Genomic DNA, 72,089 nt, shown 5'->3' with positions numbered 1-72,089 from the left:
TGGAAGATCCTGGCAAAGGCAGAAGTTCTGGTGAAAACGCCAAAAGCCCTGGAGAGGTGGCAGCCATGCAAAAGAGGTTACAGGCCATGGCCCGCCAGATGAAGTAGAGGAGGACACCACAGGTGCCGTAAGGTGGAGGTAGGTGTGGCGGCCACTAAAAGAGCTTTAAGGCCTCCTCCCCCTAGGCAAATATCATAGAAGTAGACGCTGCAAGTCCTGGGGAATGCGGAGGCCAGCAGAAGAGCTTGAAGGCCGCCGCACCCCATGTGAAGATTAAAGAAGACGACGCTGCATTTCATGGAGGAGGTGACAACCACACAAAAAAGATTAAAGGTCTCCACCCCCCTAGGTGAAGGTGCTGTATCATTATTACCACATGAGGGGGGTTATTTAGAGTTGTTAGCAAACAAAAAAAAGTTAGCAATTGGGCAAAACCATGTTGCACTGCAGGTGGGGCAGATGTAACATGCACACAGAGAGTTAGATTTGGGTGAAGTGTGTTCAAACTGAAATCTAAATTGCAGTATAAAAATTAAGCAGCCAGTATTTACCCTGCACAGAAACACGTGCAGTGCAACATGGTTTTGCCCAATTGCTAACTTTTTGGGTTGCCAACAACTCTAAATAACACCCTAGGTGTGTTGTCTTTAATATTTTCTTCCAGGTAAACTACAGGTGCCAGTGGACCCTTAATGTCCGGACATGCTGGCATTGGTGGTTCTCCAAGTTGGGGGTACCTTGCTGGGGCCTGTAGGCAGCCTGCAAAGAATATTAACATACCATGAACCCCGCACCAGGGGTGTGGGACATACTGTACTCCTGGGTTGCTGATTGTATCCACTGCCCCTGGAGAAAACATTTTATTTATTCCCCCCAGTTTCCGAGGAATACCAGCCCTGGGCTGACCAGTTTTGGGACTGGTTAATATTATCTCCCCCCACACCACTGATTTAATAAACTCCTCCTGGTCTCCCACCACACTATCATTAATAAATCCCTCTTAACCCACAGCCAAATTTATTTATTTTTAGCAGATGCAAATTGGAGGTCTGCTAAAAAAAATGGTCTATGGCATGGATTGGAAGGAGATCTGCAGGAGGATTGTATAAGCAGTCTGAACTGCTGAGAGTTGGACAAGTGTCCATCCCACATTCCAGCAAGATGGCTACCAATCCATTGGTGGCTGCACTTCTAGTGGATCTTTGATTTTTTGTTTTTGTTACTGGCTTTAGGTATCTTTGTCAGGGCCAACTGTTTTTGTGAATCCATTAACCCTGGACCAACCGAACCGAAGGTGTAGATGCTGGAGTACGGTGAAAACAGGGAGGACGAAGAAAGTTCTGTTTCATATGTTTATTAAAAGACAAACGATTCCAATAATGTGTTAAATGACAATCAATAGTCACCGTATGTAAACTGACGTACTGCAATGAATGGCATAATGATAAGCTGGAACAGTATTATGGATGCATTGAAGAAATGTTCATACAACGGAGTTTAAACAGGCTTGAGAATGAATGCAGAATTGTCCAAATGAAGCAATGATTGGTGCCAAACTGTAAAGAGTGTTAACTGGATATTGTAGACATAAATTAATAACTGTAGAGACTTGTACTGAAACTTATAGGTTAAACTGGAAGGCTTTGATGAATTGTCCTTGAATGAAGCAACAATGAAGACACAATACTGAATGGAATACTTGCAGGTTTGTGAAGATAATACTTTGAAGCACTGAAGAGCTGCAGCAGACGACAACGGTGAAAAATGAGTTAAACTGGATGATGAGAGAACGAGAACCAAGCCTAAGTAGAAAGTTCCACAGACTGTGTGATTGATGCAGGCAGTCACTGAACAAACAGGGATACCTCTCACAGGACTCCGGGAACCCACTTGTTGCCACTTGGAGAGCGCTTAACTAACAGCACAGTAGGGAGCTGGTGGATCTCTTGTGGAGAAGGCTGCAGGCAGACTCCTGGGAGCGGAGGCGATATCAGTTCCACTGGAACCGCACAGGCTATCATGAAGAGAGCACAGTGCTAAGGCATAGAATAGATACAACAAAGCACTGGCTCAGAGTACCATAATCCCAGCCTACTTAAAGGCAGCACAAGCACGGGATTGGCTAACTTTTACCCACAGGTGTTTCACAAGTGCTCACAGGTGCTCATCAGGTCTCCAACATGGCCACCTCCTATACTGCAGACACACAGGGGCGCCTTCGGCTATTCTGTCCCCGCACTCCCGGCTCCCAGAACCTGCATCACCTCTGCCGCTGACCACAGTGCGTCCCCACACGGCCGCACAGCACTGCGAGCAACCGCGCCGGCAACGGATGGACCCCAGAACCCGCAGTGGTGAGTGATTGGTTCGTGACAATCTTGCATTCATCTTCAGACTCTCCATCTCGCTGGGGTGGTCACATTCCCATTGAATTAGTCAAGCTTGTGGAGTTTTTAATATGTGAGAACTTTTTACATTTCAGTACAACCCCTTTTGGCAGTGGCGCACGCAGGGGGGGTTTCCGAGTACCTGGAACCCCCCCTGATGAGCCGAGATTTCTATTTTGAGACGGAGACAGCTTTGTCTCCGTCTCAGCAAAAGCCGCTACCGCGATCGCGACCGCGGAGCTGCAGTAGCAAGAGAGAGCTGTGGAGCTCTCTGCTTGCAGAATGTGCCGGGGGAGCTGCTGGCTGCGCATGCTCAGCAACAGCAGCTCCCTCTGCTCCGTCCTCACTCTGCCGTCCTTCTGCTCTCCCAGGCCCTGGTGTATCATGTAAGTTTGCAGCCAGTGTTTATGTGTGTATTTGTATGTTTGTATGTACAGTATGCCTGTGTGTTTGTGCACTGGTGTATGTACAGTATGTATGTATGTATGTATGTATGTGTACTTGTGTATATGTGTGTGTTTGTGTATGTATGTTTGAATGTGGTATATATGTATGTATGTATGTATGTATGTATGTGTGTGCGTGTGTGTATATATATATATATATATATATACACACATATATATATATATATATATATATATATAGTGGTCGAAGTGGGGCTGAAATACACTGAAAGTGCAGCAGGAGGCGAGGGAAGTGGCCATCCTGCTGCACATTGTGCTCCCTGTCCCTGTGCCGGCGGCCGATGCCCACCGCACGCCGCTCACCTCCAGCCGCCGCCAGCCGCTCACCGCACGCTGCTCGCCGCCAGCCGCCAGCAGCCCATCGCTCACCACTGCCAGCCACCAGCAACAAATTAGGTAATGTTCCCCTGCTGTCACCTCTCTCCCTGTCGTCACTCTCTCTCCCTGTCGTCACTGTCGTCACTCTCTCTCCCTGTCGTCACTCTCTCTCCCTGTTATCACTGTCGTCACTCTCTCTCCCTGTCGTCACTGTCGTCACTCTCCCTCCCTGTCGTCACTCTCTCTCCCTGTCGTCACTGTCGTCACTCTCTCTCCCTGTCGTCACTGTCGTCACTCTCTCTCCCTGTCGTCACTGTCATCACTCTCTCTCCCTGTCGTCACTTTCTCTCCCTGTCGTCACTCTCTCGCCCTGTCATCACTCTCTCTGCCTTTCATCACTCTCTCTCCGTCGTCACTCTCTCTCCCTGTCGTCACTCTCTCTTCCTGTCATCACTCTCTCTCCCTGTCGTCACTGTCATCACTCTCTCTCCCTGTCGTCACTATCGTCACTCTTTCCCCCTGTCGTCACTCTTTCTCCCTGTCGTCACTCTCTCTCCCTGTCATCACTCTCTCTCTGTCGTCACTCTCTCTCCCTGTCGTCACTGTCATCACTCTCTCTCCCTGTCATCACTCTCTCTCCCTGTCGTCACTCTCTCTCCCTGTCGTCACTCTCTCACTGTCGTCACTCTCTCTCCCTGTCGTCACTGTCGTCACTCTCTCCCTCCCTGTTGTCACACTCTCTCTATCCCTGTCGTCACTCTGGCTGTCCCTGCTGTCAAAATTTCAGCTCATTCAGTGTGCTACAATGTGAATTTCGGATCGTTCAGTGTGCTACAATGTGAATGATGGCTCATTCAGTGTGCTACAATGTGAGTTTCGGCTCATTCAGTGTGCTACAATGTGAATTTTGGCTCATTCACTGTGCTACAATGTGAATTTCGGCTCATTCAGTGTGCTACAATGTGAGTTTCGGCTCATTCAGTGTGCTACAATGTGAGTTTCGGCTCATTCAGTGTGCTACAATGTGAATTTCGGCTCATTCAGTGTGCTACAATGTGAGTTTCGGCTCATTCAGTGAGCTACAATGTGAATTTCGGCTCATTCAGTGTGCTACAATGTTAATTTCGGCTCTTTCAGTGTGCTACAATGTGAGTTTCGGCTCATTCAGTGAGCTACAATGTGAGTTTCGGCTCATTCAGTGAGCTACAATGTGAGTTTCGGCTCATTCAGTGTGCTACAATGTGAATTTCGGCTCATTCAGTGTGCTACAATGTGAGTTTCGGCTCATTCAGTGTGCTACAATGTGAATTTCGGCTCATTCAGTGTGCTACAATGTGAATTTCGGCTCATTCAGTGTGCTACAATATGAGTTTCGGCTCGTACCGTGTGCTATTTTGTGAATTTCGGCTCATTCAGTGTGCTACAATGTGAATTATGGCTCATTCAGTGTGCTACAATGTGAGTTTCGGCTCATTCAGTGTGCTACAATGTGAATTTTGGCTCATTCACTGTGCTACAATGTGAATTTCGGCTCATTCAGTGTGCTACAATGTGAGTTTCGGCTCATTCAGTGTGCTACAATGTGAGTTTCGGCTCATTCAGTGTGCTACAATGTGAATTTCGGCTCATTCAGTGTGCTACAATGTGAGTTTCGGCTCATTCAGTGAGCTACAATGTGAGTTTCGGCTCATTCAGTGTGCTACAATGTGAATTTCGGCTCATTCAGTGTGCTACAATGTGAATTTTGGCTCATTCACTGTGCTACAATGTGAATTTCGGCTCATTCAGTGTGCTACAATGTGAATTTTGGCTCATTCACTGTGCTACAATGTGAATTTCGGCTCATTCAGTGTGCTACAATGTGAGTTTCGGCTCATTCAGTGTGCTACAATGTGAGTTTCGGCTCATTCAGTGTGCTACAATGTGAATTTCGGCTCATTCAGTGTGCTACAATGTGAGTTTCGGCTCATTCAGTGAGCTACAATGTGAATTTCGGCTCATTCAGTGTGCTACAATGTTAATTTCGGCTCTTTCAGTGTGCTACAATGTGAGTTTCGGCTCATTCAGTGAGCTACAATGTGAGTTTCGGCTCATTTAGTGTGCTACAATGTGAATTTCGGCTCATTCAGTGTGCTACAATGTGAGTTTCGGCTCATTCAGTGTGCTACAATGTGAATTTCGGCTCATTCAGTGTGCTACAATGTGAATTTTGGCTCATTCACTGTGCTACAATGTGAATTTCGGCTCATTCAGTGTGCTACAATGTGAATTTCGGCTCATTCACTGTGCTACAATGTGAGTTTCGGCTCATTCAGTGTGCTACAATGTGAGTTTCGGCTCATTCAGTGTGCTACAATGTGAATTTCGGCTCATTCAGTGTGCTACAATGTGAGTTTCGGCTCATTCAGTGAGCTACAATGTGAATTTCGGCTCATTCAGTGTGCTACAATGTTAATTTCGGCTCTTTCAGTGTGCTACAATGTGAGTTTCGGCTCATTCAGTGAGCTACAATGTGAGTTTCGGCTCATTCAGTGTGCTACAATGTGAATTTCGGCTCATTCAGTGTGCTACAATGTGAGTTTCGGCTCATTCAGTGTGCTACAATGTGAATTTCGGCTCATTCAGTGTGCTACAATGTGAATTTCGGCTCATTCAGTGTGCTACAATGTGAGTTTCGGCTCATTCAGTGTGCTACAATGTGAATTTCGGCTCATTCAGTGTGCTACAATGTGAATTTTGGCTCATTCACTGTGCTACAATGTGAATTTCGGTTCATTCAGTGTGCTACAATGTGAATTTCGGGTCATTCAGACTGCTACAATGTGAATTTCGGCTCATTCAGTGTGCTACAATGTGAGTTTCGGCTCATACCGTGTGCTATAATGTGAATTTCGGCTCATTCAGTGTGCTACAATGTGAGTTTCGGCTCATACCGTGTGCTATAATGTGAATTTCGGCTCATTCAGTGTGCTATAAGGTGAAAGGGGCACCAGTACTAGATAGTATAAGGGGTTCTACTACAATGGACACGCCCCCTTTTGGGTGACCACGCCATCTTTTGTGGAGCGTGCCGAAGGCGCGCATAATTACGTCCTTGACTTTTGCATACCCCCACTTCAAAATTTCCACTTCGACCACTGTGTATATATATATATATATATATATATATATTACACATACATCCACATATACATACACACCCACGGAAACCCCCCTCGCTAAATCCTGCGTTTGCCACTGTTTGGGGTCCATGTACTAATCCTTGGTGAGAGATAAAATGGACGGAGATAAATTACCAGCCAATCAGCTTCTGTCATTTTACAGGCTGTTTGAAAAATGACAGGAGCTGGTTTGTTGATAGTTTATCTATCTCTACTTTATCTCTGCCCAAGGCTTAGTACATAGACCACTTTATGTTTAGTGGTTCTTTAAGTAAAAATTATGTATATAAACATTTATTAAGAAATAAGGTGGTTTAATCCTACACTTCTGCTGTTTTACCATTAAGAGCCTTGTTTATTATTGTCTGTTATATTAATAGCTAGTGCCAGCATAGGTAACAATTGAGTTTTGGGAAAAGATCTTTGAACTAGGGTTGTACATTGAAGCAGTTGCCATAGATTACATTGATAGCTCCATTGTCACTCACCCATCAATGGCGAGTGGCCATCAGCTGGTTTAAACCAATTGCGGTGCTAAGAGATTTTGTTCTTTTTGCAAAAAGCAGTGAGGAAATACTTATCGCTTCTTGATAATAAATATGCCCCTATATATCAATATGGTAAAAATGCCTGTTCAGATGTAGTGATGGGCATCGATTAACGATACTATAATAAGATCGATGTTCATTCCAGACATGGGCCCTCATTCCGAGTTGATCGCTCGCTAGCTACTTTTAGCAGCCGTGCAAACGTATAGTCGCTGCCCACTGGGGAGTGTATTTTCGCTTTGCAGGAGTGCGAACGCCTGTGCAGCCGAACGGCAGCAAACACATTTTGTGCAGAACAAGACCAGCCCTGTAGTTACTTATTCTGTGCGATGATTGCTGCGACAAATGACACAGTAATGACATCAGATACCTGCCCAGCAAATGCCCGGCCACGCCTGCGTTTTTCCAAACACTCCCAGAAAATGCTCAGTTGCCACCCAGAAACTTCCATTTCCTGTCAATCTCCCCGCGCTCGCCAGTGCGACTGAAAGCATCGCTAGAACCTGTGAAAAACCACGATGCTCTTTGTACCCGTACGCCGCACGTGTGCATTGCGGTGCATACGCATGTGCAGTTTTGCCATGTTTTTTAATGATTGCTACGCAGCGAACAAAGGCAGCTAGCGATCAACTCGGAATGAGGGCCTTTAACTGCACCTGCAAGTGGCAATGGTGAACATGGTGCTGTGCCAATGGTAGACTGTCTTGAACCAGAAAACAGGCATCTCAGGGCTTGGACAATCAGGCAAACGTAAGTACACAGGGGGCAGGCTGAAACTAGTATTTGCATATTATCGCATCCACAACTCCGGTAATGGGCGGTAGAGCAGCGTCCACCCATGACACAGGGCCAAGATGTATTCGAATTGATCCAAAAATGCTGATGTGGAAGCATGAATTATTTATTTATTTATTAACAGTTTCTTATATATAGCGCAGCAAATTCCGCTGCGCTTTACAATTGGAAATGTTCTGCCCGGTCCCTGACATCTCCTGCTCCACTGCGCCTGAATCGATTTTTCTATTTATTGCTCACGTGCGATTTTACCATAGCACCTAGCTGTGCATGCAACATTCTTTCTGAGCGCTCCTCTAACCGTGCATGTGCATGTGTTATTTTCCTGATCTTCCTTTGCCATAAATGCAGGTGGCGAACCCGCATATGAAAGATCGATGCTGCACCACCTATTAGCCTTCCCTGGTAAAACTAGGACATAAATCTGCAACACTGCTGTGAATGGCACAGAATAATTTTTTTTTCTGCTGCGGGGTACACTGGGCTCCACAAGGATAGACATTGGGGTGTAGAGTAGGATCTTGATCCGAAGCACCAACAGGCTCAAAAGCTTTGACCTTCTTCCCAAGATGCATAGCGCCGCCTCCTATATCACCCCGCCTCCGTGCACAGGAGCCCAGTTTGTAGTTGGTGCTTGCAGTGCAAGCATGTGACAGGAAGAGCTGCTCACAGCAGCTCTAGAAAAAGCTTTTTCTGAGGAAAATAGAAGACTACAAGGGCTGCAGCAGAGGCACAGATTGTGCTGGATGTCAGTAGACATTGCCTGCTGTAGCTCCATCTCTCCCCCAGGGGCGCTGTACACTCCCGTGCCCTGGTTGCTGGGTACCTACAGCAGGAGGCTCCGGTTTTCTTCCAAGTTAGTCACACACGGCTGGGGCTCTCCGGGATCGCGTGGCCATGCTTCGGGAGGTGGTAAGTGGGTCCCACTTGCGGGACCCGGTCTTTATCGCGATCCGGCGCGGTCAGTGGGAGGTGGGCCGTGCGCTGGCGGTGCACACTGTGGCAGTACAGGCGATCCCACTAGATCGCCAGGGCATGGGCGCAGGTCAGGTTTTCTCTATAAACCGTTTTATTAGAGCCCGCAGTACCCGGTGGTTTTGCCAGCAGGGGGATAGAGCTTGGACCTGAAGCCCCTCCCCCAGCCCCAGGGCGCCATTTTCTGCAAATGTTCCCGCCCTGGAGCTGCATATCTGTCTCTCCCTCACTCCCTGGCAGTGTCTGCGGCGCCATTATCCCTCAGCTCACTGTTTCTGGGAATGCTTGGGCAAATCCTCCTATGTAAAGCCACCTGGTTGTCAGCGCTGTGACTTTACAAGACACTAAAGTATTCTAGCTGCCTTTTTTTAGTCAGTGTTAGTTAAGAAAGAGTGCACTTAGTCAGGGTTTCATAGTACAATTACCCTGTGATATACATCCAGTTCTTACTGTGTACTGTTATATCTATTGTTATATAGCTGTGTAAGCTAGTCCAGTGCAGTATTAGTTAGTAATAATCTCTGCATTGTACAAACTGTGACTATTTGTGTGTGCATTTAATAGCTGAGTGGTGTCCATTTCGTGTCTTTCACTCAACCTGCTATCCCTATATTCTATAACCTGAGGGGGCTTGGTGCGTCAGGTTTTATCTAATATAGGATTTTCACAAAGATATACTTTAATACGTATTTTTCTATGTGATTTAGTCACCATATCTTTCCTTTATCTCTGCTGGTGCTGACAACACTGTTTGGGCTAGAGGTATTGTGCTGCTGACAAATTGTACTGTGTTACCTGATACTGCAAGTTATATCATGTCTGCTTCTAAGGGTAACGGTTCTGGGGCTGAACACACTGCCAGTGTTGCTGAAGCCGCAGATATCTATGAGGAGAATATAGCAGCTTTGGGCTCTGGTTCTGGGGGCTCCTTGCCCCCCAGTGGGACGGTGGCAACGGGGGCAAATAATGACCCGTCGTGGGCCGCTTTTTCCATGCTTCTGCATATGCTAGTTCATAAACTAACACCCCCTATGGGACCCCCAATGCCGCTACAACCGTTTGTGGTCCCTGCAGCTAACCCGCCGGGGTGTGGTATTGAAAGTCGACAGTAACTAGGTCGACAATGTCTAGGTTGACCACTATTGGTCGACAGTAACTAGGTCGACAGGGTGTCTAGGTCGACAGGGTCTTTAGGTCGACATGTTCTAGGTCGACAGGTCAAAAGGTCGACATGAGTTTTTAATGTTATTTTGGTGTCGTTTTCTTCGTAGAGTGACCGGGAACCCCAATTAGTGCACCGCGTCCCCTCGCATGGCTCGCTTCGCTCGCCATGCTTCGGGCATGGTGTCTTTGCTCTGCTACCGCTTCGCTCGGCACAGATTACCGTTCCAATCGTAGTCCACATGGATCGTTAAGTATGAAAAGGTTCAAAAAAAGAAAAAAATTGTGAAAAACTCATGTCGACCTTTTGACCTGTCGACCTAGAACATGTCGACCTAAAGACCCTGTCAACCTAGACACCCTGTCGACCTAGTTACTGTTGACCAATAGTGGTCGACCTAGACATTGTTGACCTAGTTACTGTCGACTTTCAATCCGGATCCCAACCCGCCATGGGCGGACGATTTATCTGCTCAAATAAAGAAGTTGAACCAGTCCCTGACTACTAAAAAGTCTGAACATCGCTCGCCTACGTCCAAGGGGTCCTCTAAGCGAGTGCTTGTCTCCTCACAATCCACTGCTGTCACTGACACCTCGTCGGATGAAGACGGCACTTACACTGACCCCACAGGTTCTGACTCAGATACGGCTGATGGGGAGGGAGGTTCACATGTGGATGTTCCTGATCTTTTGGAGGCTATTCAGTTAATTTTACAGATTACGGATGAACCCGAGCCATCCGTTCCTCCTAAGAAACCAGATAGGTTCAAGCATCAGAAGGTGATTAAACAAGTTTTACCTCACTCTGACCACCTAATTGATATACGTCAGGAACCCTGGGAAAACCCGGGTACGAAGTTTGTGCCTCAAAAGAAGATGCTGGCTCGCTATCCCCTCGTGCCGGAGCTGTCTAAGAATTGGGAAATGCCTCCTCCAGTGGACTCACATGTGGCTAGGATGGTGGTTTTCTCAGCTCTACCGGTCACCACCGCCACGTCTCTAAAAGAGCCTACGGATAAATGTGTGGAGGGTTGTCTGAAAGCGATTTACACCCTCACGGATGCTGCACAAAGGCCCACTATTGCAGCTACTTGGGCTGCAGAGGCCATTGAAGCATGGGCCATGGAGTTAGATGCTGAAATCTCCTCTGACCAAGCTAGATGATGCTTGTCATATATTGTCACAGCTTCTCGTTATATTAAAGAGGCGGCTTCTGATGCCGGTATCCTGGCATCCAAGGCCTCTACTACGTCAGTCCTGGCTCGCCGGATTTTGTGGCTGAGATCCTGGTCTGTTAAGGGAGATATTCTGTTTGGGGAGGATTGAAATAAGATTGTGGCTGACTTGGCTACTGCCAAAACTGCCTGTCTGCCAAGTACTGCTCCTTCTGTGTCGAAGGCTAAAGGTACTACCTTTTGCCCCTTACGTCCTTAGGTAAAGCAAAAGGTCAGGCGTACAACAAGCAGGCCCGCACTTCCAAACCTGGTAAGCCTAAGCCCAAAAGAGCCTGGGCGGCCCGTCAGCCAACTTCCAAGACAGATAAGCCTGCCGCATGACGGGGCGGGCCTCCCTCTGGGGGCTCCCAGGGTGGGAGGCTGGCTTCTAGGGTTGAAGACCACTTCAGATGCCTGAGTACGGGAAGTCGTCACTCGAGGTTATGCCATAGCCTTCAAAAACCGACCCCCTCATCGATTTTGCCAGACAGATGTCCCGTTGGACGAGACAAAGGCAAACACTCTACATTCAGTGGTACAGACCCTCCTGGATACAGGAGTCGTAGTACAGGTGCCTCTTGCGCAGAGGGTACTATTCTCCGCTGTTTCTAGTCCCGAAACCGAATGGGTCCTCCCGGCCCATTCTCAACCTCAAGGCATTGAACAGGTTTGTGAAGATTTCCAAGTTTCGGATGGAAACGCTTCGCTCTATAGTTCTGGCCTTGGAACCTGGGGACTTCATGGTCTCCCTGGATATACAGGATGCCTACCCGCATATTCCTATAGCAGTGTCTCATCAGCAATACCTGAGATTTGCAATTGGCAACTGCCATTATCAGTTTCGGGCATTACCTTTTGGTTTAACAACGGCTCCGCGAGTCTTTACAAAAGTCATAGCGGTAATGACGGTGGTACTCCGCCGTCAAGGGGTCAGGATACTGCCGTATTTGGACGACTTGTTAATCCTGGCAAATTCCCCAGAACTTCTTCTGCGTCATCTAGATGTGACGGTCCGGTTTCTGCAAGCCCACAGGTGGCTCATCAACTGGAAGAAGTCATCCCTGATCCCTGCTCAGAGCATGGTGCATCTGGGAGCACTATTGGACACTCACAACCAGCGGTTGTTCCTGTCTCAGGAGAAAGTCCTGAAACTTCAGGACAGGATTCGTTGCTTCCTATCTCGTCCACAAGTGTCGATACATTCGGCAATGCAGGTGCTGGGCCTCATGGTGTCAGCATTCGACATGGTGGAGTACGCTCAATTTCATTCTCGCCCTCTCCAGAGGCTGATTCTAGCCAAATGGGACGGCCTGCCTCACCGGATCAGGTCTCAAATGATCTCATTGACTCCGGAGGTCCGTCTGTCGCTGCTCTGGTAGCTCCGGGACCAACAACTGTGCAGGGGCCGTCCCTTCTGGATATCCGACTGGGTCCTGTTGATGACAGATGCCAGTCTAAGAGGTTGGGGCGCGGTGCTGGAGCAACACTCCCTTCAGGGGCGGTGGACCAAGGAGGATTCCCTCCTCTCAATCAATATTCTGGAGTTGCGGGCGGTCTTCAATGCGTTGAACCTGGCCCAGCATTTAATTTAGAATCGTCCTGTTCAAATACAGTCGGACAACGCCACCACCAGGGCCGGTGCTAGGGTGTTCGGCGCCCTCCTGCAAACAATACATTTGCGCCCTCCCATGCGTAATAAAGGGACGGTGTGTGTCAATGGGGTGTGGTCTCACATGGAAGGTGCGTGGACACACAATAGGGAAGAGAGGTGTGAATCCAGGATACAGGTGGCAAAAATAGCTGAAAATACAAAGTGAAAATAAAGTCCTGGCACTTACCATGTGATGTCATGTGACTCCTCTTGTGAGTGTAGGGGAGTCTTTAGATATTGTTGTTAAATGGTCATCTGGCCATAAGCTTATCAATTATAAATTAGAAACCATATGAACCGCACTACTGCTCTTTACCAGTGCCAGGACCTGCAGCTGAACTGTGTGACACGTGGCTAGGGTTTAGGAGGGCTTCCTGAACTCAGCTGACTATACTGCAGCAGCGGCGGGTGCTCAAATGCTCACTGCAGTCACCAGCAGGAGCGATCTCCACTCCACACACAGGTGCTGGCTGGCCAGTTTCCCCGTATGTGGCCAGTTACACCGCAGTAGGAGCGGGGCGTCACGGAGATCTTCTACTGGTACAGTCAGCGGCTATTTCAAATGTGGCTCTACCCGCCTGATTGGCTGCCGGTCCGCAATTGGCTTATCTCCATGGCTGAGCCTCAGCCGCGCACCCCGCGTATAGGTCGGCTCGGCTGTGGGGATGAGAAGGAGGAGAGAAGAGGAGGGAGCCGGAGGGACTGAGCCTGAGCTGCGCTTCACGCTGCCGGCGTCTGCCACAGTGTGACAGACGCAGCGACAGCCAGCAGCAGCAGCAAAGCAGCGAGAGCGCCTCTTCATCCCTGCGCCTCCCTGCTTTGCAGGAGCTGCTGAGCGGCTAGCGCCGGCTCTGGCCACCACAGTGGCTTACATAAATCATCAAGGCGACACTCGAAGCCGTTTGGAAATTAAGGAAGTCTCACGGATTCTACGTTGGGCGGAACGCCATCTACCGGCCATATCGGCAATATTAATTCTGGGAGTCCTGAATTGGGAAGCGGACTTTCTCAGTCGTCAGGACGTGCATGCCGGCGAGTGGGGCCTCCATCCAGAAGTGTTTCAACTCCTAGTGGAAAGGTGAGGCCTTCCAGACGTAGATCTGATGGCGTCTCGACACAATCACAAGGTTCCGGTCTTCGGAGCAAGGACAAGGGATCCCCAAGCAGCATTCGTGGATGCGCTGGTGGTACCGTGGAGGTTTCGGCTGTCGTACGTGTTCCCTCCGGTGTCACTCCTGCCCAGGGTAATTCGGAAGTTCAAGCAAGAAAAAGGAGTCCTGCTTCTCATAGCTCCAGCGTGGCCCAGACGGCACTGGTTCTCAGACCTGCAAGGCCTATCGTCAGAGCGTCCAATTCTACTTCCACAACGCCCAGATCTCCTCGTTCAGGGCCCCTGTGTCTACCAGGACCTAGCCCGGCTGTCTTTGATGGCGTGGCTCTTGAAGCTTCCGTCTTAAGGGCTAAAGGGTTTTCTGAGGCGGTCAGTCATTCGAACTATGTTGCGGGCCCGGAAACCGGCTTCGGCTCGGATTTACTATAGGGTCTGGCATTCTTACTTTGGTGCGCATCTAACGATAATGACGCTTCCAAGTTTAGTATAGCCAAGTTGTTGGCTTTTCTTCAGCAGGGCCTGGACTTAGGCCTGTGTCTGGCCTCCCTCAAGGTTCAAATATTTGCCTTGTCGGTGTGGTTTCAGAGAAAAATTGCGACCTTACCTAATGTGCATACCTTTACTCAGGGCGTGTTGCATATCCAACCTCCCTATGTCCCGCCTGTGGCTCCTTGGGACTTGTCGGTGGTTTTGGAGGCGTTACAAGAGTCTCTGTTTGAACCTCTTGGTTCAACTGACCTTAAGTGGCTTTCCCTTAAGGTGGTGTTTCTGCTGGCTATTGCTTCAGCTAGAAGAGTGTCAGATTTGGGTGCCTTGTCCTGTAGTTTCCCATATCTGATTTTTCACCGTGACCGGGCGGTTCTTAGGACTCGTCCCGGCTATCTACCTAAGGTGGTTTCTTCGTTCCACCTTAATCAGGAGATTGTAGTTCCGGCACTTGTTTCTCCTGATCTGTCTCCCAAAGAACGGTCTTTGGATGTGGTACGGGCTCTCCGTATATATGTGAAGAGAACGGCTCCTATTAGGAAATCTGATTCTCTTTTTGTTGTGTTTGGGTTTCACAAACGTGGCTGGCCTGCTCACAAGCAAACTCTGGCCAGATGGATTAGAATGGTGATTGCACATGCTTATGTGAAGGCTGGTCTCTCTGCTCCTGATCACATTAAGGCCCATTCTACTCGGTCTGTTGGACCTTCTTGGGCGGCCCAACGTGGTGCGACCCTTGAACAATTGTGCAAGGCGGCTACGTGGCCCTCAGTAAACACATTCATTAGGTTCTATGCCTTCGATACCGCCGCTTCCCAGGATGCTTCCTTGGGACGCCGGGTTCTTGTGCCCACTTCAGTGCGTCCCCTCCCGTAAGGAACTGCTTTAGGACATCCCCAATGTCTATCCTTGTGGAGCCCAGTGTACCCCGCAGGAGAAAACGAGTTTTATGGTAATAACTTACCTTTGTTAAAACTCTTTCTGCGAGGTACACTGGGCTCCACAAGGCGCCCACCCTGACGCACTTAGCTTCTTTGGGCTGGTATGACAATAGCCACTGACACTTCTTCTGTCGGGAGAGTGTGGTGTTTGTGGCAACTGGCAGTTGTCTCTTTTACTTGCTACTGCATTGGGCTGGTTAACAAAACTGAGCTCCTGTGCACAGAGGCGGGGTGATATAGGAGGCGGCGCTATGCATTTTGGGAAGAAGGTCAAAGCTTTTGAGCCTGTTGGTGCTTCGGATCAAGATCCTACTCTCATACCTCCCAACTGTCCCGATTTTCGCGGGACAGTCCCGTTTTTTGGGGACTGTCCCGCTGTCCCACCCACGGGCCGCAGTGTCCCGCGGTGGGGGGGGGGGGGGGAGGGGGCAGTTGGGAGGCTCCGTCTCTCGCTGCCCTGCTTAGCAGAGCAGCGGTGAATAGACGCTGTGCGCATGCGCACAGCGTCTATTCAGTGCAGACAGAGGGAGAGGAGGCATGCCAGCGGCTCACAGAGTGCTGGTCATGCCCCGTCAGTGACGAAAACGGGGCGTGGCTCGCGATAGCGGGTCCCCCGCGAAACCACGCCCCTTTGTTATAGGCCACGCCCCCTTTTCGGGACGCGTGTGTCCCTCTTCAGGTAGGGTAAAAGTTGGGAGGTATGTACTCTGTGACCCAAATGTCTATCCTTGTGGAGCCCAGTGTACCTCGCAGAAAGAGTTTTAACAAAGGTAAGTTCTTACCATAAAACTCGTTTTATATATTTTTCTAATATCATTGCAGGAACCATGCGGGATTTTATGGCCTGAACACAGATCAGCTCACATGGGCATCCATACTGGTTTTAAATGCAATATATATTATGATGGCAGAATAATACTGTATCTCGCGTATTTTTACTTTCTCCAGACAATTACTGTGAAATATAGAATGCAGAAGCTCAGAAGATAAGGTGCCCCCAATTACTACTGCAGCAAGCAGCAGCCACACAGTAAGGGACAGGCCCAGCGTGCATGTCAGGCACACAATACCCCGGCACACACACATACACCATCAGTGGTAGGTACAGCCCCGCAGGCCGCCCTCTCCCTCCAGTCCCCGCCTCCCTGTGTGCACACACTGCACAGCCGGCCTGATGCTCCGGAAGCCGGGAGTCAGCTGAGCCTGAGAGCTGGAGGCAGCCAGAAGCGGAGCATCATATGATACAGAGGAAGGAGCCGTAGTGTGCCCGGGTGTGACATTGCAGCTTCCCGTGTTCTGCAAGGTAGGAACCCTCATTTCCTTCCATAATAATAACAACAACAGCCCTTTCCTAGTGTATCATTGCAGGCGATTATCACAGCATTTGTTAGTGCAACACAGGGGCCGGGGCCGTGACAAACACAATACTGAAGGCTTACACTACACTAGGTCATACCTGCTGCCATCATGACCCTCTCCGGGAGGGACACAATGCTCTGCTTCTGGACTTCCATCTTACTGTATGATTGCCTGCACCTGTGTTGAACAGGTTAATGGGTAAGAAAGGAGTTTCAGCACAGGTGATGGCAAGTGTACAGTAAGAGGGAAGTGCAGGACTTTCTGTCCATCCTGGCTGCCTAAAGTCATCCCTGTATTTCACCTGCTTTTATCAGCTACAGGACCTGTGTAAACCATAGATGTCCCGGATTATAGGGATATTATGGCCTTCCATCCCTTTTGGTTCATTGTGCAGTAACAAAGTTCATGTGACTGATTTTTGTTACAGTTTGGATACAATAATACCGGGGTCCATATAGGTCTTTAGGCCAGACTCCAGCATTGCATTACTGATATCACTGGCTGAATGGTAAGAGCATCAGGGATCATTCATGTCGGTATAAATAAATGCTGTTTCCTGTTGCCAAGGCATGGAACCGCGGTGTGCCAGCGACTTAATAAGTGGAACGTGGCTCTTTCTGATGAACAGTATTACCACAATATAAATGTGGCATATAAAGTAGTAAAGGTGTTCAGTAGACCGTTTACCCATAAGTAAAGTCACCACTGTACATCATCAGGGAGCAAATGCCTTAAGGCAGGCATGGCCAAACTGCGGCCCTCCAGCTGTTGAGAAACTACATATCCCAGCATGCCCTGACACAGTTTTGCTGTCAGAATGCTAAAGCTGTGTCAGGGCATGCTGGGATGTGTAGTTTCTTAACAGCTGGAGGGCCGCAGTTCGGACATGCCTGCCTTAAGGCCAGTATACACTAGAGCAGGGATGGGGGAACCTTCGGCCCTCCAGCTGTTGTTGAACTACACATCCCAGCATGCCCTGCAACAGTTTTTGCATGGCCAAATAACAAAAGTGTAGCAAGGCATACTGGTATGTGTAGTTCAACAACAGCTGGAGGACCGAAGGCTCCCCATCCCTGCACTAGAGAGATGTGAGCTGAGCGATTTGTCACAGACCGCTCAGCACACATCTCTCCCCCCGCTCAGCCCTGTGTACTGAGCAGGGGGGGGCACTCATTTCACCCAGCAGGAGAAATAAGTGATGTGCTAGATTGTGCATGCAGGCCAATTTAGCACTGGCGATAGCTACGCGCGGGGCGCTATTGCTGGGGGGCATACACACGAGAGATCCATGCTAAAAATCTAAGCAATCTTGTCAGATTGCTTAGATTTTAAGAACGGATCTCTCCATGTGTACCCCCATTTACTGGATGATTGCTCCTGCTAGACATTCAGGATTCATATAAACAATATTTGTGTATATGCAAAAATGAAAGGTGGGTACACACTAGGAGATGTGCTCTTTGAGCAACATCGCCTAGTGTTTCCCCTGCCGGGCCGCCCGACGGTGGGCATACACACTGTGCGATATCGCATAGTGACATCATGCCTCAGCCGGCCGGAGCATGCAGCTTTGGACGATGAGTCCAAATTGAGCTGCATGCACGGCCGAGACCGAGGGTCGTTAACGACCCACGGGGCCGCGCATCGCTCGTCATTGGCTGCATACACGCTCAGCAGGAGGAAAATGAGCGATATAGTTTACTATATCGCTAAGTGTGTAGGCACCTTAACAGTGGAATAGCAGCCATCAGAATCGTGTTTGACCCTAAAATGGACATATCATTCCCTTTGTATGTATTACTCCTTTTATACTATTCACTGTTATAAGGATTCCTGTATTGCTGTCCCCACATCATGGCGCTTACTCCTGTCTTCCGCAGCCCTGTCCTCCTTACTAAGGGGCATATTTATCAAATAATATTTGCAGGTTACCCACAATTATGTAGTACCACCTGGATGCATGTACAGTGGGACTCCAACAGATACACTGGTTAGTAGAGGGGATGCTAAAATGTCTAATTCAGCAAGCCCAGACATATGGGCTACATTCCGCACAAGTTACTGAGCACTCTCCGCTCGTACATGTGCAGTCAGCAGACCATGCATATGCGGTAGTGCGGCTGGTCCCAGATTCGGACATAAAGTGATCACAGTAGTGATCACTTGACTTGTTACACACCACAAGGATGGGCCTTTCCCTAACATGTGTTTTCTTTATACATTAGGGTGATCCTTATTGCCACAATAAATAATTATAATTATCAGAATCAAGTTCCAACAATTAATGACCCTAATAGAATTACACCAGTGGACAGGTCATTGCTGTCTGAGATGAGCTCACTTATTTAATAAAAATAGTGATGATCTGATTGGTTACATGTTGTTTCAACAACACCAGCACTGATCTAGAGGACATCCTGCATGAGCAGTAGGTGAAAAGTCTAGTAGAATGCACCTTAAAAACTAAAACCTAATTTCTCTAACGTCCTAGTGGATGCTGGGGACTCCGTAAGGACCATGGGGAATAGACGGGCTCCGTAGGAGACAGGGCACCTCAAGAAAGAATTTGGATTCTGGTGTGTTCTGGCTCCTCCCTCTATGTCCCTCCTCCAGACCTGAGTTTGAATCTGTGCCCGGACGAGCTGGGTGCTACTTAGTGAGCTCTCCTGAGCTTGCTATAAGAAAGTATTTTGTTAGGTTTTTTTATTTTCAGGGAGATCTGCTGGCAACAGACTCCCTGCATCGTGGGACTGAGGGGAGAGAAGCAGCCCTACTCTCTGAAGATAGGTCCTGCTTCTTAGGCTACTGGACACCATTAGCTCCAGAGGGATCGTACACAGGATCTCACCCTTTGTCGTCCGATCCCGGAGCCGCGCCGCCGTCCCCCTCGCAGAGCCGGAAGACAGGAGCCGGGTGAAAGAAGCAAGAAGACTTCGAAATTGGCGGCAGAAGACTCCAGTCTTCAAACTGAGGTAGCGCACAGCACTGCAGCTGTGCGCCATTGCTCCCACACTACACCCACATACTCCGGTCACTGTAGGGTGCAGGGGGGGGCGCCCTGGGCAGCAATTAGGACCTCTTGGCAAAAGTGGGCATATATACAGTTGGGCACTGTATATATGCATGAGCCCCCGCCATTATATTATACAGAAACGCGGGACAGAAGCCCGCCACTGAGGGGGCGGGGCTTCTTCCTCAGCACTCACCAGCGCCATTTTCTCTCCACAGCTCCGCTGAGAGGAAGCTCCCCAGGCTCTCCCCTGCAGATTCACTGTAGAAGAGGGTAAAAAGAGAGGGGGGGCACATAAATTAGGCGCAAAAACATAATATACAGCAGCTACTGGGTTAACACTAAGTTACTGTGTAATTCCTGGGACATATAGCGCTGGGGTGTGTGCTGGCATACTCTCTCTCTGTCTCTTCAAAGGGCCTTGTGGGGGAACTGTCTTCAAAAAAGAGCATCCCCTGTGTGTGTGTGTGTCGGTACGCCTGTGTCGACATGTTTGACGAGGAAGGCTATGTGGAAGCAGAGCGGGAGCAAATGGATGGGGTGTCTCCGCCGACGGCGCCGACACCTGATTGGATGGATATGTGGAAGGTTTTAAATGATAATGTTAATTCCTTGCATAAAAGGTTGGATAAAGCTGAAACCTTAGGACAGTCAGGGTCTCAGCCCATGCCTGATCCGATGTCGCAGAGGCCGTCAGGGTCTCAGAAGCGCCCACTATCCCAAATTGTTGACACAGATACCGACATGGATTCTGACTCCAGTGTCGATTATGATGATGCAAAGTTACAGCCTAAAGTGGCAAAAGCCATCCGTTATATGATTATAGCAATGAAGGATGTGTTGCACATCACAGAGGAAACCCCAGTCCCTGACAAGAGGGTTCATATGTATGGGGAAAAAAGGCAGGAGGTGACCTTTCCCCCTTCACATGAGCTAAATGAGTTATGTGAAAAGGCTTGGGAATCTCCAGATAAAAAACTGCAGATTTCCAAGAGGATGCTTATGGCGTATCCCTTCCCGCCAACAGACAGGTTACGCTGGGAATCCTCCCCTAGGGTGGACAAAGCTCTAACACGCTTATCCAAGAGGGTAGCCCTGCCGTCACAGGATACGGCTGTCACAACTGAGGGCCTGAGCTGACGGGAGGCAGCCTCAGTTGTAGGGGCTGAGATGTACCGGAACCTGGGAGGTTGTATCAGACCCCTGGACATGTAAGTAACATGAATAATAACTGCCCGAAGGCGTGACCACGACAACTTAGATAAAAGTCAATGATGTTTATTATGACAACTCCGCATCACAGCAGCAATAAAGAAAACGTAAAAGTCAGCAAAGAATAAATACAGTTCCTGAGTACTACAGCATGGCAGGAGCCACAGGGCACTGGTAGTGTGAGATAGTTCTTATGATCTTCTAGATCACAGGTTCTCAAACTCGGTCCTCAGGACCCCACACACTGCATGTTTTGCAGGTCTCCTCTCAGAATCACAAGTGAAATAATTAGCTCCACTTGTGGATGTTTTAAAATGTGTCAGTGAGTAATTAATACACCTGTGCACCTGCTGGGTGACCTGCAAAACATGCACTGTGTGGGGTCCTGAGGACCGAGTTTGAGAACCACTGTTCTAGATGGAAAGTCCTTACCAGGCCCGGCTGTAGCAATGGAGATAACCCAGGATTGTACCAGCTGGTGTTCCAGGAAGAGCTGGGTTGCTGAAGGTAAAACAGCTGCTGTGGATACTGGCTGGAACCAGACTGTTGTTAGCACGGAGTGGATACTGGCTGGAACCAGTTAAATAATAAATGAACTTTGGGAGCGATGAAATGTGAACTGAAATGTAGAACTTGAGAGCGGAGAAATAATAATTCCGGTGGAGAGTGGTAAAGTGTAGAAAGGACACCAGCCCTTTAAGGGAAGCTGTATTCTGCTGGAAGCTGAGGCTGGAAGCAGGTAGTGTTGTAGCTGGAAACAGATGAATCCACAATGGATTGGAGAGTCAGGCTACACCGCAGGTGGAATGCTGGTGCGGGTCTCTATGGTGGAAGTCTTGAGACAGGAGCTGGAACCTGGAAGACAATCATAGAAGAGAGACAAACAGGAACTAGGTTTGACAACCAAAGCACTGAAGTCTTCCTTGCTCAGGCACAGCTTACTTATACCTGCAGCAAGGAAGGGGTTGGCTAGGCAATTATGCAAATCAACAATACAAACAGCAGATTGGTGGAAATGATCAGATGACAGAATCCAAGATGGCTGCGCCCATGCAGACACTTGGAGGGAAGTTTGGTTTGTAATCCATGTGGTCTGGGAAACAGTAATGGCGGCGCCGGCCACCGGAGACAGGAGACGCCAGGCTGATAGATGCACATTTAACCACGCGGGCACAGCGGAGGCCGCGGCTGATGAAAACACCACTCTGACACTCTGCATGTGGAAACTCAGGAACAGCGGAATCTGGTCCTGGAACGCTGAGCCCGCCTTAGGAGGCATCTGAAGGGTAAGTAATGGCGTCCAGATACCCGGATCGTGACAACGGCCACCCTCAAAGATGCTGCGGATAGAAAGCAAGAGGGTACCCTGAAGTCCATTTATAGACATTCAGGTACCTTACTAAGGCCGGCAATTGCGTCAGCCTGGGTATGTAGTGCGGTAGCAGCATGGACGGATACCTTATCTGAGGAGCTTGATACCTTGGACAAGGATACTATATTAATGACCCTGGGGCATATAAAAGACGCTGTCCTATATATGAGAGATGCTCAAAGAGACATTAGCCTACTGGGCTCTAGAATAAATGCAATGTCGATTTCTGCCAGAAGGGTCCTGTGGACTTGGCAATGGACAGGTGATGCCGACTCTAAAAAGCACATGGAGGTTTTACCTTACAAGGGTGAGGAATTGTTTGGGGAGGGTCTCTCGGACCTGGTCTCCACAGGTACTGCTGGAAAGTCACATTTTTTGCCATATGTTCCCTCACAACCTAAGAAAGCACCGTATTACCAAATGCAGTCCTTTCGTTCACAGAAAGGCAAGAAAGTCCGAGGTGCGTCCTTTCTTGCCAGAGGCAGGGGCAGAGGAAAGAAGCTGCACAACACAGCTAGTTCCCAGGAGCAGAAGTCCTCCCCGGCTTCCACTAAATCCACTGCATGACGCTGGGGCTCCTCAGGCAGAGCTAGGCCCGGTGAGGGCGCGTCTCCGAAATTTCAGCCACAAGTGGGTTCACTCCCAGGTGGATCCCTGGGCAATAGAGATTGTGTCTCAGGGATACAAGCTGGAATTCGAGGAGATGCCCCCTCACCGATACCTCAAATCGGCCCTGCCAGCTTCCCCCTTAGAGAGGGAAATAGTGTTAGCTGCAATTCACAAATTGTATCTTCAGCAGGTGGTGGTCAAGGTTCCCTTCCTTCAACAAGGAAAGGGTTATTATTCGACCATGTTTGTGGTACCGAAACCGGATGGTTCGGTCAGACCCTTTTTGAATTTAAAATCCCTGAACATATACCTGAAAAGGTTCAAGTTCAAGATGGAATCGCTCAGAGCGGTCATCGCAAGCCTGGAAGGGGGGGATTTTTTGGTGTCTCTGGACATAAAGGATGCATACCTTCATGTTCCCATTTATCCACCTCATCAGGCGAACCTCAGATTTGTGGTACAGGATTGTCATTACCAATTCCAGACGTTGCCGTTTGGTCTCTCCACAGCACCGAGAATATTTACCAAGGTAATGGCGGAAATGATGGTGCTCCTGTGAAAGCAAGGGGTCACAATTATCCCATACTTGGACGATCTCCTCATAAAGGCGAGGTCCAGAGAGCAGTTGCTGATCAGCGTAGCACGCTCTCGGGAAGTGTTACAACAGCACGGCTGGATTCTAAATATTCCAAAGTCGCAGTTGATTCCTATGACTCGTCTGCCCTTCCTGGGCATGATTCTGGATACAGACCAGAAGAGGGTTTATCTCCCGATGGAGAAGGCTCAGGAGCTCGTGACACTGGTCAGAGACCTATTAAAACCAAAGCAGGTGTCGGTGCATCACTGCACGCGAGTCCTGGGAAAGATGGTGGCATCATACGAGGCCATTCCCTTCGGCAGGTTCCATGCGAGGACCTTTCAATGGGATCTGTTGGACAAGTGGTCCGGATCACATCTTCAGATGCATCGGCTGATCACCCTATCCCCCAGGGCCAGGGTGTCTCTCCTGTGGTGGCTGCAGAGTGCTCACCTTCTCGAGGGCCGCAGATTCGGCATTCAGGACTGGGTCCTGGTGACCACGGATGCAAGCCTCCGAGGGTGGGGGGCAGTCACACAGGGAAGAAATTTCCAAGGTCTGTGGTCAAGTCAGGAGACTTGCCTTCACATCAATATCCTGGAACTAAGGGCCATATACAACGCCCTACGTTAAGCGGGGAGACCCTGCTTCGCGACCAATCGGTTCTGATTCAGTCAGCCAACATCACCGCAGTGGCTCATGTAAACCGCCAAGGCGGCACAAGGAGCAGGGTGGCGATGGCGGAAGCCACCAGAATTCTTTGCTGGGTGGAGAATCACGTAAGCGCACTGTCAGCAGTGTTCATTCCGGAGTGGACAACTGGAAGCAGACTTCCTCAGCAGGCACGACCTCCACCCGGGAGAGTGAGGACTTCATCAAGAAGTCTTCACGCAGATTGCAAGTCGGTGGGAACTGCCACAGGTAGACATTATGGCATCCCGCCTCAACAAAAGGCTACAGAGGTATTGCGCCAGGTCAAGAGACCCTCAGGCGATAGCTGTAGATGCACTAGTGACACCGTGGGTGTTCCAGTCGGTTTATGTATTTCCTCCTCTTCCTCTCATACCCAAGGTGCTGAGAATCATAAGAAAAAGAGGAGTGAGAACAATACTCATTGTTCCGGATGGCCAAGAAGGACTTGTTATCCAGATCTGCAAGAAATGCTCACAGAGGAACCGTGGCCTCTGCCTCTAAGACAGGACTTGTTGCAACAGGGGCCCTGTCTGTTCCAAGACTTACCACGGCTGCGTTTGACGGCATGGCGGTTGAATGCCGGATCCTAACAGAAAAAGGCATTCCGGATGAGGTCATTCCTACGCTGATAAAGGCTAGGAAGGACGTGACGGCAAAACATTATCACCGTATATGGCGAAAATATGTTGCTTGGTGTGAGGCCAGGAATGCCCCCACGGACAGGCGGGAGTGACTTTGGGCCTAAAATTGGGTTCCATTAAGGTCCAGATTTCGGCCCTGTCTATTTTCTTTCAAAAAGAACTGGCTTCTCTGCTTGAAGTTCAGACGTTTGTGAAGGGAGTGCTGCATATTCAGCCCCCTTTTGTGCCTCCAGTGGCACCTTGGGATCTCAACGTTGTGTTGGATTTCCTAAAATCACATTGGTTTGAGCCACTTCAGACCGTGGAATTAAATATCTGACGTGGAAGGTGGTCATGCTATTAGCCTTGGCTTCAGCTAGGCGTGTGTCAGAATTAGCGGCTTTGTCACATAAAAGCCCCTATCTGGTTTTCCATATGGACAGGGCAGAATTGCGGACCCGTCCACAATTTCTGCCAAAAGTGGTGTCATCTTTTCATATGAACCAACCTATTGTGGTGCCTGTGGCTACTCGTGACTTGGAGGATTCCGAGTTACTAGATGTGGTCAGGGCTTTGAAGGTTTATGTAGCCAGAACAGCTAGAGTCAGGAAAACTGAGTCGCTGTTTATCCTGTATGCATCCAACAAGCTGGGTGCTCCTGCTTCAAAGCAAACTATTGCTCGCTGGATCTGTAACACGATTCAGCAGGCTCATTCTGCGGCTGGATTGGCGCTGCCAAAATCAGTAAAAGGCCACTCCACAAGGAAGGTGGGCTCTTCTTGGGCGGCTGCCCGAGGGGTCTCGGCATTACAGCTTTGCCGAGCAGCTACTTGGTCAGGTTCGAACACTTTGCAAAGTTCTACAAGTTTGATACCCAGGCTGAGGAGGACCTTGTGTTTGCTCATTCGGTGCTGCAGAGTCATCCGCACTCTCCCGCCCGTTTGGGAGCTTTGGTATAATCCCCATGGTCCTTACGGAGTCCCCAGCATCCACTAGGACGTTAGAGAAAACAAGATTTTACTTACCGGTAAATCTATTTCTCGTAGTCCGCAGTGGATGCTGGGCGCCCGTCCCAAGTGCGGACTTCTTCTGCAATACTTGTATATAGTTATTGCTTAAATAAGGGTTATGTTATGGTTGCATCAGGGTTGATCTGATGATCCGTTGTTGTTCTTACTGTTAACTGGGTATGTTTATCACAAGTTATACGGTGTGATTGGTGTGACTGGTATGAGTCTTGCCCTGGATTCCAAAATCCTTTCCTTGTACTGTCAGCTCTTCCGGGCACAGTTTCTCTAACTGAGGTCTGGAGGAGGGAAATAGAGGGAGGAGCCAGAGCACACCAGAATCTAAATTCTTTCTTAAAGTGCCCATGTCTCCTGCGGAGCCCGTCTATTCCCCATGGTCCTTACGGAGTTCCCAGCATCCACTACGGACTACGAGAAATAGATTTACCGGTAAGTAAAATCTTATTTCTCTGACGTCCTAGTGGATGCTGGGAACTCCGTAAGGACCATGGGGAATAGACGGGCTCCGCAGGAGACTGGGCACTCTAAGAAAGAATTAGGACTGGTGTGCACTGGCTCCTCCCTCTATGCCCCTCCTCCAGACCTTAGTTAGAATCTGTGCCCGGCTCGAGCTGGTTGCACACTAGGGGCTCTCCTGAGCCTCTAGTAAAGAAAGTATTTATTAGGTTTTTTATTTTCAGTGAGATCTGCTGGCAACAGACTCACTGCTACGAGGGACTTAGGGGAGAGAAGCGAACCTACCTGCTTGCAGCTAGCTTGGGCTTCTAGACTACTGGACACCATTAGCTCCAGAGGGATCGAACACAGGCCCAGCCTCGGTCGTCCGGAGCCGCGCCGCCGTCCCCCTTCCAGAGCCAGAAGCAAGAAGAACATCCTGGAAATCGGCGGCTGAAGACTCCGGTCTTCATTAAGGTAGCGCACAGCACTGCAGCTGTGCGCCATTGCTCCCTATGCACACCACATACTCCGGTCACTGATGGGTGCAGGGCGCTGGGGGGGGGGGGGGGGCGCGCCCTGGGCTGCAATTAGAGTACCTTAAATTGGCAAAACAACACATAATATAGTCTAGTAAACTATATATGTGTAAAAATCCCCTGCCATAATATTAATAAAAGAGCAGGAGAAGCCCGCCGAAAAAGGGGCGGGGCTATCTCCCTCAGCACACTGGCGCCATTTCTTCTTCACAGCTCCGCTGGAAGACAGCTCCCCAGGCTCTCCCCTGCAGTTTCCAGGCTCAAAGGGTAGAAAAGAGAGGGGGGGCACTAAATTTAGGCGCAAAACTGTATTGTATAGCTGCTATAGGGAAAATCACTTTCTGTAATAGTGTTTATATAGCGCTGTGGTGTGTGCTGGTATACTCTCTCTCTGTCTCCCCAAAGGACTTTGTGGGGTCCTGTCCTCAGTCAGAGCATTCCCTGTGTGTGTGCGGTGTGTCGGTACGGCTGTGTCGACATGTTTGATGAGGCTTATGTGGAGGCGGAGCAGGTGCCGATAAATGTGATGTCACCCCCTGCGGGGTCGACACCAGAGTGGATGGATATGTGGAAGGTATTAACCGACAGTGTCAACTCCTTACATAAAAGGTTCGATGACATAACAGCTGTGGGACAGCCGGCTTCTCAGCCAGTGCCTGCCCAGGCGTTTTAAAGGCCATCAGGGGCTCAAAAACGCCCGCTACCTCAGATGGCAGACACAGATGTCGACACGGAGTCTGACTCCAGTGTCGACGAGGATGAGACATATACACAATCCACAAGGGCCATCCGTTGCATGATTACGGCAATAAAAAAAGGGGTGCACATTTCTGACATTAACCCAGGTACCACAAAAAAGGGTATTATGTTTGGGGAGAAAAGCAACCAGTGGTTTTTCCCCCATCAGATGAGTTGAATGAAGTGTGTGAAGAAGCGTGGGCTTCCCCCGATAAGAAACTAGTGATTTCTAAAAAGTTACTGATGGCGTACCCTTACCCGCCAGAGGACAGGTTACGCTGGGAGACATCCCCGAGGGTGGATAAAGCGCTCACACGCTTGTCAAAAAAGGTGGCGCTGCCGTCTCAGGATACGGCCGCCTTAAAGGAGCCTGCGGATAGAAAGCAGGAGGCTATCCTGAAGTCTGTATATACACACTCAGGTACTATACTGAGACCTGCTATTGCTTCAGCATGGATGTGCAGTGCTGCAGCAGCGTGGTCTGATTCCCTGTCTGATAACATTGATTCCCTTGACAGGGACACTATATTGCTAACCATAGAGCATATTAAAGACGTAGTCTTATCTATGAGAGATGCACAGAGGGATATTTGCCGGCTGGCATCTAGAATATATGCAATGTCCATCTCTGCCAGGAGAGTATTATGGACTCCGCAGTGGACAGGTGATGCGGATTCTAAAAGGCACATGGAGGTTTTGCCTTACAAGGGTGAGGAATTGTTTGGGGATGGTCTCTCGGACCTCGTTTCCACAGCAACAGCTGGGAAGTCGACATTTTTACCTCAGGTTCCCTCACAGCCTAAGAAAGCACCGTATTATCAGGTACAGTCCTTTCGGCCCCAGAAAGGCAAGCGGGTTAAAGGCGTGTCCTTTCTGCCCAGAGGCAGGGGTAGAGGGAAAAAGCTGCACCATACAGCCAGTTCCCAAGAACAAAAATCCTCCCCTGCTTCCACTAAATCCACCGCATGACGCTGGTGGAGCCAGGTGCGGTGGGGGCCCGTCTCCGGAACTTCAGCGACCGGTGGGTTCGCTCACAGGTGGATCCCTGGGTTCTACAAGTGGTATCTCAGGGATACAAGCTGGAATTCGAGACGTCTCCCCCTCGCCGTTACCTCAAATCAGCCTTGCCAGCCACTCCCCCGGACAGGGAGGTAGTGCTGGCGGCAATTCACAAGCTGTACCTCCAGCAGGTGATAATAAAAGTTCCCCTCCTTCAACAGGGACGGGGTTACTATTCCACAATGTTTGTGGTACCGAAACCAGACGGTTCGGTGAGACCCATTCTATATTTGAAATCCTTGAACACTTATATAAGGAGGTTCAAGTTCAAAATGGAATCACTCAGGGCGGTTATTGCAAGCCTGGAAGAAGGGGATTACATGGTATCACTGGACATCAAGGATGCTTACCTGCATGTCCCCATTTACCCACCTCACCAGGTGTACCTCCGTTTTGTGGTACAAGACTGCCATTACCAATTCCAGACGTTGCCGTTTGGTCTGTCCACGGCACCGAGGGTATTTACCAAAGTAATGGCCGAAATGATGATACTCCTTCGAAAGAAGGGAGTTATAATTATCCCATACTTGGACGATCTCCTTATAAAGGCGAGGTCCAGGGAGCAGTTGTAGGTCGGAGTAGCACTATCTCAGGAAGTGCTACAACAGCACGGCTGGATTATGAATATTCCAAAGTCGCAGCTGGTTCCTACGATGCGTCTGCTCTTCCTCGGTATGATTCTGGACACAGAACAGAAAAAGGTGTTTCTCCCGGAGGAGAAGGCCAAGGAGTTGTCATCTCTGGTCAGAGACCTCCTGAAACCAAAACAGGTGTCGGTGCATCACTGCACGCGAGTCCTGGGAAAGATGGTAGCTTCTTACGAGGCAATTCCATTCGGCAGGTTCCATGCAAGGATCTTTCAGTGGGATCTGTTAGACAAGTGGTCCGGATCGCATCTTCAGATGCATCGGCTGATCACCCTGTCCCCAAAGGCCAGGGTGTCTCTGCTGTGGTGGCTGCAGAGTGCTCATCTTCTAGAGGGCCGCAGATTCGGCATACAGGACTGGGTCCTGGTGACCACGGATGCAAGCCTCCGAGGTTGGGGGGCACTCACTCAGGGAAGAAACTTCCAAGGACAATGGTCGAGTCAGGAGGCTTCCCTACACATAAATATTCTGGAACTAAGGGCCATTTACAATGCCCTAAGTCAGGCAAGACCCCTGCTTCAAAACCAGCCGGTGCTGATTCAGTCAGACAACATCACGGCGGTCGCCCATGTAAACCGACAGGGCGGCACAAGAAGCAGGATGGCGATGGCAGAAGCCACAAGGATTCTCCGATGGGCGGAAAATCACGTGATAGCACTGTCAGCAGTGTTCATTCCGGGAGTGGACAACTGGGAAGCAGACTTCCTCAGCAGGCACGACCTCCACCCGGGAGAGTGGGGACTTCATCCAGAAGTCTTCCAACTGATTGTAAACCGTTGGGAAAGGCCACAGGTGGACATGATGGCGTCCCGCCTAAACAAAAAGCTAAAAAGATATTGCGCCAGGTCAAGGGACCCTCAGGCAATAGCTGTGGACGCTCTAGTGACACCGTGGGTGTACCAGTCGGTTTATGTGTTCCCTCCTCTTCCTCTCATACCAAAGGTGCTGAGGATAATAAGAAAGAGAGGAGTAAGAACTATACTCATCGTTCCGGATTGGCCAAGAAGGACTTGGTACCCGGAACTGCAAGAAATGATCTCAGAGGACCCTTGGCCTCTGCCTCTCAGACAGGACCTGCTACAGCAGGGGCCCTGTCTGTTCAAAGACTTACCTCGGCTGCGTTTGATGGCATGGCGGTTGAACGCCGGATCCTGATGGAAAACGGCATTCCGGTTGAAGTCATTCCTACGCTGATAAAAGCTAGGAAAGATGTGACAGCAAAGCATTATCACCGCATATGGCGAAAATATGTTGCTTGGTGTGAGGCTATGAAGGCCCCCACAGAAGAACTTCAGCTGGGTCGTTTTCTGCACTTCCTACAGTCAGGAGTGACTATGGGCCTAAAATTGGGTTCCATTAAAGTCCAGATTTTGACCCTGTCTATTTTCTTTCAAAAAGAACTGGCTTCACTGCCTGAAGTTCAGACGTTTGTTAAGGGAGTGCTGCACATTCAGCCCCCTTTTGTGCCCCCGGTGGCACCTTGGGATCTCAACGTTGTGTTGGATTTCCTAAAATCACATTGGTTTGAGCCACTTCAGACCGTGGAATTAAATATCTGACGTGGAAAGTGGTCATGCTTTTGGCCTTGGCTTCGGCTAGGCGGGTGTCAGAATTGGCGGCTTTGTCCTGTAAAAGCCCCTATCTGATCTTCCATATGGACAGAGCAGAATTGAGGACGCGTCCCCAATTCCTCCCTAAGGTGGTATCAGCGTTTCATTTGAACCAACCTATTGTGGTGCCTGCGGCTACTCGGGACTTGGAGGCCTCCAAGTTGCTGGACGTAGTCCGGGCCCTGAAAATCTATGTTTCCAGGACGGCTAGAGTCAGAAAGACTGACTCGCTGTTTATCCTGCATGCACCCAACAAGCTGGGTGCTCCTGCTTCTAAGCAGACTATTGCTCTCTGGATCTGCTCCACGATTCAACTTGCACATTCTGCGGCTGGACTGCCGCATCCTAAATCAGTAAAGGCCCATTCCATGAGGAAGGTGGGCTCTTCTTGGGCGGCTGCCCGAGGGGTCTCGGCTTTACAACTTTGCCGAGCTGCTACCTGGTCGGGATCAAACACGTTTGCAAAATTCTACAAGTTTGATACCCTGGCTGGGGAGGACCTTGAGTTTGCTCATTCGGTGCTGCAGAGTCATCCGCACTCTCCCGCCCGTTTGGGAGCTTTGGTATAATCCCCATGGTCCTTACGGAGTTCCCAGCATCCACTAGGACGCCAGAGAAAATAAGAATTTACTCACCGGTAATTCTATTTCTCGTAGTCCGTAGTGGATGCTGGGCGCCCATCCCAAGTGCGGATTGTCTGCAATACTTGTATATAGTTATTGCCTAACTAAAGGGTTATTGTTCTGAGCCATCTGTTCAGTGAGGCTCAGTTGTTATTCATACTGTTAACTGGGTATAGTTATCACGATTTGTACGGTGTGATTGGTGTGGCTGGTATGAGTCTTACCCGGGATTCCAAATCCTTTCCTTGTTGTGTCAGCTCTTCCGGGCACAGTTTCCCTTACTGAGGTCTGGAGGAGGGGCATAGAGGGAGGAGCCAGTGCACACCAGTAGTGCTAATTCTTTCTTAGAGTGCCCAGTCTCCTGCGGAGCCCGTCTATTCCCCATGGTCCTTACGGAGTTCCCAGCATCCACTACGGACTACGAGAAATAGAATTACCGGTGAGTAAATTCTTATTTATTCCATAGCAAGTGATGCCCAGATACTATGTTGGAGGTTACCTGGACTTCCACTACACAGCAGCAAAATATATACTCCTATAAGTTAATATGGCTCTTGACCATACTCACTGCTTTTCCAAACGGTGGGCAGGGTTGGACTGGCCCACAGGGGTACAGGGGAAACCACTGGTGGGCCCCACTGCCCGGGGCCCCTCTTCCTCCTTCTCTAGTGATCAGGTTCCAGACTGTGCACATGAATTATACATTATACATATGTTACCTTATACTACACAGGACTATTATGTATTCTCTACAGTGCATTGCCAATATTTATCTGGTACATTATCATGCACGCACTAGAAGTATTTATATTTTTGTCAAGGGGCCCAACCAATGCACTCACTAATGGTTATGCATTCCAATGTAATGGCTGGCCACACCGACTCTGGAGACTGACCACAACCCTAAACATGGGCCCCTACCACTGCATTCCCCGGTGAGCCCTTCATGCCCTAGTCCGACACTGACGGTGGGGTGTAGGTTACCAATTCTGTTGGTTTGCATATTTTCTTTATTGAGTACTTTTGAACCTTTTCTAAACCATTGAAATTGCTATAGGCAGATGAGGCTTTTTGATCATACATAGATAACATTACTTCTAATTAAAACACTCACTCAGCAGGTCCAAAAATTATTTGTTGATCACTGATATAAAAAGTGTCACTAAACCCATAGGCAAACGCAAGGGAGGGGGGGGGGGGGGGGGGGTTCTGGTTGCCCGGAACCCCCCCCCCCTCCCCCTCACTCTTGCCAAATGGCTCAAATTATGACAACAATAGCAGTGGTATATAATACTATAATTAGAGCTGCCGCCGCATCATGCAGTTTAAGGGACAGTGCAGTGCTGCACATGCCCAGTGGTAACAGCTTCTTCTACTGAGTTTACTGTGTGTGTGGATCCAAGTCCTTAATCAGTGTGCTTTACCAGAGAGAAGCTATAAAGAAGGGGGGACAGGAGCATTATCATGAAGTGGGAGAATGTGTGCTTAGAAAATGAAGTACTGCTTCTATTATGTTTGTGTTTTTATTTATGGTATGTTTAACCTTTTCCTGACTACTTATCTTATTTATATTATTTAAATGTTTGTTACAGCCTAAACCCTAGACCATGGGTCTGCAATCTGCGGCTCTCCAGCTGCTGTGGAACTACACATCCCAGCATGTCCTGCCTCAGTTTTAGCATGCCTTAAAAGCAAAACTGTGGCATGGCATGCTGGCATGTGTTGTTCAACAACAGCTGGAGAGCCGCAGGTTGCAGATCCATGCCCTAAACCATAGTGTTCAATATTAATACTGCATTCAATCCAGTATCCATTGTATGAAAATACCAATGTGTACAATAATGTTCAGGGTCAGTACTAGGTTCTTCTACAGCTGCTCCAGACTCCCACACTTGCTTCAATGTTCCGCAGAGTGGGAGATTGTGGATTGCATTTGGAATCCCCGCTCTAGAAATCCTGCTTTTGCCACTGACTGAACCTGCTTGATGGTACAGTTTGTATCATTGATTGCAGAATGCTGGTTACTTGCAGCCTATCTGTCAGATGAAAGTAATAGTATGTTTTTATTTTTCATGGGCGAGCGCAGAGGTGTCAGAGAGCTACGGTACAGATATCGCCAGCCATGATCCACAGCCTGTTCCTCATCAACCCTTCAGGGGACATCTTCCTGGAAAAACACTGGAAAAGTGTGGTGTCCCGCTCTGTCTGTGATTACTTTTTTGAGGCTCAAGAAAGGGCATCTGAGGCGGAGAATGTGCCCCCGATCATCTCTACGCCTCACCATTACCTCCTGAGTGTTTACAGGCACGCCATCTTCTTTGTGGCCGTCATCCAGACTGAGGTGCCCCCGCTGTTTGCCATTGAGTTTCTGCACCGTGTGGTGGACACATTTCAGGTGACATTCACTAAGATAATGGCCTTCTGTCCCCTGTAGTGGAAGCATGGGAATGTGTGTTCCATATAGACTCCCTGCTTCATTGGAATGTGCAGGAAATATATAGACACCCTAACCCAGTGGTTCCCAAACTGTGTGCCGTGGCTCCCTGGGGTGCCTCGGGACACTTGCAGGGGTGCCCTGGGTTGGTGGTCCAGGACCAATTCAAATTATTTATGGTCAATATAAAAGGCAAAACTAATGCTGGTGGCTGTCAGTCATAAAATATGGGGACAAACAGAAGCACATCTTGTCCCTCACCACAAAATTGAGCTTAAGGATGACATATACACACAATCTACTTAGTTTAATATTTCTTTCTAAATTTCTCAATAAGAAATTATTTACCTAGGGGTGCCGTGAAAAAAATTCTGATACTCTAGGGCACCATGATTCAAAAAAGTTTGGGAACCACTGCCCTAACCTCATTATACTTTATTTGTGTGTACTTTTCTTTCTCTCTCTCTCTCTCTTTGAGGGAGATTGGTCAAATCTTGGAGAGCGATAAAGTGGAGAAGTTGTTCATAGCAACCTCTCAGCTTCTGTCATTTTTCTTGCACAGGCTGTAAAATAACAGCTGATTGGTTGCTATGGGCAACGTCTCCACTTGATCTCTCTGCAAGATTTGATAAATGTGTCTCTCTCTCTCTCTCTCTCTCTCTCTCTCTCTCTCTCTCTTTCTCTCTCTCTCCTTGGGGGGGATGCATCATGTATTGCATAGTCTATGCGATACATCCGCCCCCTTTTCCATGCATACAGGTGTTTTTTAAAGCTGTATGCATAAATATTTACGCTCGGGACAGCTCTTCCTATAAGCTGGCCTGTGCAATGTGAGGTTTTCTGGGTGTATGGCCTAGGAGTCTATTACACATGTGTGGCCATTGCCCAGCGCATGTGTAAGCTGTGTGGAGACGGAGAGGATTCCCTTTGGATCCCTCTCTGGGGATATCTACAGAAAGATTCCCATATGCCTCTACAGGCAACGCCATCTATAGATGCTGTTGCTATAGATGCTGTTGCCTATCGGGAAACGTTTAGCTCTCCAGAGCATGGTACTTGTGGAGACGGCAGAAAACATCAAAGAACTGTAGTTTTTGGAGTTCAGATCGTATTTTAGTGCTTAGTATAATTCGTCCATACTTTTTTTTTTTGTCTCTCTCTTCCTCTTTCTACCCATTTCACTTTTTTAGTTCTCTATACATAATAGCAGCAGAGTTTTCATTACCTTTGCTGGGGTGCTATGCCTTGATGTGTTACTAATAATGTACATGTAGCTGTACAAGAGAAACAATATAATAAACATCGATTTAATCATAAATCCATTAAGATTAAGGTGCCTTGTTTGGGGATGTAGTCAGTGCAAATTCACAATTTAGAGATTTGGGGGGGGGGGGGGGGGAGATATGTATCAAAACTAAAAAAGGACAGCCATCACGTTTATAGACTGAACTTGATAAATGATAGCTAATTTCTGCTACGGGTAACTTCTCCACTCACTCTCTCTAGAAGATTTGATACATCTCTCCTTTACTTTTGTCTCACCCATGTAATTACTCTCCTTCTTGCATTGTTCTAAGGATTACTTTGGCTCATGCTCAGAAGCCGTCATCAAGGAGAACGTTGTAGTGGTCTATGAGGTTCTTGAGGAGATGTTGGATAATGGGTTCCCTTTGGCAACTGAGTCTAACATCCTGAAAGAGCTGATCAAGCCCCCGACCATTCTTCGCAGTGTGGTGAACACCATTACAGGTAAGAGCCAATGCAGGTTCATTTACTATGTGCAAATGTACAGTAACTCATTGCAGCATTCTCATTACAGCACAGTCTACTTCCCAGCCCGGGGTCTTACTGTGGTAAAATAATCTGCACCTTGTTTTGTGGGATTGTGGATCCATCTGTAAATGAGCATTGTGGAATAATGCTCGGTGCACACAGACTCTCAGGCCATGTCCTGGTTTTTTTTAATATTTCAGTTTCCCCGCTAAAAATATTGTTTTTTGCAGCATAATTTAAATTAATCACAAAAGGTGTCATTTGGACTGTTTCTAGCACATGTCTTATTTGTGCTTAAAGTGCTTGTTATACATTAGTTGAAGAGCAACTAAAACTATGGGTGTGATTCAGGCCTGATTGCTGCTGTGCGTTTTTGCAGGCGATCAGGTAATAACTGCGCATGCATATGCACCGCAATGCACACGTGTGTCGGCCACCAACAACGCACATCGCCGGTCAGCGTCGGGATGGTGCGAAAATTACAATCGCATGGGTGATTGACAGGAGGAGGCCGTTTGTGGGTGGTAACTCGCTGTTTTCTGCTAGTGTCCGGAAAAACGCAGACATTCTCAAGCATTTTCAGGCAGGATGTGTGATGTCAGCTCCAGACCCGATCAGTCTGGTGTGATCGCACTGTAGGAGTGTCCTGGGCTGCGCAGAGACTGCACACACTGGATTTTTGCAGCTTGGCGTATACATGCGATCGCACACTTGCACGGCGAATTTACACTCCCCCTGGAGGCGGTGACTATCTGATCGCATGACAGCAGCCCAGCGATCAGGTCTGGATCACCCCCCTGTGTTCCATTGACAGTGTAGAACCAGGCCCAATCACCTCCTTACGGGGTGGGTGAACCAACTATGGGCCTCATTTAGAATGAGTAATACATTTGTCTGGAAGGTGGGATTTTGCACGTTGGTAAACCCTTGGAGACAAATTTGAAATGTGCGTGCAGGTATAGAATTGGGTTAGGGGTTCAGTAGGAAAGTAAAAGCGCTCAGTGGTTGCGGGATACAAGCATGAGCAGCCAGTATTTTAATAATGCATTTGCACCCCTTGTATAACGGCATCATTTGTGCAGGTGTAAATTTGTATTAACTGTAATTGAGGTCATGCGTGTCATTCTACATATTAACATCTCTAGCTGCGAGTCCAAAGCGCTAACATGTTCTGTAGCAGGAATGTTTTAGATAATGCAGAATTCAGCAAATAGAGTTCAGAAGAGACCGCTAATATGAAAACATAAAATAACTAAACAAATGTATAAATTACATATAAGAGTTTGACATAAAGTGACTAAATAAGTTGCAAAAACATTACATTGCACCAACTACGCATAATATTTAGTCCCTCTTTCCAAAAACAGTAGAATTGTTGTGGGTTTCATGGCGGGGACCCCAGATTGTAAGCTCACATAAACAGCTCTGTCTACCATCAGTGGTAAATTTACTAAAGCTTCTAAGGGGGTCATTCCGAGTTGATCGCTCGCTAGCAACTTTTTGCAGCGCTGCGATCAGGTTGAATCTCGGCAAAACTGCGCATGCACCGCATTGCGCAGGCGCATCGTACAGGTACATAGAGGAACGGTGCTGGGCGATGGATTTAACGAAGAATCCATTCGCTCAGCCGATCGCAAGGTGTTTGACAAAAAGAGGGCGTTTCTGGGTGTCAACTGACCGTTTTATGGGAGTGTTTGGAAAAACGCAGGCGTGTCCAAGCGTTTGCAGGGCGGGTGTCTGACGTCAATTCCGGGACCAGATAGGCTGAAGTGATCACAGCGGCTGTGTAAATCCAGAGCTATTCAGAAACTGCAAAAAAACTTTTTTTGTGCCGTTGGCTGCACAGGAGTTTGCACACTTGCAAAGCTAAAATACACTCCCCCATAGGCGGCGACTATCTGATCGCAGCGCAGCAAAAAGTTGCTAGCGAGTGATCATCTCTGAATGACCCCCTAAAACAGAATTTGAGATGTTGCACATAGCAACCAATGAGATGCTGTCCATCATTTCTCTATTGCCTTTTAGAAAATGATAGACCGCATCTGATTGGCTGCTATGGGCAACCTCACCAATTCTCTGTTTTAGAAGCTTTAGTAAATTTACCCCTCAGTGGCCGGTCTGAATCTTCTTCACCAAAATAGTGCTGTATGTCCCTCTTCTGTTGCACTGACTCCTCAGCGCTGCTGCACTTTCTTTATAAACGAGGATGATGATAGTTGGGGAGATGCCGGAGCTATAAGAGACACTTGTCTCAGTCTGAGAGCCAGGAAAGATTACAATTGAAAAATTGTAATTTCAGCTACTGTCCTCTTATCTTCATCTCTGTTTTCGGCATTTGTATTTTGGGGGTCATTCTGACCCGATCGCTCGCTGCAGTTTATCGCAGCGATCGGGTCGGACCTGCGCATGCGCCGGCGCATGCTGGATGGCCAAAGGCCGTTGTTTTGTAGCGATCGCCTCTGCCTGATTGACAGCAGAGGCGGTCGCTGGGCGGGAGGGGGCTGGACGGCGGCGTTAAGTCGCCGTTTAGGGGGCGCGGTCCGGCCAATGCAGGTGTGGCCAGACCGTTGGGGGGGGGGGGGGGGGGAGGCGGACAGGCAGAGGCGTTCGCTGGGCGGGAGGGGGCTGGTCGGCGGCGTTAAGTCGCCGTTCAGGGGGCACGGTCCGGCCAACGCAGGTGTGGCCAGACTGTTGGGGGGAAGCGGGCCGCGGTGGCCCGGGCAGCGAGGAGGTTCTCCCGGCCAGCTAAATTTGCTAAATTTAGCACGGCTACAATCAACTCGGAATGGCCCCATTTATTTTCTGTAAGTAGCATAGTTATTACCATGGCTTTGGTGCACACTATTTATCTGTTCTATGGAAAGTTACTATCCAGTTGATCTTGCGTAGCTTAAAGTCTTCAGGAAATATGTTTACATTAATATAAAAAGACTGAAACAGACAGAATCCAATATGGATTCTTTTGGGGCACTGGTAATAACTTTAGTCTATCTTTATATATAGTTCATTCATTACTGTCCTTCGTACTCTCTCCTGTCCTCTGCCCATGTACATACTCTTTTCTTTTAGACCTAGTACTCATATTAGAGACTGTTACGTGGAACAGTATTGGCTGCTTTTGCAAAATTCAGTTTCCCTACAATGATCCAGATTCAAACTTGTCTTCTAATTAAACTAATACCGTCATTTGGTCCTGATTGGCTCATGATACTACTCTGACACTGCGCGATCAAGTCATTTGCTAGAATAATTTCTAGGATCTTTTCAAATAACAGCTGAATTTACCCTCACAGGTCCATCGTTCCATGTTGTACATTGACTATTGCTAAGCAACCTATTTCCTATCATTTCATCCTCCTTTTGTGAATATAGTTATAAAACAGTTAAGACAGATCAACTTACACATCATCTTCTACAGGTTTCCTACGTTGTCATTTAGGGACTATGGGGGAGATATATGAAGCTGTGAAAAGAGTGGAGAAGTGAGCCAGTGGAGAGAAGTTCCCATGGCAACCAATCAGCTGCTACCTATACTTTTATAGAATGCACTTGATAAGTGCCACCTCAAAGCTGATTTGTTGCCATGGGCAACTTCTCCACTGGTTCACTTCTCCACTCACTTCATACATTTCCACCCCCTGTATTGACAGATTTATTCCTCTTGCTATATATGACCCTAAATCACAGCCAAACGCAATGCCGATCTTCATGTATTTGGTTGATTATTTGTAACTGCACATGTGCGAGAATTTCAGGTAGCTCCTGCAGGGCATGCGTTACCCACAGGTGCTGTTGTGATAGATTGAGGTGGTAATATAAGTGATGGGTGCTCCAGACCCACTCAGTGGGTGGGTTATGGGAGTGTCGATGCAAGTGGCTGCATTCTCAGCAAACAGCTGCAGGCATAGGAAGACATGGTCAGATGGAGACACTGCACATGCCATAGGGCTGAGGCAAGAGTCCATGGACTGACTGACGGTGGCATATAAGGCTGCACCAATCACTGTTACGGCGTGCATGGGAACTAAAAGTGAACCTCTCAGTCCTTGCACTTTCAGCCACACGGATGTACACAAGGGGAGGACTTTGTAGACCATTTGCATAAACTCACAGTTGGGCGACTGCCAAGGAACGCTGTTGCATGCACAACTCAGAATCGGACCCCGTGTGAGAAAACTGTCTGCAATTAGACTCTATGTTTTCCAATTTGCAATCTTCAGCATTTACTAACCGGACTTTAGTTTTATATTATTTTATCTCCACGGTGAACCTTAAGGGCCATATTTACTATGTAGCACTTTTTCATAGCTGCCGCGTCTTTGGCAGTTTCAGACGATGGATTTAAAGGAACTTAAAGATGTTTTTGAATTGAATATAATTTCCTCCCCCCATTACTCTCGTCTAGATGTAGCAAATTAAATGCTCCCCCTTATTACGTTGAATACTTTCTTACATAACCACATGGGTTGCCCTTACCTAGAAATGTTGCTGCCGTATAGTACAGTAATTACTTTCTACCATGTTTACATATTTAAAGAAAAAAAAAAACCTTCAGTTTGCTCCCTGCCTTTATATAAGAGAACATTGTCCCAGACTAGGAGCTTCAGTGCTTCTCTTATTATTTGTCACCCTTTCTAAAATCTCTAAGTTTTTGTAGATTACTCACAAAGGGTTTTATGAAATGTTACCGTGTTGTGGTCACTTCATCACCTGTACATTAGATACAGTGGGCAGGATGTACTAAAAGGAAAATGCAGCCAAAAATCCGAAAACTGCTGTTTTGGGAATTTGTTGGCATTTCCCACAGGTACCAAGCTTCGGAATGTGATACATTCTGGAGCTTGGTCCCGGTTGGTAACACCATATTTATATGGCGTTACGCAATAGAAGCCTATGGGCTTCTTTTACGCATGGTGCCGGAGAGGGATCCAATCCCTGCACCGCCAGTGGTAGCGTGCGGCACTCTGTGCATGCGCAGAAGGGCTCGCGGGTTTTTAACCCGGAAGTCGTTCTATCGCAAAGGACAGCTCTTATCAAGAGGACTGTCCTTTGCATACCAGCGTTAATAGTGGTGGGATGTATCACATTACAGATGCGATGCTTAGTACATCCTGCCCAGTATCTGTTCTGTGAGCTTGTATGGAGCCCTAGCGCAGCACTCTGGTGGGTTCTTCTACACCTTGTGAAACTTTCTGTTTAATAACATAGCGTAACATTGTTTTTCTTTGCCTGAACCACTAGTGTCATTATCCTAATTTATCTGGAAAGTTAAAATCATCCACGAGGGAGGAGCACGTTTTTCTTCAATCTGTAATAACAATTACATTTTTGGAGTGAAATGTCTAACGTCATGTAAGAACTGTGTCCGCTCCGGTGAAATTAATCCAGTGTATAGGTCTCCTATGCCTCTGGGCAGACGATCGGCTGTGTCTTGTTTCGTATACACCCCTCCCCCCTCCTGTTCTTTCAGAATGTACAACTTTCTCTTCCCAATTCTCTGGCCACTATTGACTTATAATTCAGTGTGGGAAGTAAAGTTGGGGAAGACATTGTGCAATACACTGACATTCATGAAAGAGTGGAATTATTTCTTGTAAGTTTGTTTTAACTTAAGTGTTTTGTTTTGCAGGCAGCTCCAATGTGGGTGACCAGCTCCCCACAGGGCAACTCTCGGTGGTTCCATGGAGAAGAACTGGAGTGAAGTATACCAACAACGAGGCCTACTTTGATGTCATAGAAGAGATAGATGCTATTATTGATAAATCAGGTGGCTGGTTCAGATACCTAGAACATCCTGGCTAGCAGAGCTGTTCTCATACACAAGTGACCAATGCTGAGGTGAAACCATTCCATAAATAGAATCATCTTCCTTCCCCCTAAAAGGAATTACGGTTGTGTTAGCAATAGATATGTAGGTAACCATAGGAGTATGATGTATTATGTGCCGCTAATACATCTTCCTTCAGGTTATACAGTCAGATATATGAATAATGGCAGAACACATCCCAGTCTATATATCAGTCTCCCAGTACCGGTCTGTCTCTTGGTAATTGATATTAGCCCTAGCCAATAGCAATTAGTGATGGGGCTTCACAACAATGAGCCTGATTCATAATGCATGCAGGTCGGCCACATTACTTGTTCGGAAACAATTGTCACCGGTATTCAGGGTTGCATTGATCTATGTGACCATGCTGCCCCCATCCATCTACTGGCTAATGTAGCTGTCAGCACTATCAAGTATAATTCCACCAGCCCTAAATCTGGTGCAAGAAATCAATCTGGATTCAAATGGATCTTTGTGTATGCTCAATTCTTACATGCCCAAGAAACGTCCTCCATTTACGTGGAAGCGCCCAGTTACACCCAGTCAGCCACCATCGAAGATGCGGATGAGATGCACAGGACTCTGAATCGCCCATAGTCGCTCAGTTGTGTGTGTCCGGACAGTACACATGCGCAATATGAAAAATTGCAAGTTGCATCCGTTAAGTTCCATCTGCAGAACTGACTTGTGATTACAATTTTCCTTAATTGATGAGGTCGGTGATGATAATTCTCCCTCCCTTCTCGTAGGATGCACCGTTACAGCTGAGATTCAGGGTGTGATCGACGCTTGTGTGAAGCTTAGCGGCATGCCTGACTTAACACTGTCCTTTATGGTAAGTTAGATGGTGAATGGTGCAGACACACACAAAAGGTTTTTACATTTCAGTTCTAAGGGGTAGATTTACGCTTCTAAAAATGAAACATAGTAGTATTGTCCATAGCAACCAATTGACTTTAACAATTTGCTTTGCTTGCATAATATGCATGCGCTCCTGGGAATCAATAAAACTTTAAATTATAAACAACATCTTATGTAAAATTATAAACAACATCACATGTAAAATACACACCAGCATAATATATGTTGGTTCAACAGAAAAAAACCCTATCTGAATCAGTCCTGCATTTGTAGTTGGCCAATTACAAGTGGATCTTCACGATTATTATAATTATTACGTGAAGCATGAAAATACTTTGGTTGCTGTAGTACCTGTCATAGCCTGTAGGTGGTGCTTAGAGATTACATTTATATCACTGACTTTTTTTGAACAGCAATAGCTCTCATACTGTTTATAGAAAAGGACTCTTTATAATCTCTAAATCTAAATCTCCCATAAAATGTGAGCCAAACGTGTGAACTTTACTCCCATATAAATGAAACAATGTCCTTTGTTTGTGTTTTCTTTAGATAATATGTGATACATTGTATTTACTTTGTATCAAATGTAAACATTGCAGATCAAAATTGGATACAGTGATGTTTTTAAAATTATATACATTGAATGTTCATATTTTAAAATATGTATAACATAGATTTCTATTTATAAAAACTGCAACACTGTCTGCGCCCACTATATGATGTCTTCATCCTGGCGTCTCTGTTTTCCCAGAATCCTCGTCTCCTTGATGATGTCAGTTTCCACCCCTGTGTGCGCTTTAAGCGTTGGGAATCAGAACGGATCTTGTCTTTTATCCCACCGGATGGTAACTTTCGACTCCTGTCCTACCACGTCAGTGCCCAGAAGTAAGAAGGGGAGAAGAAAAATAGTACAGAGGGGAAATTCATCTAGTGGGGCAGATTAAAATATTCACAGAAGCCACCGGAATGGATCCCGATGGCTGCCAAGGATTAGCAGCTGAAGGCAGATTCTGCTCGCAACCTACGGAGATGTGAACAGAATCTCCTACAGTAATAGGCGGATAAATGCACAAAGGCTAATTGAATCCACCTCATAGTGTAGTGTTAAATGAGAATAACAATACATGATTGTAGTGTATGAAGCATTGAGATAGACAGGTATCTGTTCCCATACACTGACATAACATAAGATTGAAGAAGTTACAGTAAGCAGTTTTCTTTCATTTGCGCTTTTTCTGCTTACTAGTTGGGTATGATGGTATTAATATCACTAGCTAACTTTCTTTTTTTACCCATAAAAGTGCTGTAATCCTCCATTTCCCTTTTGTGTTTTTTAATTAATGCATAATATGCATATTGCACTATATATATATATATATATATATATATATATATATATATATATATATATATATATATATATATATTTATTTATTATTATTTTATCTCTGTGTTATACTAAAGCCACTTGTGGAGCTGGGATTACAGTAGATGTATACATTCTTTTTAGCTCGGTCTCATAATCCCTCTGTCTCCTCCCAGTGCCCAATTGGGAATTATGTATATGTGTGACAGTCCTCACTCAAATCAGTAGTTTGAGGACGTGGCCTAGTGACAAGTTGGTGTCTTAGAGGATGAAGATTCAGTGAGGTATCAATATTCAAAAAATAGTCGTCATTCCTTGCATAAATCACGTATATTGAAACCACAGCATGTAAACAATGTTCCAAAGCACAATAACCAGTACGTTTTCATCAGAGTAACAAATACATGTTAAAAACGTGCCCACTTAAGTAGACATACACTGACTGCGTGTTACTGGCAGCCATGTGAGTATACAGCACGGTCTCCTAGGATACTGGCTAGGTACGTTCCAGCCCTAGCAACCCGCCAGGTTTCCAGGCAAACCAGCACACTGACTTGTGCACCCCCCACTTTACAAGGGATACACAGTAAAGAAAAAGTAAAAAGTACAACATCCAACTTATGTGGGAAATACACTGCCTACACTGATGCTGAATAGCATAAACATAAATACATGTCTACATATAAATGTGATGTGCAGGACACGTGAGCTAGAAGTGACATACTGTATTTGCTACAATGTCATAGCATGAATATAGTTATATGGTAACTACTTTGTACCTTATATCTTATATTAATAGCACATACATTTATATGAAAACAGCCCCACACAATTTTGCCATTCAGACACCAGGGAGAGATAGAATCGAATCTAAAGATCCACAGACCAGCCACTAACACAACACTCCAGGAACAAGGGTCAGTCCCTGGCATCCATTAAATCTAAAATAATTGATCAAGTCCTGTCGTCTATATGGGATGGGGACAGAGTCGCATTGGATCTTTAGGTGGATGTCAGTAGGATTGTGACGCTGGTCTGTTACATGGTGTTTCACTATATGTGATTTATTCATGTTTCATTCAGTATATTACTTACATATGGGGGTCAGTCCAACTGGGAGCAAGTTTACACCAGAGAGAATGTTTCATGAAACTGTCATATATCGTGTGAATGCGCGCAGCCTAGAAATGAGATATACAATTAGAAATGTGCAACTTTTCTGCAAAATGTGACCTGGGAGAAGTGCATGAAAATATGGGATAATCATCTTGGACCCCAAAAAATGACAACTGAGAAAGCAGGAGCATATAGAAGGCTGCTAGTGGCCATAAGGGAAGTACGGGAGGTCTTTGAAAGGTGTCAAGTGGATGGTTGTTTGTAATTTTTATTATTGGTTGATACATTATAGCAATGTTTTTCAGCAAATGAAAGTCTTTCCAGCAGTTGGGGTACACAAAAAATGTCTTTGTAGTAATTTATTTTTCATCCACTAGGGGTCACTGGAGTACTCTTGGGATATGGATAGTGCGATAGCAGGGATAGGCATATTTCAATGTGTAACCCTCCTTCCCATCCATACCCCCAAGATGCCTCACTGCTTTTTGCGCCTTCATAGGATAGCACGTTCTGGACTGAACTCCAGACTTTTTTTATTTTTCATTTTTAACCACAGCCCTTCCCAGCTTATTAAGAGGCTTGGGTCTGTGTGTGCTGTTGCAGGCAGCTAAGGCTTGTCAGCGCTTGGAGAGAAGCCCTGCCATAGACCACCTTCAGCATAAGCTGATTCCAGCCTAGGCTGAGGGAGCAGGACAGAGCTTGCTGAGAAGCCCGTCGTTGCCTCCGGTTCCCGGCAGCAGGTAATAGCGGGGGTCAGCTCATGCTGCCCCGCTCAGTGTGCCCGGCTTTTTTCTATTGCACGCTCTCCACAGCCTACCGCTGTGTACTGTGTGTGGGGGAGATTCCTTATGCTGCTGCACTGCACTTCCCCACTGTGAGCGGGCGGTCGGCTCCCGCTCACTCTGCAATAGGCAGTTGGGGGGTGAACAGCTCCCCTCACCAGAGGCAGACAGTGGTCTATTGTTACTTGTGTAATGCATTGTTAAGCAAAACCGGCTATTATTAAAAAAAAAAAAAAGCACATTGTGTAGAAGCCATTTTAACACTAACTTCCTGCTTCTTCCTACAGGATTTGGTGTTTGTCCTACAACACACGGCCACTGAAGGGGACAGGGGTGTTAGTAAGCTGCACAGTAAACACAAACATCACATTTAGTGGGTACCACAGTGTGGTGCACTCAGTATATATACACTACAGTTATATGGTTTTACTGAGTCGTACGGACTTGTGTTTCACTGTTGTGCTGTCTGTCTGTGTGCAAGATGAGTAAAGCTAATGCAAAATAAAAGAAGCAGCTAGTCTGTGATAATGTGTTATGAGATGAAACTTCCACTTGCACAGTGTGTCTTGCAAATATGGGTCCAAATATGGATGTCTGCCCTGATCCTCCTTAGGCGATGATGGCAGGTGTGATGGCTGATTTTGCGTCAGAGTTGTCAGCTGCCTCGCGATCTATGTGTGCTGCAAAGATCACCCAAGGTCAATGCCGTCTGAGCAGCCACATTTCTAGCATTGCATTCCATGATTTTACCCTCTGACAATTCAATGTCAGGTCTTGTATCTCAGGAAAAACATGAGGAGGGTGATTTGGGCCAGTAGTCAGATAGTAAGGTCAATGAGGCCCGGCCATTGATGATCTCTTCAAAGCGGTACGCCAGTTGCTAGATTTTACTAAGACATTGGGGCAGATGTATTAACCTGGAGAAGGCATAAGGAACTGATAAACCAGTGATAAATGCAAGGTGATAAATGCACCAGCCAATCAGCTCCTAACTTTACATATTGGAGCTGATTGGCTGGTGCATTTATCACCTTGCATTTATCACTGGTTTATCAATTCCTTATGCCTTCTACAGGTTAATACATCTGCCCCATTGTTTGCTAAGAGACAAAGGGCGACTGTGTGTTTTCCTTTTTCATATTCTCCTAATAAGCAGCTGGCGTAGGCATGAAAAAATCCAGATATACGTTTTCTATGCCAAAGCGATTTCTGTTTACCCTTTTCCATGTTATGACACCTAAATGGGAAAATGCACCAACAGTGGATTATTCCGTTTTCAAAACTTTCAAATTAACTATTCCAGTCCCAGCTGCAACGATGCTAAAATTCCCGTCGGAGAGTAAGCTGGAGGCCATGTTAAAATCCATATATACAGCAGCAGGAGTGTTGCTGAGACCTATTTTAGTTGGAGTTTGGGTTAACAAGGCAGTAGTTGCATGGGTGACACAACTCGGGTTAAGCCTGCAACAGGGTCTTTCCTCACACCAGATTATTCTTTTCGCCGATCACATTTGTTACTCGGCTGAGTATTTAGGTACGGCTTCTATGGATGTCTGACAGGTTAGTTCTCGGCTTTCAGCTTCACTAATTACGTCCCGACGGGGGCTTTGGTTGCAAAAATGAGGAATAGAGGCGTTTGCCTTATACTGGCAATATGTTATTTGGCCCTGAATGGGACAAATGGATTTCTCAGGCTACTAGGGGAAAGTCTGTTTTCCTACTGTTGCCCGCACCAGTTCCTAAAAGACAATATGCTAGATCAGCGTTCAATTTTTCTAGACCTCAGTCTTTTTGATGCCGTGCTCGAGAAACAACCGTACAGAGTAGACGTGGTAGAGTACGTCGTGTTCAACAAACCACTAACCGTTGTCAAGACACAAAGCCAGATGACAAACCAGTGGCATGACGGGCTTCCAGCCCATCTTGAATCTGCAGTTGTGGTAGCATGTGTTCAAACATTTCACTTGGCGTGGTTTCAGTTTCACACGTCCACAGATGGGTGGATCCACAATTTAGTTCGATTGCCTACCACTGATGCGGTTTTTCAAGACAGCTGTGCCTGTGTCAGCAGACAAGAAGGCAGTTCTGCAGACTGCTATTCAGTCTCTTGTAGATTCAGCAGTTTTATCAGGTACCTGTGCACCAACCAGGTCAAGGGTCTATTACAATCTTGTTGTAGTACCAGAGCCGGACGGCTCGGTCACTGATATTAAACCTAAAGGGGCTCAATCAGTACGTCTCTTACTAAAAATTTAAAATGGAATCCCTGCGGTCAGGGATTGCAGGTTTAAAATCACAGGAATTCATGATGTCGCTGGATCTCAAGTATGCGTATTTACACATTCCAATTTGGCCGCCGCATCAGGCGTACTTAACGTTTGCAGTACAACAAAACCAGTATCAATTTCGGGCACTACCGTTTGGCCTCTCATCAGCTCCTCGGGAATACACAAAAGTGAAGTCTGTGATAGCTCATCTCAGATCCCTGGTAGTGATAATAGTTCCGTACTTAGACGACCTTCTCATCAAGGCTTCGCCTCAACAAATACTCCTTCAAAATGCCTTACTGACGTACAATATACTAGTTCAGCACGGTTGGCTTGTCAACTTTAAAACAAAAAAAAATCAAGCCTGGTCCCGTTGCAACAAATTAAATTTCTAGGCATGATTCTGGATACGGTATATCAACGCATTTATCTGCCAGAAGAGAAAGCACAAAGTATTCGTCATCTAGTGCAGTTAGTGCTCAAACCACGGACTGTCTCAGCGCACTTGTGCATTCGACTGTTAGGAAAGATGGTGGCGTCTTTCAAAGCACTCCAGTTTGGAAGATTTCACTCACGTCCTTTTCAGCTAGATCTTCTCGCACAGTGGTCAGGCTCTCATCTACAAATTCATCAGATGGTGCAGTTGTCTCCAAGAGCCAGAGTATCACTATTCTGGTGGCTCCAAATAAAAAAATCTCACCGTGGGGAAAAGGTCTGGAACTGGATAATTCCAACAGCAGATGCAAGTCTCAGAGGTTGGAGAGCAGTAGTCCTACATTGTGAGCTTCAGTGTCTATGGTCAGACCAAGCAAGATTACTGTCAATAAATGTCCAGAAGTTGCATGGCCATGCGAGAAGTTGCTAGAATTCTCAACTGGGCCGAGCATCACCAAGTGAAATTATCGGCAGTGTTAATTCCGTGAGTGGACAACTAAAGAAGCAGATTATCTCAGTCGTCAGGATTTTCATCCAGGAAAATGGGCTTTACATCCAGCAGTGTCCCAGATGTTAGGCCAGCGGTGGGGTTACCCACAGGTGGATCTAATGGCATCTCGCCAAAATCATCAGACACCCCAGTATGTGTCCAGAACAAGAGATCCAAAGGCAGTGGCAGTGGATGCTCTCATAATAGTGTGGCCGTACAACCATATCTATTTCCACCATTTCCGCTGCTTCCTCGGTTGCTAAAGTGGATCAAAAGAGTCCACAACCGTCATACTAGTGGCGCCTCGTTGGCTGCGGAGAGCGTGGTTCTCGGATCTTGGCAGTCTACTCGCAGATGATACACGGCCGCTTCCGCTACATCCAGACCTTCTTCAACAGAGTCCGCTCTTTACCCCGGCTGCGTTTGATGGGCTGGCTGTTGATACTGCTCTTTTTAAGTCGATAGGGCATTCCAGAGTCTGTTACACCAACCATGTTAGGTGCTAGAAAGCTAGTTACAGCAGCTCATTATCATAGCATATGGCGAGCTTATATTGGTTGGTGTGAAGCTTGCAAGTTTCCGACATCTTTCAGGTTATCCCATCTTTTCGTATTTTTACAGAAGGGATTAGATGGAGGACTACGTTTAGCCACACAAAAGGTGCAGGTTCTGCTTTGTCAATTTTCTTTCAGTGTCGTTTGGCTCTTTTGCCAACAGTGCATACGTTCCTGCAAGGTGTCCTTAGAGTTCAACCTCCGTTTATACCACCTACATCTCCATGGGACTTGAATCTAGTTTTAGACTTTATGTAGTCCTCACTTTTTGAACCCTTACAACAAGTGGATGTTTAGTTTTTCACTTAGAAAACAGTTTTTCTCCTAGCCTTAGCTTCGGCAAGGTGTGTTTCAGAATTAGGTGCATTGTTATGTAAACCACCGTATGTGGTGTTTCATGATAACTGAGCGGAAATTCGGACAAATCCTGCTTTTCTACCAAAGGTAGTATCTTTTTTTTATTCACATAAATCAACCAATCGTAGTTCCTGCTTTCTCACAAGGTTCAGGAACTCCAGCTACTTTGAATGTGGTTTGTGCGCTTCGCATTTATGTAGCGCGAACATCAACAGTACATAAAACAGATACATTGTTTGTTCTCTCTAATGCTGTCAAGATAGGTTGGCCAGCTTTCAGACAGTATTTGGCTAGATTGATTAAGCTAACCATTCATCAGGCTTACTTTCATACTCGTTTACAACCACCTGCATCTATTTCAGCACATTCCACGCGTTCTGTGGGAACATCATGGGCAGCAGGTCGTGGGGCTTCCACGCTATAACTTTGCCGTGTGGTTACATGGTTGTCACTGCACATGTTTGTGCACTTTTACAAGTTTGATACTTTTGCGGCTTCAGCATCTAGCTTTGGTCGTCTACTGTTACAGGTGCCAACCAGCTCTCCCACCCAAGGGGGAAACTTTGGTACGTCCCAAGAGTACTCCAGTGACCCCAAGTGGATGAAAAAGAAAATAGGATTTTGGCACTTACCAGATAAATCCTTTTCTTTGAATCCACAGGGGGGCACTGGACACCCACCCAGAGCAGTTTCACCTGTATTGTGTTAGGTTCTGTTTATACTTATAGTACACATTATCACCTGCTTGTTTAAAGGTTAAGGTGATTGTTATCTGTTGTCATTTCAACTTTCTAGTTGTTCGTTATATTATTATGTTACATGTATTTCTTCATTGTTCATCCTCTCTCTTGCTCCTGTTCGGCTCAGCAGAAAACACTGATGCATTTTGGGAGTATGGAGGGGGAGAAGGGTTACACACATAAATATTTATATGTGCCGAACCCTGCTATCGCACCGTCCATATCCCAAGAGTACTTCACTGCCCCCTATGGATTCAAAGAAAATGATTTATCTGGTAAGTACCAAAATCCTATTTTTTCTGTGTTTTATACAAGTTTTAAAAAAGTTGGAATAAACACTTTTACCTCTCATCTGCAAGTTTAGAAACCCCTCTCCCATCTATACCCCACCTCCAGGTGCCTGTCCCACATCATGTAACCCGTTATTCAGCTTTGTAGAGAAATTCACCTGATAACTTACAAATGATGCTATTTAAACCCCTTCAAGAGTATGATAATTCATAAGGAGGAGTGTACCAGAGCTTCTGCTCCTGTGTACCAGTATTTTTACCTGAAAGATTTTAAGTGCAGTTTGCATGTCATTCTGGGGCATGATTCCGGCAGTGATGTCCAGGTCACATCTATGTTACTGCCAGGGGCTTTATCATTAGGAGGAAATCCGTTCTGCGTATGTGTCATATGGGAGACAACCCTATCAGATAAAGCCCATCTGGCAGCGGTCATATATATATATATATATATATATATATATATATATATATATATATATATATATATATGACAGTGCAAAGTGGTTAAGAGGGGTCTGTCTATTTCTGTATCTCATTTAGGGGCCTATTCATCATTGGGCTGGATGGCTCCCAATGATTAAGTATCCAACACTGGATACTTAATTCAGCATTTCTCCGGGGCAGGGAATGCTGCTCTGAAAGCAGCTGTCCCTGCAAACTCTAACACTGCTACAGTGTTACTTACCAGTTCCGTGTCGGCTGACTGCGCATACCTGGACAGGAGTTCATGCATGTGCACTACCGCTTGGCACACAGTGCGAAGGCTGAGGTGGGATCTAATTGGATCCCTCTTCGCAAACCAGACCTCCTTCCCATAGAAAGGAATGGTGCTCCGGGAACTAACGGCATCTGAAGATAGCATTTGTTCCTGTAGGCACACTAGGCAGCCCCATCGGGCTCCTAATAATGAACGGGCCTGTTACTTAAAACATGGGAAATTAGTATTTCTGCATCTGTAACGGGCCCATTTAGGGGTGATGAATAGACACCTTAACCATACAACCACTTGACCTTGGATTGCTGCAATTATGTTTTTGACCAGCAGATGGTGCTGTATGTGTAATGTTAACTTCTGTTATGTTACAAATATCTCCTCTAATTTTTTTAATTTTTATGATTTATTTAATGAGCGCAGACGGGTCACAGGTTGAGAACTATGCAACCTATTTATACTCTGTGTCATTGAGCACATGAACAATAAATGTCACTAAAGCGCATTATAGTCTCACTAAATGTTATTTAAAAAACTTCTAAAATGAATGTAATGTGAATAATAGTTTATTGCTATTATATAGAAATGAAGACTACGGCGCTTAGGTGCAGCTTTGTGTTATCTATACCTTAAGTGAAAGTAACCTTTTGTAACAAAATAAAATAAAAAACACTTCTCAATATATTATATGAGCGGCAGCTTATAGTACATACACATGTGCTTGGCATGCACACATAAGTATTTAAAGGAATTGGTGAATATAAGCGCCCAAGAGTGTAATTTGTATAACCAGGTGAAAAAATGAAGGTATCAAGAGAAGGTATGGTAAAGCCAATTTAGACAACTTATCTGAAAACCAGAGAAGCTTAGTTCAAGCAGTACTTCTTTGTCGCTTAATACATGTAGAAAAAACAAAGGAAAGCAAACATAGTGTGTACCGTTTTTAAAATTTCAAATTTCAAATCATATCACTGCCAAAAGTCATTAGGCTCAATTAGGGAACCAGCATATTCCCAAGATACAATCAATATATAGCCTGGGCAGTGTATATATAAAAGATAAAAATATTTAATACACGTAATGACATAAAAATACATAAAAATACATAAAAGTACATGAATAGCTGTATATCATGCGTACAGAATAAAAGATTATATCAAGCTTATCTGTCCATAAATAGCTGGAATGCATGCGTACAGAATTCAAAAATATATATGGCTTATCTGTCCATAAGAGGAAATGTCAGCAGGTAGTCGCAACGCGTTTCGTCCGTCATCAACAGGACTTCATCAAGGGGATGGACACAGAGCAGGCATGCTTTATTTATACCCAACTGGGGCACTTTATGATGACATCACTTCCTGTGATGCCTTTTTGCTAGAGCATTTAGGAAAACGTTATAAAGTATTTTAATTGGCACTCAAAAGGGTGACAATATAGCACAAATGGAATAAGGTAAAAAGGAAGATAAAGCGAGGTGTTAAGTGACATAAACGGCAAAGAAAACCGTCCGGAATGGGCAGTGGAACGCATGTGGAACGCATGCGTCATTTCCGGAAATGGCGCATACGTCCTTTCCGGTCGGCGTATCCCGATATCGAATTAGTGCAAACAAACCTAACATAAGTAATCAAGTATACTTAAGTGTATGCCCTTATATTTGAAATAGATACCGGACTAGAGACTTATTAAGAGATGGTGCGGAAAGATGATAAAGAGGCCCGTCTCGTGACGGTGACGTGACTTCCGCTATAAACACGGAAGTGAATTAAGAGTGATAATTGGAACGCATATCCGTGACATCACTTCCGCTATAAACACGGAAGTGAGTAGTAGAGGGAGATCGTGGAGCGCATCTAGAGAGAAGTGACAACACTTCCGCAGTAAACACGGAAGTTATTGATAGTGTGATAGCGGTGTGGAGCGCAACGCCATATGTTGGCGTCAATTACGTCTCACACACTAATGTGACTAGCAAAGTGGAGGTTTAGTGACTAATAGCGGTGGAACGCACCGCCATTGTGGGGCTTAGTATTCAAAAGGAGTGGAATGCACCGCCATAATAGCCCAGAAATGAAAAATCATTGAGTAAAGTATATACCAAAAGTGAATAGAACCATAACTAATTATTATATTATAGTGTAACCTACCTATTTAATAAAAAGTGAAGGGTGCTGATGTTGTGCATAGTGATTTTGAGTGCAATTAAAGTATATTGAATTAATTAATATCATATAATTTTTCATATATATATATTTTTATATATAAATCTATATTGACCGGATGTAAGCCAATTAAAATCTTGACCCAAGGGGAATTTGTGAGTCACAGCGTTGCATCTCTTGGTCGTTTCCATAACAGAAGTTCATAATCTTATCTTGAACTTAATCAATGCGCATCGTGCGTTATTCTTTAAGGACGATCTTGTCTAGTATCCACATCAGGCAAGGGATTGGTAATTTGCTGAAAGGAATCATAGTACAGAAGAGAAAGTTGTGTATATAAAGGGATGAAAGTGTCAAAGGAAAGGAGCAATCTCAAAAGCTTCATTTAGTCCAAACGGTGATAAGGTCTTAAGTTCATGGATCCAGAACATTTCTCTTTTGGAGAGTTTATTCAAGATATCACCCCCTCTTTCTCCGGGTTTAACCAGTTCTATTGCTTTGAAAGAGATGTTTTCAGGATTCGATTGGTGTTTTTCTATGAAGTGTTTGGGGACCGTATGATTGTCTATCTTGTTTTTGATGTTTCGAATGTGCTCCTGGATTCTTAGCTTTAGGACCCTTTTGGTTTTTCCGACATATTTAAGTCCACATGTACACTCCATTGTTGAATTACAGTTTAGGTAATCTTTGATGCTGTATTCTTTTGTGTTATTATAATTACTGAATTTTTTCCTAATTGGGTGAAGGTATTTGCAAATGTTGCATTTTCCACATTTAAAGCATCCTTTACAATTAATAAAAGTGTTGTTTCCAGGTTTGTTTTTGCTTCGTAGATGACTAGGTGTCAAGATATCTTTCAAGTTACTAGTTTTCCGGAATACAATGTCAGGTTTTGGTGGAAGAATTTCTCTTAGTATTGGATCCATCAACAAAATATTCCAGTGTTTATTGATGGATTTCCTAATAGTTTGGTCTTGATTACTGAACGATGAAGGGGGTGAAGTTGTCGGATTTCTTTTGTACTTGTTTGTTGAATAAATCAGATCTTTGTTTGTTGGCAGTTCTTTCTAATGCTTTATTAATCACATGTTCTGGATATTTCCTTTCTTTTAACGTTTTCCTAAATGCTCTAGCAAAAAGGCATCACAGGAAGTGATGTCATCATAAAGTGCCCCAGTTGGGTATAAATAAAGCATGCCTGCTCTGTGTGTCCATCCCCTTGATGAAGTCCTGTTGATGACGGACGAAACGCGTTGGGACTACCTGCTGACATTTCCTCTTATGGACAGATAAGCCATATATATTTTTGAATTCTGTACGCATGCATTCCAGCTATTTATGGACAGATAAGCTTGATATAATCTTTTATTCTGTACGCATGATATACAGCTATTCATGTACTTTTATGTATTTTTATGTCATTACGTGTATTAAATACTTTTATCTTTTATATATACACTGCCCAGGCTATATATTGATTGTATCTTGGGAATATGCTGGTTCCCTAATTGAGCCAAATGACTTTTGGCAGTGATATGATTTGAAATTTTAAAAACGGTTCACACTATGTTTGCTTTCCTTTGTTTTTTCTACATGTATTAAGCGACAAAGAAGTACCGCTTGAACTAAGCTTCTCTGGTTTTCAGATAAGTTGTCTAAATTGGCTTTACCATACCTTCTCTTGATACCTTCATTTTTTCACCTGGTTATACAAATTACACTCTTGGGCGCTTATATTCACCAATTCCTTTAAATACTTATGTGTGCATGCCAAGCACATGTGTATGTACTATAAGCTGCCGCTCATATAATATATTGAGAAGTGTTTTTTATTTTATTTTGTTACAAAAGGTTACTTTCACTTAAGGTATAGATAACACAAAGCTGCTCCTAAGCGCCGTAGTCTTCATTTCTATATTTTCATCTCTTTGGTTTCTGCCTTCTGGCAGCTGGTGTTTTGTGCTCTTACCAAAAATGTTTAAGAATAGAGGCCATGAAAAACGGAACGACCTCTGCCATCATATATTTAATGAAGGTTCCACGAATGCTGATACAAATATACATAACGAAAATGACATGGACTCCTTATTTTGGGAGGCAGAAAGGTTACTCACAAAAGAAACCAAAGCATGGTGGGAAATAAAAGGTTTAGAACATGGGTCTTCAACCTGCGGCCCTCCAGCTGCTGTGAAACTACACATCTCAGCATGCCCAGCCACAGTTTTGCTATTAAGGTATGCTAAAACTGAGGCAGGGCATGATGGGATGTGTAGTTTCACAGCAGCTGGAGGGCCGCAGGTTGAAGACCCATGGTTTAGAACAATATATAACAGTAAATAGGATCCCTAGGGGCCTAAGATTACTAAAAAGACCTACCTTTGGCCTAGACAACCCAGAATTAATCTCCAATTGGGATGAGATTTTACATAATTGTTCAATCAACCTTATGAAGCTTATAATTTTAGAAAAACAGAAAGTTCTTACTAAAATTGAGGACGACCTCAAAGCAAAAGAACAACAACTAGCTATACACAAAGATAAGGAAGAGTTCAAAGCAAATGATCTGACATTGACAAAGAAACTTGAACATATTGATGAAGATGTCATTAAAGGTAAACAAAAGAAATTTTTCAGGGACAAACAAGATTATCTTCACAACAAAATACAGAATTGGAGTAGATTCCATGATACTAAATATCAACATATCCCTGTATATCAGGACCCAAGAGCAAGAAAATGGAAAACAACACCCTATTGGAATAAGAACTCTCGCCCCCAAAGTCGACAACAAATGTACCAGGAAAAAGACAGAACAAAAATGCCGACCTCAAGACCGATGACTACGAACAATAGATTTTCAGCTCTCCAAAGATTAGAGTCTAATAGTGACTCAGATTTTTTATCCCCGGATCCAACAACAGAGAATCTATTCTCGACAAGGAAAACATTTTTCAGAGAGAGACTAAAAGGGACTTCCCCCATGAAAAGAGGCTTCCAAGAAGAAGAGGTACAATAGGCGGGCGTAGGAAGAACAAACAAACGACGGTATCTACCATAACGAATCCCGTTGAACAAGGCATCTTCAACTTATCTAGTCATATCCTTAATGAGACAGAAACATCGCTATTAAGTAAGGGCCTTAAATTTGCTCCCGACAAACAAATGAATAGATTCGATACGTTCATAGATCTCAACAAGTTTTCAAGAACCCTTACTTTAAAAAGACATTTTGCAAAACAAGAACAATCAATAGATTCAATTGAACCATCCAAATCAGGACTGAAACGGAAATCAACATACTACCCTTTGGAATCCAAAGGTAATTATATTAATGTATTCCAGGAATTAGTAAGAAAGGACCTTTGTGACATCGAACTAAAGAAACCATGCCATTCGAACCTGAAGAATAAGGAGAAAGAAGCATTGAAACAGCTACAAGAAAACAATGAAATAGTCATCAAGCAAGCAGACAAAGGAGGAGGGATTGTACTCCTAAACAGAGATGCATATGAAATCGAAGCATTACGTCTTCTACATGACACATCCTCCTATAAGCAGCTTCAACAAGACCCCACTACTCATTTTGTAGAAGAACTTAGAGTTCTTTTGGTACATTATTTTCATAACAATACTTTGGATAAAAATGAATTTCAATACCTCATGACGGCAAACCAATAATGCCAACATTTTATTATCTCCCAAAGATACACAAAAATCTTACAAAGCCACCGGGCAGACCAATTATCGCAGGGATTGACTCGTTCACCAGTCATTTATCAGAATACGTAGACATTTTTCTGTGCAAATACGTGATTAACCTACCAACCTTCCTGAAAGATACTAGCAGCATAATCAACATATTATCCTCAGTAGAATGGAAGGACTCTTATCTTTGGATCACTATAGATGTGCAAAGCCTTTATACATCCATTATTCATGAAAAGGCAATAGAGGCCTGTAGAATATTTCTGGACAAAGACCCTGAATTATCTACAACTCATAAGAACGCAATTTGCGATTTCATGCAATTCATCCTGGGCCATAACTACTTCATGTTCCAGCAGATTTTCTACTTACAAATTTGTGGAACGGCCATGGGCACATCATTTGCGCCTAGTTTCGCAAACTTACTAATGGGCGCATGGGAAGAAGATTGCATTTACAATAATAACCCATACCTGAGAAATTTGATCATCTACAAGCGCTATATAGACGACATTCTGATCATTTGGGAAGGAGATGAAGAATCATTCAAGGCATTTTTTTCAATACTTACCACAAATCAATACAATTTAAAATTCACGTATGAGACCAGCAAAGAAAGTGTACATTATCTTGACTTTACTCTTTCAAACACCTTATCCAAGATTATAACGAGCAACTATATAAAAGAAGTAGATACTAACGGTTATCTTCATTTCAATAGCTGTTATGCTCAGAACTGGAAAACCAACATCCCGTACTCTCAGTTTTACCGGATTAAACGCAACTGCAGTGATGAACAAGATTGTCAAAACCAGTTAACAACATATGCCACCAGATTCAAAGAAAGGAAATATCCAGAACATGTGATTAATAAAGCATTAGAAAGAACTGCCAACAAACAAAGATCTGATTTATTCAACAAACAAGTACAAAAGAAATCTGACAACTTCACCCCCTTCATCACCACGTTCAGTAATCAAGACCAAACTATTAGGAAATCCATCAATAAACACTGGAATATTTTGTTGATGGATCCAATACTAAGAGAAATTCTTCCACCAAAACCTGACATTGTATTCCGGAAAACTAGTAACTTGAAAGATATCTTGGCACCTAGTCATCTACGAAGCAAAAACAAACCTGGAAACAGCACCTTTATTAATTGTAAAGGATGCTTTAAATGTGGAAAATGCAACATTTGCAAATACCTTCACCCAATTAGGAAAAAAATCAGTAATTATAATAACACAAAAGAATACAGCATCAAAGATTACCTAAACTGTAATTCAACAATGGTAATTTATATGCTGGAGTGTACATGTGGACTTAAATATGTCGGAAAAACCAAAAGGGTCCTAAAGCTAAGAATCCAGGAGCACATTCGAAACATCAAAAACAAGATAGACAATCATACGGTCCCCAAACACTTCATAGAAAAACACCAATCGAATCCTGAAAACATCTCTTTCAAAGCAATAGAACTGGTTAAATCCGGAGAAAGAGGGGGTGATATCTTGAATAAACTCTCCAAAAGAGAAATGTTCTGGATCCATGAACTTAAGACCTTATCACCGTTAGGACTAAATGAAGCTTTTGAGATTGCTCCTTTCCTTTGACACTTTCATCCCTTTATATACACAACTTTCTCTTCTGTACTAAACTACGTAGAACTAGTACTTTTTATTATAACTTTACATCTAGTTCAAAATAGATATCAATAGCCAATTTATGATTCCTTTCAGCAAATTACTAATCCCTTGCCTGATGTGGATACTAGACAAGATCGTCCTTAAAGAATAACGCACGATGCGCATTGATTAAGTTCAAGATAAGATTATGAACTTCTGTTATGGAAACGACCAAGAGATGCAACGCTGTGACTCACAAATTCCCCTTGGGTCAAGATTTTAATTGGCTTACATCCGGTCAATATAGATTTATATATAAAAATATATATATGAAAAATTATATGATATTAATTCATTCAATATACTTTAATTGCACTCAAAATCACTATGCACAACATCAGCACCCTTCACTTTTTATTAAATAGGTAGGTTACACTATAATATAATAATTAGTTATGGTTCTATTCACTTTTGGTATATACTTTACTCAATGATTTTTCATTTCTGGGCTATTATGGCGGTGCGTTCCACTCCTTTTGAATACTAAGCCCCACAATGGCGGTGCGTTCCACCGCTATTAGTCACTAAACCTCCACTTTGCTAGTCACATTAGTGTGTGAGACGTAATTGACGCCAACATATGGCGTTGCGCTCCACACCGCTATCACACTATCAATAACTTCCGTGTTTTCTGCGGAAGTGTTGTCACTTCTCTCTAGATGCGCTCCACGATCTCCCTCTACTACTCACTTCCGTGTTTATAGCGGAAGTGATGTCACGGATATGCGTTCCAATTATCACTCTTAATTCACTTCCGTGTTTATAGCGGAAGTCACGTCACCGTCACATGAGACGGGCCTCTTTATCATCTTTCTCTATCGTCCTAAGTGGATGCTGGGGTTCCTGAAAGGACCATGGGGGATAGCGGCTCCGCAGGAGACAGGGCACAAAAAAGTAAAGCTTTTACCAGATCAGGTGGTGTGCACTGGCTCCTCCCCCTATGACCCTCCTCCAGACTCCAGTTAGATTTTGTGCCCGAACGAGAAGGGTGCAATCTAGGTGGCTCTCCTAAAGAGCTGCTTAGAGAAAGTTTAGCTTAGGTTTTTTACTTTACAGTGAGTCCTGCTGGCAACAGGATCACTGCAACGAGGGACTTAGGGGAGAAGTAGTGAACTCACCTGCGTGCAGAGTGGATTTGCTGCTTGGCTACTGGACACTAGCTCCAGAGGGACGATCACAGGTACAGCCTGGATGGTCACCGGAGCCGCGCCGCCGGCCCCCTTGCAGACGCTGAAGAGAGAAGAGGTCCAAAATCGGCGGCTGAAGACTCCTGAGTCTTCATAAAGGTAGCGCACAGCACTGCAGCTGTGCGCCATTTTCCTCTCAGCACACTTCACACAACAGTCACTGAGGGTGCAGAGCGCTGGGGGGGGCGCTCTGAGAGGCAAATAAAAACCTTATTAGAGGCAAAAAATACCTCACATATAGCCCACAGAGGCTATATGGAGATATTTAACCCCTGCCTAACTTCAAAAATAGCGGGAGACGAGCCCGCCGAAAAAGGGGCGGGGCCTATCTCCTCAGCACACAGCGCCATTTTCTCTCACAGAAAAGCTGGAGAGAAGGCTCCCAGGCTCTCCCCTGCACTGCACTACAGAAACAGGGTTAAAACAGAGAGGGGGGGCACTGATTTTGGCGATATTGTATATATATAAAAGATGCTATAAGGGAGAAACACTTATATAAGGTTGTCCCTATAAAATTATAGCGTTTTTGGTGTGTGCTGGCAGACTCTCCCTCTGTCTCCCCAAAGGGCTAGTGGGTCCTGTCCTCTGTCAGAGCATTCCCGGTGTGTGTGCTGTGTGTCGGTACGTGTGTGTCGACATGTATGAGGACGATGTTGGTGAGGAGGCGGAGAAATTGCCTGTAATGGTGATGTCACTCTCTAGGGAGTCGACACCGGAATGGATGGCTTATTTAGAGAATTACGTGAGAATGTCAACACGCTGCAAGGTCGGTTGACGACATGAGACGGCCGACAATCTATTAGGACCGGTCCAGGCGTCTCAGAAACACCGTCAGGGGTTTAAAAAAAAAAAAAAAAAAAAACGCCCATTTACCTCAGTCGGTCGACACAGACACAGACACGGACACTGAATACAGTGTCGACGGTGAATAAACAAACGTATTTCTCATTAGGGCCACACGTTAAGGGCAATGAAGGAGGTGTTACGTGTTTCTGATACTACAAGTACCACAAGAAAGGGTATTATGTGGGAGTGAAAAAACTACCTGTAGTTTTTCCTGAATCAGATAAAATAAAATGAAGTGTGTGATGATGCGTAGGGTTACCCCGATAGCAAATATTGGCGTTATACCCTTTCCCGCCAGAAATTAGGGTACGTTGGGAAACACCCCTTAAGGTGATAAGGCGCTCACACGCTTATCAAGTGGCGTTACCGTCTCCAGATACGGCCGCCCTCAAGGAGCCAGCTGATAGGAAGCTGGAAAAATATCCTAAAAAGTATATACACACATACGGTGGTTATACTGCGACCAGCGATCGCCATCAGCCTGGAGATGCAGTGCTGGGTTGGCTTGGTCGGATTCCCTGACTGAAAATATTTTATTCATGTAGAGCATTTAATAGGATGCATTCTATATATATGTATGTGAGATGCACAGAGGGATATTTGCTCTCTGGCATCAAGATAAGTGCGTTGTCCATATCTCCCAGAAGATGTCAGGGACACGACAGTGGTCAGGTGATACAGATCCCATACGGCAGATGGAAGTATGGCTGTATAAAGGGAAGGAGTTATTTGGGGGTCGGTCCATCGGACCTGGGGACCACAGCAACAGCTGGGAAATCCAACCTTTTTTACCCCAAGTTACATCTCAGCTAAAAAAGACACCGTCTTTTCAGCCTCAATCTTTCCTTTCCCATGAGGGCATGCAGGCAAAAGGCCAGTCATATCTGCCCAGACATAGAGGTAAGGGAAGTAGACTGCAGCAGGCAGCCCCTTCCCAGGAAAAGAAGCCCTCCACCGCGTCTGCCAAGTCCTCAGCATGACGCTGGGGCCGTGCAAGCGGACTCAAGGTGGGGGGGTAGTCTCAAGAGTCTCAGGGCGCAGTGGGATCACTCGCAAGTTGACCCCTAGATCGTACGAGTATTATCCCAGGGGTAAAGATTGGAGAGTCGAGACATCTTCTCCTCGCAGGTTCCTGAAGTCTGCTTTACCAACGGCTCCCTCCGACAGGGAGGCAGCATTGGAAACAATTCACAAGCTGTATATCCAGCAGGTGATAATCAAAGTACCCCTCCTACGACAAGGAAAAGGGTATTATTTTTCCACACTATATTGTGGTACTGAAGCCAGACGGCTTGGTGACACATAGTCTAAATCTAAAATGTTTTGAACACTTACATAAAAGGTTCAAATCGAGATAAAGTCACTCAGAGCAGTGATAGCGAACCGGAAAAAAGGGGACTATATGGTGTCCCTGGACATCAAGGATTACCTCCATGTCCAAATTTTGTCCTTCTCATCAAGGGTACCTCTGGTTCGTGGTACAGAACTGTCAATATCAGTTTCAGACGATGCCGTTTGAATTATCCACGGCACCCCGGGCCTTTTTACCAAGGTAATGGCCGAAAAGATGTTTCTTCAAAGAAAAAAGGCATCTAAATTATCCCTTACTTGCACGACCTAAAAAGGGCAAGTTCCAGAGAACAGTTGGAGGTCGGAAGAGCACTATCTAAAGTAGTTCTTCGACGGCACGACTGGATTCTAAATATTCCAAGAATCGCAGCTGTTTTCCGACGATACGTCTGCTGTTCCTAGGGATGATTCTGGACACGGTTCAGAAAAAGGTTTTTCTTCCCGAGGAAAAAGCCAAGGAGTTATCCGACCTGTCAGGAACCTCCTAAAACCAGGAAAGGTGTCTGTACACAAGAGTCCTGGGAAAAATGGTGGCTTTTTACGAAGCAATTCCATTCGGCAGATTCCATGCAAGAATTTTCCAAAGGGATCTGTTGGACAAATGGACAGGGTCGCATCCTCAGATGCACCTGCGAATAACCCTGTCGCCAAGGACAAGGGTATATCTTCTGTGGTGGTTGCAAAAGGCTCATCTATTGGAGGGCCGCAGATTCGGCATACAGGATTTGATCCTGGTGACCACGGACGCCAGCCTGAGAGGTTGGGGAGCAGTCACACAAGGAAGAAACTTCCAGGGGGTATGGACGAACCTGGAAAAGTCTCTTCACATAAACATTCTGGTACTAAGAGCAATCTAAAATGCTCTAAGCCAGGCGGAACCACTCCTGCAAGGAAAACCGGTGTTGATTCAGTCGGACAACATCACGGCGGTCGCCCATGTAAACAGACAGGGCGGCACAAGAAGCAGGAGTGCAATGGCAGAAGCTGCCAAGATTCTTCGCTGGGCGGAGAATCACGTAATAGCACTGTCAGCAGTGTTCTTCCCGGGCGTGTACAACTGGGAAGCAGATTTCCTCAGCAGACACGATATTCACCCGGGAGAGGGGGGTCTTCATCCAGAAGTCTTCCACATGCTAATAAACTGTTGGGAAAGACCAATGGTAGACATGATGGCGTCTCGCCTCAACAAGAAACTGGACAAGTATTGCGCCAGGTCAAGAGATCCACAGGCAATAGCTGTGGACGCACTGGTAACACCTTGGGTGTACAAATCAGTATATGTGTTTCCTCCTCTGCCTCTCATACCAAAGGTATTGAAGATTATACGGTGAGGAGGAGTAAGAACAATACTAGTGGCTCCGGATTGGCCAAGAAGGACGTGGTACCCGGAACTTCAAGAGTTGGTCACGGACGACCCGTGCCCTCTACTTCTGAGAAGGGACCTGCTACAACAGGGTCCCTGTCTCTTTCAAGACTTACCGCGGCTGCGTTTGACGGCATGGCGGTTGAACGCCAGATCCTAAAAGGGAAAGGCATTCCAGAAGAAGTCATTCCTACCTTGATTAAGGCAAGGAAGGAAGTCACCGCGAAACATTGTCACCGCATTTGGCGAAAATATGTCGCGTGGTGCGAGGATCGGAGTGTTCCGACGGAGGAATTTCAACTGGGTCGTTTCCTACATTTCCTACAATCAGGATTGTCTATGGGTCTCAAATTGAGATCTATTAAGGTTCAAATTTCGGCCCTGTCAATATTCTTCCAAAAAGAATTGGCCTCAGTTCCTGAGGTACAGACTTTTGTTAAAGGAGTACTGCATATACAGCCTCCTGTGGTGCCTCCGGTGGCACCGTGGGATCTAAATGTAGTTTTAGATTTCCTCAAATCCCATTGGTTTGAACCATTGAAAAAGGTGGATTTTAAATATCTCACATGGAAAGTGACTATGTTACTGGCCCTGGCTTCCGCCAGGAGAGTATCTGAATTGGCGGCTTTATCTTATAAAAGCCCTTATCTAATCTTCCATTCGGATAGGGCAGAACTGAGGACTCGTCCGCATTTTCTCCCTAAGGTGGTATCAGCGTTTCACCTGAACCAACCTATTGTGGTGCCTGCGGCCACTGGCGACTTGGAGGACTCCAAGTTGTTGGACGTTGTCAGAGCCTTAAAAATATACATTTCAAGGACGGCTGAAGTCAGAAAATCTGACTCGCTGTTGATACTATATGCACCCAACAAGTTGGGTGCCCCTGCTTCTAAGCAGACGATTGCTCGTTGGATTTGTAACACAATTCAACTTGCTCATTCTGTGGCAGGCCTGCCACAGCCTAAATCTGTTAAGGCCCATTCCACAAGGAAGGTGGGCTCATCTTGGGCGGCTGCCCGAGGGGTCTCGGCATTACAATTCTGCCGAGCAGCTACGTGGTCGGGGGAAAACACGTTTGTAAAATTCTACAAATTTGATACCCTGGCAAAAGAGGACTTGGAATTCTCTCATTCGGTGCTGCAGAGTCATCCGCACTCTCCCGCCCGTTTGGGAGCTTTGGTATAATCCCCATGGTCCTTTCAGGAACCCCAGCATCCACTTAGGACGATAGAGAAAATAAGAATTTACTTACCGATAATTCTATTTCTCGGAGTCCGTAGTGGATGCTGGGCGCCCATCCCAAGTGCGGATTATCTGCAATACTGTACATAGTTATTGTTAACAAATTCGGGTTATATTGTTAAGGAGCCATCTTTAAGAGGCTCTTTCTGTTATCATACTGTTAACTGGGTTTAGATCACAAGTTGTACGGTGTGATTGGTGTGGCTGGTATGAGTCTTACCCGGGATTCAAATTGCCTCCCTTATTGTGTACGCTCGTCCGGGCACAGTACCTAACTGGAGTCTGGAGGAGGGTCATAGGGGGAGGAGCCAGTGCACACCACCTGATCTGGTAAAAGCTTTACTTTTTTGTGCCCTGTCTCCTGCGGAGCCGCTATCCCCCATGGTCCTTTCAGGAACCCCAGCATCCACTACGGACTCCGAGAAATAGAATTATCGGTAAGTAAATTCTTATTTTCCGCACCATCTCTTAATAAGTCTCTAGTCCGGTATCTATTTCAAATATAAGGGCATACACTTAAGTATACTTGATTACTTATGTTAGGTTTGTTTGCACTAATTCGATATCGGGATACGCCGACCGGAAAGGACGTATGCGCCATTTCCGGAAATGACGCATGCGTTCCACTGCCCATTCTGGACGGTTTTCTTTGCCGTTTATGTCGCTTAACACCTCGCTTTATCTTCCTTTTTACCTTATTCCATTTGTGCTATATTGTCACCCTTTTGAGTGCCAATTAAAATACTTTATAACGTTTTCCTAAATGCTCTAGCAAAAAGGCATCACAGGAAGTGATGTCATCATAAAGTGCCCCAGTTGGGTATAAATAAAGCATGCCTGCTCTGTGTCCATCCCCTTGATGAAGTCCTGTTGATGACGGACGAAACGCGTTGGGACTACCTGCTGACATTTCCTCTTATGGACAGATAAGCCATATATATTTTTGAATTCTGTACGCATGCATTCCAGCTATTTATGGACAGATAAGCTTGATATAATATTTTATTCTGTACGCATGATATACAGCTATTCATGTACTTTTATGTATTTTTATGTATTTTTATGTCATTACGTGTATTAAATATTTTTATCTTTTATATATACACTGCCCAGGCTATATATTGATTGTATCTTGGGAATATGCTGGTTCCCTAATTGAGCCTAATGACTTTTGGTAGTGATATGATTTGAAATTTGAAATTTTAAAAACGGTACACACTATGTTTGCTTTCCTTTGTTTTTTCTACATGTATTAAGCGACAAAGAAGTACCGCTTGAACTAAGCTTCTCTGGTTTTCAGATAAGTTGTCTAAATTGGCTTTACCATACCTTCTCTTGATACCTTCATTTTTTCACCTGGTTATACAAATTACACTCTTGGGCGCTTATATTCACCAATTCCTTTAAATAGTTTATTGCTGCCTGTAGATGGTGGGTTATATGTTTCACAATTAAAAAACAGATAATAGCATGTAGTTGCGCCTGCCATCTTGATGGTTAGTTGTGCTTTACAGCTTATTAGTTATTCAGTGCTCATTAGTTATGCCATATCTGCTCTACATGTCTGTAGTGTGGTACTTGATTGGTTATGCCTTGCAGCTTGGTGGCCATTCCAGTGTACGTGAAGCATGGGATCAGTTTTCGGGAGGGGACCAGCTCTGGGCGATTTGAAGTGACTCTGGGACCCAAGCAGAGCATGGGCAAAACTGTGGAGGGGGTGACTGTTACTGGACAGATGCCAAAGGGTGTCCTGAATATGACACTAACTTCATCCCAAGGGACATATGTCTTTGATCCGGTGACTAAGGTGTGTTGTGTCCTATGTATATCAGTATTTGTATATTCGTATTCAATGCACATTCTTATACTATATTTTATTCTCTGCTTTTCCAGTTGTTGTCCTGGGAAGTTGGAAAGATTAATCCTCAAAAATTACCAAACTTGAAGGGAACCATGATCCTCCAAGCGGGGTGCTCCAAGCCTGATGAGAACCCCACCCTAAACCTGCACTTCAAGATCCAGCAGTTGGCCATCTCAGGTATGTACTTAAAGCTATACAAACAGATACACCTGGACTATCTACATTATTAAAATTTACACAAAAATCTCACCACTTTAATCGCCAAGTTCTGTCTGTATTGAGGTTTGGCACCACAGCTGATACTCTAAAGAAGTATTCAGCTACTCCTTGCCTTATCTCAAAATACGATGTCAAATGTAATTTAATCAGAGTTGTTGTAAGCAAATCAGTTATCTTACTTGAATGTAGCATTATAACAACTAAGACTGACATGTAAATCTGTTAAGAACACAAATACAGAACATTAATAGATGGAGTTTGATAAGGCAAAGATGTACATAATGCATATTATAGAAAAAGAATAACAAAGTCCTGCCTGGATAACTGTAACCTTCTCCTCAATGTCTTTCTCATAGTCACATTTGCCCTCTACAATCCATTATGACTTCTGCATCTCTAGACTAATCTTCCTCTTTGCTACTCCTTATCTGCTGGCATCACTCTGTAAATACCTCCACTGGCTACACATGTCCTATTAGAGCTGCTCACCCTCACTTACAAAGACCTTATCAGAGTTTTCGCTCCATACTTCTGACCTTGTATTGAAATATGCCAAGCTCCACCAACCCACTCCACTTCTGACCTTCTCCTCTCCTCCTTAACATCCTATCTGTAAGAATTTTCCTGAGCTGCCTCCCAGCTTTAGGACACTTTATCTGTCTATAGCAGACACTCTCCTGTCCAAAATCCTTAACATTCAGAACCTACATATTAATTTTTTTGTCCATCCTGACCTTACTCCTTCATGTCCACTTTGCCTACTTCCTTCACTCACATGTTCACTGGTGTCTTTATTGCTTCTTCAGTCTGTCCTTATCGACTCATGAGCATGGTTCTCTCTACCTACGGCGTAGGGAGGAGCTGGAATCGGAAATGGAGTAGTCAAGCAATGGGTGTTCCAGGGTGATCTCTGGGAGCAATTGCAAAAGAAAGGCCATCTCACGGGCGTGTAATGGGAGTGTTGGGGGAGTGTCATTGGAAGCTGACTGCATTTTTATACGCATAGCCGCTTCCACAGAAGCCATGTTCAGACAGAGACGCTGCATGTGTCAAAGGCTTATGCAAGTGTCGATGGTGGTCGCAATGGTGCGCAGATGGTGGACTGTTATGAACCACTGGCGGTGCTACTGCTTTCAGGGACGCAGAAAATGGGCGTCTGGGGGATTGCAGACTCCATTGCACGCTAGTGCCCAAGGGGAAGGCTTATAGTATTAGTATATTATTGCACTTGCCAATGTGTGCTATAGTGGTGCCAGAAGTGTCCATCACTGAATCAGGCTCTATTTATCATGTCAGTCTCCCGCAGAAGTCCCCATTATGTCACGTGCTGATTTTCTGGTGTGAACGCTGAGCTGATTGGTAACTCGTGCTCACTGAATTCTTCAAGCATTACTCATACTTCTGTTTATTGTAGCACATATCTGTTTATACTTAATTGTACATTTGTATTCCTAATTGTATGTTCTTGTATTTGCTTATATGCTTCATTGCATTAATGTATTTGTATGCCAGCTGTCCAGCGCTGTGGAATTTGTACAGCAATATAAACAAGTGATGATGATAACATACAGAAAATACAAATTCTAAATGGGAATAAAAACAGAACTAAAATATACAGGAATAAGAACAGAACACCCACAATGCCCTTCATGTATTCTGTTACCTGGGGGAAGACTTTAACAGGGACAGATTCTCAATATCAGACTGTGTTGATGTATGAGATGCAGTTGTACTAAGCCTTGGAGAAAGATAAATGATCAACCAATCAGCTCCAGTCATTTTTCAAACACATCCTGTAACATTGCAGTTAAGAGCTGGTTGGCTGCTACTTTATCTTTCTCCACTTTATCACTCTTCAATACTTAGTCCATCTGCTCCTATGTGATGAACGCCCCTTTGTCCACCTCTTCCTGAAACAGCAATTCTGTTGTCCAAAAGGTAGTGCATGACGTCACAAATGAGCATCTATATCACACTTCCGTAAATGAGACTAAAGGGGGGTACACATGGAGAGATCAGTGCTTAAATTCTAAGCAATCGGACTAGATTGCTTAGAATTTAAGCACTGATCTCTCAGTGTGTACCCTCCACAGCGATAGCGATGTGCGGTGCTATCGCTGGTGCTAGATTGGCCTGTATGCAGGCTCAATCCAGCACATCGCTCATTTCACCCGCTGGGTGAAATGAGCGGCCTCCGTCCGCCCTCCCTCGCTCAGCACACATCGCCTGCGCTGAGTGGGGGGAGAGATGTGCGCTGAGCGGTCTGTGTTAAGATCGCTCAGCACACATCTCACCCGTCAGTTTTGGCCTTTATTGTATTAAGTGCAATATTTGCATTACACCATTGAGCAATTGCCTTTATCTGTTGTGTGCAAGTTAGACAATGTAAGCAAGTGTTTGGTTGCTATGGTTTTATGTAAACTTTACACATACAATACATATGTAAGTAACCAAGCTCTCCTTCTTTGTAAAACTGATCTTACTGTTATATGGACCTTTTTCATGTTGTGTTATGCCCCCTGCAGGGCTGAAGGTGAACAGACTGGACATGTACGGTGAGAAGTACAAGCCCTTCAAAGGAATCAAATATATGACCAAGGCTGGCAAGTTTCAAGTCCGCACATAATGGGGAGCTGTGCTTCCTAGGACACCGAACACTCCTTACCTTACCTGAGAGGTGTCAATCATTCCTGATGCTCCGGCGCATTGCTCTCTGTAAATATACATGTAGAAGGTGTGATGTGCAGTGTGTGAGTGTGCAGATGACACACAGGTGTCTTGTTGTGTGGTAGGGATGTTGTGTGATGGGTTTCCAGGAAACACCAGAGGTGGATTGGAATATTTTATGCGAGTGCAAAGATCTGGAGGGGGATCTTTCTGCGTCCTGTCTTTAAGTATCAACAGCTGCAGGATTGTGGTGGAAAGGTGCATTAGAATAATAGTCACTCTGTCTACCACTTGTCAAACAGGGAGAGACGGAAACCTTGAACAGTTAGCAGTATTTGAGGCGCTGGGGCAGGTGTACTATGCCTTGAAAAGCAAAAAAGTGGTGAGAGATAAAGTACCAGCCAATCACTCCTAACGGTCATTGTTCAAACACAGCCTGTAACATGACTGGTACTTTAGCTCTCTCCACTTTATCTCTCTCCAAGGCTTAGAACATTTCCCCCTCTGTCTAGAGTGTGTGTGTTGTGTCCATTGTTCAACTGTGTGTCTACTTTACGCAGCTCTACTGTGGTGATCTGACTACTGAAATATACTATGTCCTTAGAAACCACTGTCTGGAGGAGAATACAGGAGCCCAGTTTGCACTAATAGTACCCAGCATGCACTGGATGAATGTGCACTATTGCAGAACCGCTACAAAATTTGTAATGTGCAGAGGCAACCACTTATTCCTGACACTCTCCGAGGTGCTGATTGTATGATAAATTGTAGAACCACTGTGTGAGCCTCAGGATTAGAGTACATGGCGCTATGTATGGAGGAATTAGGTATAGTGAGATAACGTGTACTACAAGTGCCCCAACTATTTGTGTATTAAATTTATTATTGCTTGGATGGACCTCCTGGTTGTTATGATTCTAGTCACCAGTAGCTTTCACCCGTCACTCATCAGGACCCTACAGAGGAGCTACACTCCCATCTGCCTGGATATGTTTTGAAGATACACGAATCATAATTTCTCTGCACATATTGAATATGCAATACAAGTTCTGTGCTGGTAGTCAACATATCTCTAGAAGGTAATAGCATACGGTACCCCATACTACCTGCAGCTATGAAGAAGGTCAGTTGTATCTTTTCCTCTTGAATAATCTCTCTCTCTGCACCTTTCTTTTAATCAACCGGTAACGTTCAACGTGCTGTCAAATTTTAGAAACTGAAGTGATATTCCCATTTTATCCTAAACCAAATCATGCCAATCTTGTATTCATATAAATTATTTTACTTATACGGAATCAATTATCTGGAATGCTCGAATCAGGGGTTAGGGTTATGGGTAAGGGGTATTTCCTTATTAGAAGCATCATGCTTAAAATTTGCTGAATTCAATTTTAAGAGGGGAAAAAAAAAAACCCACCCTTCTTTCCGGACAGTACATAATATTTATGTGGCAATTTCCTCATTAATAAATTGTTTATCTGTGATCCAAGCAGTCGCCATGTCTGTGTATGACATTATCACAGAGCAGCAGAATCTTTCTAGATACAGGTTGATTATCTCTTATCCAAAATTTTTTGGTCCCCTACTGAGATAATGACATACATATTATATATTGTGTATATATAGATATATAATATAACATACATATATATGTGTCATTATCTCAGTAGGGGAACCAAAAATGTGGGTTTTTTAATTTTGGACAAGGGATACTCAACCTGTAATAGCATACTTGTATATCATTCTCGAGCTCATCACACAGACACCCGTTACCTTTTCTTTTTGATATACCCGCCACCATCTCACTGTTATTCTACATAGTAGGGGAAGGGGTAAACCGAAGCAGAACAATATCACACTTGTGTAACATATCATGTTGCTGTAGTGTAGTCACTTATTAAACATTACAGTAGTCCACCAACACAGACGGGCAGGCCAGAAACATTTTTAATAAACGCATGGATGTGAGAGGTAAGCGAACAGTGACTTCATATTCAAAACAGGTTCACGGACACAGCAGAAATATCGGACATAACGGAACAATGTTTTTCTTCCACTCAAGCGTCTGAGTTGCACCACACATGCGTCCCATTTTTGTATATACAGAGTTTCAGTACAGATTTGGATGCACTGTAGCAGAAAAAGGAGGCAGGGGCGGATATAGGGGTGAGGGTGCCCCTAGGCACGGCAGTAACGGCCGCCTCCCTCCTGCATAATTTTATTATTTTTATTGATTGGTTATAAGTCCTCATTAGATTATAGCTAATTTAATAGAATAATAAAAAGAAAACCATGAACTATGACATTTTAATCAAGTACAGTATACATATTTTACTAAGTAGGACAGCTTACAGGGGCAGTATGTGTATGTCCTACCCATTTAACCTCCATTCATGATGGCATATGGTACAGTACAGTGAAAATATTTTGCAGTTACTGGTACTTT

At 45.5% G+C, this 72,089-nt stretch overlaps 1 protein-coding gene across 1 annotated transcript; it reads left to right on the top strand.

The window, feature by feature from the left end:
• Positions 1 to 16,251: 16,251 nt before the first annotated feature.
• Positions 16,252 to 70,541, top strand: AP3M2 (adaptor related protein complex 3 subunit mu 2). Its single transcript, XM_063931750.1, has 9 exons — positions 16,252 to 16,518; positions 33,433 to 33,741; positions 35,358 to 35,529; positions 41,183 to 41,320; positions 42,130 to 42,215; positions 42,993 to 43,126; positions 66,496 to 66,703; positions 66,790 to 66,934; positions 69,502 to 70,541. Exons 2-9 carry the CDS (start codon positions 33,469 to 33,471, stop codon positions 69,600 to 69,602), a joined length of 1,257 nt encoding a protein of 418 aa, XP_063787820.1. The 5' UTR covers positions 16,252 to 16,518; positions 33,433 to 33,468; the 3' UTR covers positions 69,603 to 70,541.
• The last annotated feature ends 1,548 nt before the right edge of the window (positions 70,542 to 72,089 follow it).

Source organism: Pseudophryne corroboree, chromosome 6 (genome assembly GCF_028390025.1).
Source record: "Pseudophryne corroboree isolate aPseCor3 chromosome 6, aPseCor3.hap2, whole genome shotgun sequence".
In the NCBI taxonomy this organism is placed as follows: domain Eukaryota; kingdom Metazoa; phylum Chordata; class Amphibia; order Anura; family Myobatrachidae; genus Pseudophryne; species Pseudophryne corroboree.
This window is presented reverse-complemented; position numbering and strand designations above follow the sequence as displayed.

Coding starts and splice junctions, on each gene's coding strand:
- AP3M2 (XM_063931750.1), top strand. CDS start 33,469: ATGATCCACAGCCTGTTCCTCATCAACCCTTCAGGGGACATCTTCCTG. Junction 33,742..35,357: donor GTGTGGTGGACACATTTCAG/GTGACATTCACT, acceptor CATTGTTCTAAG/GATTACTTTGGCTCATGCTC. Junction 66,704..66,789: donor TCTTTGATCCGGTGACTAAG/GTGTGTTGTGTC, acceptor CTGCTTTTCCAG/TTGTTGTCCTGGGAAGTTGG.